This window comes from Carex rostrata, chromosome 2 (genome assembly GCF_964058835.1).
Source record: "Carex rostrata chromosome 2, lpCarRost1.2, whole genome shotgun sequence".
Lineage (NCBI taxonomy): Eukaryota > Viridiplantae > Streptophyta > Magnoliopsida > Poales > Cyperaceae > Carex > Carex rostrata.
Window position 1 is genome coordinate 5,614,834 of NC_135919.1, and position 70,047 is coordinate 5,684,880.

General features: G+C 37.0%; 8 protein-coding genes across 10 annotated transcripts in view; 5 read left to right on the forward strand and 3 right to left on the reverse strand.

Moving 5' to 3' along the window:
* Positions 1-2,548: 2,548 nt before the first annotated feature.
* Positions 2,549-5,327, reverse strand: LOC144570917 (FT-interacting protein 3-like). The gene is made up of 2 exons (XM_078320461.1): positions 4,039-5,327; positions 2,549-3,725 (listed from the first exon to the last, which is right to left on the reverse strand). Exons 1-2 carry the CDS (start codon positions 5,205-5,207, stop codon positions 2,549-2,551), a joined length of 2,346 nt encoding a protein of 781 aa, XP_078176587.1. The 5' UTR covers positions 5,208-5,327.
* Positions 5,328-9,011: 3,684 nt separating this feature from the next.
* Positions 9,012-10,092, reverse strand: LOC144570933 (ribulose bisphosphate carboxylase/oxygenase activase, chloroplastic-like). Its single transcript, XM_078320462.1, has 6 exons — positions 10,074-10,092; positions 9,955-10,017; positions 9,746-9,859; positions 9,502-9,556; positions 9,280-9,414; positions 9,012-9,200 (listed from the first exon to the last, which is right to left on the reverse strand). The coding sequence occupies exons 3-6, from the start codon at positions 9,755-9,757 to the stop codon at positions 9,175-9,177; spliced, it is 228 nt and encodes a 75-aa protein (XP_078176588.1). The 5' UTR covers positions 9,758-9,859; positions 9,955-10,017; positions 10,074-10,092; the 3' UTR covers positions 9,012-9,174.
* A 2,724-nt stretch (positions 10,093-12,816) lies between these two features.
* Positions 12,817-18,882, reverse strand: LOC144570949 (copper-transporting ATPase HMA5-like). 2 transcript variants are annotated; one of them, XM_078320463.1, is made up of 6 exons: positions 18,532-18,882; positions 15,303-16,700; positions 14,945-15,199; positions 14,725-14,847; positions 14,144-14,623; positions 12,817-13,391 (listed from the first exon to the last, which is right to left on the reverse strand). In XM_078320463.1, exons 1-6 carry the CDS (start codon positions 18,871-18,873, stop codon positions 12,975-12,977), a joined length of 3,015 nt encoding a protein of 1,004 aa, XP_078176589.1. In that variant the 5' UTR covers positions 18,874-18,882; the 3' UTR covers positions 12,817-12,974. The 2 variants fall into 2 exon arrangements, with proteins under 2 accessions (XP_078176589.1, XP_078176590.1); XM_078320464.1 differs by having other exon boundaries at positions 15,303-16,531; positions 18,532-18,670.
* A 4,548-nt stretch (positions 18,883-23,430) lies between these two features.
* On the forward strand, positions 23,431-25,880 carry LOC144547263 (uncharacterized). The gene is made up of 6 exons (XM_078295867.1): positions 23,431-23,627; positions 23,901-24,144; positions 24,247-25,068; positions 25,163-25,578; positions 25,728-25,785; positions 25,869-25,880. The coding sequence occupies exons 1-6, from the start codon at positions 23,431-23,433 to the stop codon at positions 25,878-25,880; spliced, it is 1,749 nt and encodes a 582-aa protein (XP_078151993.1).
* A 1,206-nt stretch (positions 25,881-27,086) lies between these two features.
* On the forward strand, positions 27,087-30,770 carry SR (serine racemase). Its single transcript, XM_078320465.1, has 7 exons — positions 27,087-27,182; positions 27,416-27,626; positions 27,741-27,827; positions 28,209-28,439; positions 28,933-29,006; positions 29,988-30,174; positions 30,282-30,770. Exons 2-7 carry the CDS (start codon positions 27,439-27,441, stop codon positions 30,526-30,528), a joined length of 1,014 nt encoding a protein of 337 aa, XP_078176591.1. The 5' UTR covers positions 27,087-27,182; positions 27,416-27,438; the 3' UTR covers positions 30,529-30,770.
* A 907-nt stretch (positions 30,771-31,677) lies between these two features.
* LOC144547272 (uncharacterized) lies at positions 31,678-35,502 on the forward strand. Its single transcript, XM_078295878.1, has 8 exons — positions 31,678-32,029; positions 32,144-32,288; positions 32,413-32,504; positions 32,601-32,712; positions 32,853-33,059; positions 34,251-34,324; positions 34,613-34,878; positions 35,125-35,502. Exons 1-8 carry the CDS (start codon positions 31,736-31,738, stop codon positions 35,273-35,275), a joined length of 1,341 nt encoding a protein of 446 aa, XP_078152004.1. The 5' UTR covers positions 31,678-31,735; the 3' UTR covers positions 35,276-35,502.
* Positions 35,503-41,458: 5,956 nt separating this feature from the next.
* On the forward strand, positions 41,459-58,068 carry LOC144571062 (WD-40 repeat family protein / beige-like protein). 2 transcript variants are annotated; one of them, XM_078320468.1, is made up of 31 exons: positions 41,459-43,256; positions 43,573-44,360; positions 44,931-45,668; positions 46,421-46,555; positions 47,418-47,522; positions 47,611-47,724; positions 47,811-47,887; positions 48,263-48,344; positions 48,655-48,960; positions 49,669-50,294; positions 50,545-50,629; positions 50,733-50,927; positions 51,315-51,860; positions 52,160-52,303; positions 52,588-53,040; positions 53,119-53,261; positions 53,447-53,516; positions 53,622-53,705; positions 53,793-53,849; positions 53,927-53,995; positions 54,100-54,186; positions 54,275-54,391; positions 54,757-54,906; positions 54,995-55,079; positions 55,178-55,298; positions 55,401-55,497; positions 55,583-55,696; positions 55,791-56,160; positions 56,658-57,445; positions 57,539-57,661; positions 57,767-58,068. In XM_078320468.1, the coding sequence occupies exons 1-31, from the start codon at positions 41,483-41,485 to the stop codon at positions 57,833-57,835; spliced, it is 8,712 nt and encodes a 2,903-aa protein (XP_078176594.1). In that variant the 5' UTR covers positions 41,459-41,482; the 3' UTR covers positions 57,836-58,068. The 2 variants fall into 2 exon arrangements, with proteins under 2 accessions (XP_078176594.1, XP_078176595.1); XM_078320469.1 differs by having other exon boundaries at positions 41,463-43,256; positions 57,539-57,678.
* A 10,017-nt stretch (positions 58,069-68,085) lies between these two features.
* The window catches only part of LOC144570991 (putative glycerol-3-phosphate transporter 1), a 3,305-nt gene continuing 1,343 nt past the window's right edge, over positions 68,086-70,047 (forward strand). Inside the window, exons 1-2 of the mRNA XM_078320466.1 lie at positions 68,086-68,292; positions 69,074-70,047. The exon at positions 69,074-70,047 is cut by the window's right edge and continues 33 nt beyond it. Coding sequence (XP_078176592.1) covers positions 69,096-70,047 — 952 coding nt within the window. The 5' untranslated portion in view covers positions 68,086-68,292; positions 69,074-69,095. The remainder of the gene's footprint in view (positions 68,293-69,073) is intronic.

Consider the following 70,047-nt stretch of genomic DNA (forward strand, 5'->3'; position numbering starts at 1 on the left):
CATACTTTACATATATACATATACATATGTAGAGATGGGCTACGGTGAGTTGCGAAGTAAAGCGACTATTTGACTTTCCACTCATATTTTGCGATTTTAAAGTTCAAAATGTCGATCCGAACCGTTTATCTTGTTCTCCATATTGAAATGTGCTTGGAGACCAAATTTTACATTTTTTTGGAATTTGTTTACTATTTATTAAGCAATTTTGAAAGTCGCTGATCTGATGGTCCAGAAAATTTTACTGTTTTTTACTGTTCACAGCAAAACAGCAATTTTCAAAAATGCTTAATAAATAGTAAAAAAATTCCAAAAAATGTAAAATTTGGTCTCCAAGCACATTTCAATATGGATTAAACATCTAACAGTTCGGATCGGTCGTTTGGACTTTCAAAATAAAAATACAGCGTGAAGTAGAAATGTGTTTTACTTCTCAACTCACCGTAGCCCATCTCTACATATGTATATATACACACATATGTAAAGTTATGGTTGTTTAAAGTTTTTTTGAAAGAGCTAGTGGTGGGCGGTCTGCTAGTGGTGTGACCCACCTCTGCAGGGGGCGGTCTGGTGGATTTTTTGGGCCGCCCGTGGGCCTGACGGTCGGAGCAGTTTAAAAAAAAAAAGATGGCAGAGACATTTTTAAAATTAACTTTTTTATTGTAGGGTATTAATAAAAATGGCCGGAAGAGAGGCAGCGAACCAATTTTAAAGAGAGGCATCGAAAAAGATTAATGGCATCACAGAAAAAGAGATTGAGGCTACTTTTTTATTTATAAATTAGTTTAGGATATTTATAATTAATTTAGAATGTTAGTTCAATAATTTAGAATATCGTTTAGAATAATTTAGAAAATTTTAAAGCGGTTTAGAATATAGTTCGAATAATTTAGAAAATTTCAAAATGGTTTAGAATAATTTAGAAAAATCTAAAATGGTTTTGAATAATTTAGAAAATTCTAAAGTAGTTTAGAATAATTTAGATACGTCCAAAATGGTGTATAATAATTTAGAAAATTCCAAAACAGTTTAAAATATTACCTGAATAATTTAGAAAATTTCAAAATGGTGTAGAATAATTTAGAAAATTCTATAATAGTGTAGAATAATTTAAAAAATTCCAAAATGGTACCGAAATATTTTAGAAAATTCCAAAATGGTTTAAATTGTTGCCCGAATAATTTAGAAAATTTCAAAATGGTTTACAATAATTAGATAATTCTAAAATAGTTTAGAATAATTTAGAAATTTCCAAGATGGTTCCGGATAATTTAGAAAATTCCAAAATGATTTAGATTGTTGCCCGAATAATTTAGAGAGGGAACTGAAAATTTTGAATGAATTTTGTAGTATGGCAGACGAAGTACCTGATGAAGTAGAGGGAGAGGATGAAATACTGGAAAAGACGTTTAGCGTGTTGGATTGTGTCATAATCTACTTGTCTGTTTGATTAGATTTGCAAAACATATATTTATTGAATTTAACAATTTCCTTGAGTTGAGATATGTTCAGGTTTATAAGATTTAGAATTGCAATAAGATTACTGAGGTTTTTTTCCTTTGTTCTTGAGATAACTGACTGCACCATTATTCCAAGAAAGACTAAGATTTCATAATTAATATATACTTTTCACAAGCTTTCCAAAAAGTGGCTATATACCGAAATCGGATACTCGAGCGTCAAGATACGCCTATTTGAAGATTGCTGAAGTTCCACAACGGTTGATGACCATTGTAACGGTCCATAGACCGTTGTGACGGTGCCACAACGTTTAGCCTCTGGATTTTTGGCAGAAAAATGGACTTCGGAAATAAATTTTTCTGTTACACAACGGCTCCGGACCATTATAACGGTTTAATTCTAGCAGCATGTACACCTTTCGTATTTTGACTGCCGTTTGGTCATACGAGCTATAATTTGAGTGAATCAAATCTTGAAATTTTTAAACGAGATCTACAACTTTAATGTTTTAACTTTATTCAAATTATAAATATATGGGTCACTAAGGACCGTGGAAAACAGACGTCAGATATGGTAACGTCTATACAAAATTATACTAAAACAAACTAAATAACAAATATTTAAATCCTCCTTTAAAAAAATAATATGATGCCAGGCTTCTTTACGTTTAATTCGGTGATATAATTTGGTCAATATTGTTTTTTTTTTTTTTGAGTTTTAGAAAATAAGTCGGAGAATAAGTTTTGTTCGTGTGGAAGATGCTCTTAAACTTAAAATTCGATATCGCGTGTCATTTCAGATTCGCTTGAGAAAAAGGCAGTTTAATTTTGGAAAGATTAAATTATAATAATTAATTAAGATGTGATGGATTGTTAATTAGAACAATTGATATGGCCTGTCATAATTATAAGAATAATAATTGGGATCGATTAGCTAGATATATATATTCGGATTGACTTGAATTCCATTTGACATGCACTTGAAATTAATCATAAGTGACAAATTAAATGGGCCATGCACCCCATATATAATATAATATAATATAATATAAATCTGAGAAATGAAAAAGAAAAAGAAAATTATATATTTAGATCAAGCAGTCTGTCTTTGACGGTAAGCGGCGAAAATAGTTGATTACTGGTGATGGCATTGATGTATACCTGAGTCTTGGGTGCCTCATGATGTAGAAAGCATGAGAAAGCAACAATATCTGAAACGGTGCCACATATGTTATGATCGCCATGCATAGACACCAGCACAAGAACATTGCCGTTGCTCGCGGGTCTCTCCATGTGACCACTGCTTGAATTCTCTCCCCATGCATTGCAAAATCCCCTACAATTGTTTGTATCCTACCAGCCAGACTCCTCAGTCTGTCATACCTCATCCTCACTATCTCCGGACTCTGACTCGTTGGAAATGTATCAAACTCCTCTGCCAATTCATCTTCATGAATCGTCTCCGCAAACGATATTTTCGTGTTCATGTGTGCCGGATACTGTGGCCGGTACCGATACTTCCACAGGCAAATCAAAAACATGTACAGAAAGCATGTCGGTAAAATAAGGTTCGGGAATGCAACAAGCATTGCAAACAAGATATGAATTAATGACGTTGTTACCGGGTTCTTCCACATGCATATATCATTCATCCAAGTCACCATTCTAAAGCAACCTGACAGAACTGTGATGAGGCGGTAGAAGTTCGCCCTGCTACGCCGCATGCTCCACAAGTGGGACCTCATATCACACATCTCCTCGACCACCTCCCTGCGTAGTGGTGGCTCCATACGGCTCATCCGATGAGCCACTATCTCCATCGCCCTTTCTCGGAGGTACTCTTGGTGAACCACATTCATTGGTTGTGCGTAATGCCCTATGGGTAGGTGGGGCCTCCCATAGTTGTATAGTAAGTTCGACCATGACGTGGCTGAAAACCGGATTGCCAAGTGGAGGTCTCCCATCTTCTTTACACCCGAATGGTGCAGCGAGATGAGCGGGTACGCATGGGTGTAGATCCTCTCAGTCTCCAGTGTTGATAACCGAATCCGTACCTTGCCGATTAGCAAATCTTTAGCTCCCTTTTCTATGAGGCAGTTGTGGAATACACAGATTGTGATCACCGTGCTGTGGTCATGGACGTCCCATGTGTACTGTTCGTTGAACCGTGGGCTCAGTTTGTTGATGATGGTGCGGGTCCGGCACCACTTGTCACCATACTTGGCAACACAGTAGGCGTCACATGTGCCCTTGTTGTCCTTCGACCTGCAATATAATTATATATATGTCCGTTACTAATTATTAATTTACATTAATTAATTTGTCCATTTTTTTTCAATTCCAGCTTCTTCTTTTTTTTGAAGGTCAGCTGCAACAATTCCAGCTTTTAGAATGAAATTCAAAGGAGTACTATTGGTTTGGTTGCTAGCCGTAAGACCTTCAATTCCATTAATTCACTCCAATTAATGGAGAAATTTATGAAGGTATATTGCATTGGCAAATTAAGACCTACTCGCAGATTAATTTTAATTTTGTACATTTAGAAATTAATAAATTATAAATTGCTGTATGTACATACCTCATCGGTGCAAGTCCCTCGGCTCTGAGAACACCGAGCTCGAGTAGCCCGATAGGCGGTCTCCAAAGATCTTTGGACGACGGCCGAAAGTCACTACTGTGGTGCGTCGACTCTGCCATTACATGATAGCCACCCTCATGGGTTACACAAAGGTTGATCTTTGCGGAGAACTTTTCTTCCTTTATCTCCTCGGATGCTGACCTCTTCAGATCGTACCAGCTTGCCGGGATTCTTTGGTCATGAGCATTGCGTCTTGCACACTCTCTTAGAGGGAGATGGCAGATACCAATCACCTTATGTTTGTTGACCTCAATGTGTTCTTCGACCGATAGTTCGAGTACTTCCTCAAACGGCTCGGCACATACGAACACGAGGTGCTCATTCCATTCATAATTAAGTGTTGTGGATCGACAAACCTTTGTCTTTAGCAATTGATTGCCAACCCTGGCCTTGACAAACACTTGCCCATGTGGTGACCTATTGGTGGCATAAATATCTTGTGCATTGAGAACGTGAACTCGAGTGTACCATAGTCGGGGCGAGGGGTATACCTTGCCTTTGATAAGAGTGTTTATGCTAGCATCCACGCTGTAAGCATCCTCAGCATGAATGGCACTGGGGAAGCACTCGTCAGCCTGGGTTCCATGCCATACTGCCAGCATGAGCTCACCGGCAATTCGCTTCCCCTCCTTGTCCGCAAGGCGGTACCACTGTGGTGCCAATGGGCTGTCGGGTGGTACACGTGTGGGGATTTCCGCCAAATCAAATCGGGAATAAGCGACACGTTCATCCTGCGCAAGACCTTTTGAACCAAGCCAGACCTCCAAATGTGAGGCCTGTATCTGCTCTCTGGTAAATGCGAACACCTCGTTCCATTCCGGGTGGTGATTTTTCTCAAAATGCCGTGTCGTTCCCTTGAAGTTACCGAGACGTAACTCTACATATGGGTTGATGCTCCCGGAAAAGCCAGGCAGTTCGCGTGCTTTCACGACACGCACATAGAGGTAACTCATCTTCTCCACGAGATCGTAAGCACCAGGTTTATTTGAGGCAAACATACCGCCACCAAGCCTCGGTGCAGTTTCTCTAAGCATGAAGTCAGTCGACTGAGATGCAGATGCTGCAGAAAAGGATCGGACATAGCGTGCTTGCTCAGAAGGTGCACCCATCTCTGCTTCTCAGGCCTAAAAAGATGCAGGATGAATGTTTTAGCTTATTTGATGAACAGGCCGTTGGTAAGAAGAGGGATGGTTAATCAAATGTGCATCAGTTTAGAGTTGGAAGTGCAAAAACAGGAAACACAAGTGAGAGGTGTGGTAGAAAGGAGGCTGGGTCTGGGAAGTTAAATAGGCTAGCTAGCTAGCTGGGCTTTTTTTTATAAATTTTAATCAGCGTTTAATTTAATTATTTCTACGTACATCGATCCCTTTCTGTTAAGATATATAAATTTGTGGGTTTCATTGGTTGCCATGAGGTCACAGGCACTATGATGTATGATCCAAGCAAGTAGTGTTAATTTTTGGGGGGCTTTCGCTGGGGGTGGATAGGAGAGCCACCTACTGAAAGGAGCTAGCACTGGATTAGTTAAAACTTAAAAGAGCATGCAATGCAATGCAAGGATAAACTATAAAGATTAATTAAAGAGGTTAAGTAGCATAGATTTGTTCAGAGGAAGATACAACGGATCAACAAATCAACACTTTTGTCAACCACCTGTTGGCTGTTGGGCTACTTAATTATTCGCAATAATTAAGTAGTTATATATGAAACTAGATATTTGTGATCTTGAATTAGCTGGTTTAGTTAGAGTTTAGAGATACTGTTCATGATACTTGTCCCGGACAGTACAGCTATGCAAGTTTGTTTTACCATCGTCTATATAAAAGATACTAGTATTGTGCCCGTGCACTACAACGGAGATATATTATAAAAGTCTGTTTGTTTGTCACATAATATTATACAATTATTTTTATTAATAAAATTGTTAAAAAAATTAATATGTTTACTATGTAAGATGTAATTTTTCATATATTAGTTAAAAATAATTTATATTAAAAAAATTGACCTATATAGCTTCTCTATTCCAAATGACTCTGAGTAGGTTTTGCCTTACAATCCAACTATCAGTAATAAAGATTATATCAAGGTGAGTAATGCTTCAGTTTTCTTCTTTCTCTTTCTCATATTGGGATTTTTTTACTTCATTAATTAGCAATAAACATACAAGAATCAGATACAAATTTAAAATAAAATAAATACAAAGAGCCCAATACATTTTTTTTATGAGAAACACTTGGGCATTTGTATTGATAAGAAAGTACTGTCACATCTCCTACATTACATACAATTAACAGTAAAAGGAAAAATAAACTATCCTAGGCCTCTCATAGTAATTCATGCTTCCCATGTGAAGAACCTTTGGTCCATCAATTTATCAAGTTGCAGTTCATTTATGCATTTGTTACTTCCATATTCATCCAGCATTATACCTGACCTTCTTGCATGATTTGCCAGCGCATGGGGTGCCTTGAGTGCTTCTCTTGTGACATATCCAATGCTTATAAGTTCCTTCATCTGCTGGTATTCCTTAACACATGCCAGCACTGTTTCTGTGGATTTCCAAGATGACAAATCCCGTAACTCTTGGGTATCAATCAAATTAACCAGGTTTTTGCAATCAGGTAGTATTTTAACCTTCCTACAGTTTTGTGTACCCCATTGTCTACCAATTTTATGCATCGTTTTTGCTAGTGCCAAGCACTCTGCATGAAAAGGAGATCTTCTGCCCTCATTTGTCCTCCCCACACTTCCATCAGATGTCCCTTCAATCGAAGAACGCTGCACCCCATCCCGCTCTTTTAGACACTTCCCATGAAGCATCTATCAGTACCACTTTGTCATACTCCTTTACTGGTGCTGGTACACAGTCCTTTGTACCAATACATTGAGCTAATACAAAGAAGAAAAATATTACAAGAAAGCAGAAAAGTCCCTAACAATTTAAAATGACTGAAAATAAAAAATTGTAAGTTGGATCAGTAGAGATAAAATCCACCTCCAGCACATGCCATGTTATTCCAAAACCGTACCAGTACCGTGTCTTCAAATTGTACCCGGTCCGTATCATACCAGTATCAGGTCTTCCTGTACCAGTTCACCATGTTGTGTCTTTTTCGGTATTGTTCCAGTACCGGTTCCTATGCATACCAGTCGCCATTTCATCATCACGGCATCAGTTTTATGCATTGTTTCCATCTAGTACGGTAATGTCATTCCTGATTTGAACTTAACAAGCAATTAAATGCTCTAATATGCTATTCCCTTCGCATTTAATGCTCTAAAAATAGCTGTTATTTTTCAAGTAATAGTAGAAATAAATGGTTCAACTAAAGACTGACAATAACTGTTATTATTCAAGTGTTTTTACAGGTTCATCAAAACCTTCATAATTTGTTATAGTTAGATATCAAGATTGAAACCAACACCAATATGCAATTGAATACAAATCCTACAAATCCTTTTAAACCAGCAATTTGCCATGAATTTTTCGCTTTAATTTTTTTGTAACCTTGTTGTTATCTCCAATTCCTACCAACCTATTGCTATTCTCCGTCTATAAGGTATCAAGTTCAAGTAAATTGCATTATTCATTAATCTAGGTACTCATTTTAGGATGACTGTAATAGAGATTCAAGTAAAAAGATCCGAGTGTATGTAGTTTTTTTCTTTACAACAGCAATTTGAGGGCACGACAGCTCCTAGGTTATCAGATGGTAATTTTACTTTATCTTTAAAGTACCTGACGTGAAAGCACAGTGGTGTCGTCAAGATGGGCAAAAGTAGTAGCAGAAGCAGGATCTGTCAAGTCATCAACAGGTACATAGATAGCCTGGATAAAGGTGATCACTAGTGGAAAACTTGGAATTAGTATCAGTTGTTTATGGGTATTAGTGTCGGACTTTAGGTGACACTAATGGGGCTGATAGTAATACTTCTAATTAGCCGACACTAAAAGTAATTATTAGTATCGCATTTTTAATAAAGAGCTGACACTAGATTTTTTTTTTTAAAAAAAAAAAATAAATCTTATTATTTGGCCAGCTACCATATATTTTTGCTGGCCTATATATAAAACAAGCAGTCTGAAATAAAGATATCAAATAACACATCCTAATTTACAAATAACACTCACTAGATAAAATATCACATTTACAAAATCAAAGTTTATCATTATTCAAGACACAATTTCATAAATCTAGAATCAGTAAAAAAAAAAAAAACTATAATTTTACTAAAATCAAATCAGCGGGTACAATTCACCTATAATTTTACTCAAAAATACTTATCTAGGACTTAATCAAATCGCAACGAACTCCTCTCCTCGTCAGTAGCAAGATCGCTATAATAGAGTAAACCATATATTCATGAAATGATTCTGAATAAGTGTAGGTGCAATTTCAGGAAATAAAATGGCTAACTAGAATTTTGTAAGACAATATAAAAAAAATCATTTGAAAAGATGGCTAAAGGATATAGAACACCTTTTTTCTTAGACGACTTTTTCTAATAGCCTCTCTGTTTTGTGTAAGTCTTCTCTATGCTCTTTTGAATGGACCTAGCTGCATAATCCGAAGGCAGAGAGCAAATGAAAGAGGGTTAATACCCTGTGAATTGATGCTCAATGAATGCCTTATATGCCACTGTCTTGATGAAAGAAATGTGAAATATGATTATGTCAACTAATAAGGATCAAATTGCAAAATTGTCATGCTGCTGGTATAAGAAACCCCATATAAATAAGTAGGACTTGATTATAAATATAAAAAATGTGTAGATATATACCTCCAAAATTGAACAGTCATATGTTCTTGACCGCAGAGCTCCATAGAAATCTAGCGCTATATAAAGAGAGCAAATTTGGTGTTAATCTTAGCACTGATAATTTTACCAGAAAAATTACCAAACTACCCTTCAATAGTTATTTCTCATGACAGAATCCATAGGAATTAATTGTGAATTATATTTAAAAACAAAAAATGGGATTAAAAAGATTACATTGGTTTGGAAATGTGTCGACTATGCATAAAACATCATCTCTTGAAATACCATCTTTTGTATACATCCGATGAACTATGTTTACAATATCCTCTCAATCTGGCTGCCTGAGTCAATTATTTAATTTATCACAAATGTTACATTTAGGTACAAGGTTATGATAGTAATTGTTACAGAGAAGCATACCAGTAAAATTTGTCCATGGACCCGTCACATCAGAATCTCTCCATTTCTGGCCAATGCTAACTCTTGTTGGATTATCTGATAAATTCATTAGTGTGCCTACCACTATCTGGTTATTCACTGTCATTTGTGTGTTTCCTGTCAATTCGTTCAAAGTATTATATAAAAAATTATACTTGCAACAAATTGCATTAATAGTTAAAAAAAATTATATGAAGAACGAACCAAATCTGCCAAGACCAACATCTATATCATTGATCATTAAGCAGCTCATCTTTCCCTGTTCAAAGTATATTAATTAAGTAAACTACAATTAACCAACTTGAGAGGCGGTTCGGTAGCTATCACGTATAAGTCTTCCAGGCTCTCCTGCATCAAGATTCGTTCTAGAATGACTTGACTTGAATAGTCACAAACTAATTTCTTGTTTTCAAAATTAAACTTGAAATTTGAATTTAGAGGTAATTACCAGTTCTCTCATATTAAAGTTCTCCTGCCGACATGATAACAGGTTCGACCCCCATAGCACGGAAAATTAACTCAGTTTGACATGTCTTTCCCTGACCTTTACCACCCCATATCCCTACATTTTTTTTATTTCCCAAAAAAAATGAAAAATTAGAGATAAATTGACATAATATACGTGACAAGATACAGAATTAGATTAAGGTTAATTACCTAAAATTAAAGAAACTTTGATGTCTAGAGTATGTGCCAGGTAGTTCTTGGCAATATGACAAGCTGCAACAAATAAAAAAGATAGATATTGAAATGAATTAGAAAATGGCTGAGGATACCTCATAGATGATGATGAACTTACCAACTTCAACCTGAAAATGAAAAAATTCTCAAATTAACCAAAATGGTGAACCAGATCAGTACCAGCTGGACAGAGATGGAAATGCTGAATTGCTGAATCGATGAGATGCACCCAGTGGCGTATCCAGGATTTTCATTATTTGTAGGCAAAATAAATTATTATTATATTAATAATTATTATTATTTTATTTAAATAATTAAATAATTTTCATTGGAAGCGGAATCGGTAATTAACCATGAATTAAAATCAAGAAAATTGGTAGAAATCCATTGAATTAGATCGAAAACTCGATTTTTTTGAAAGTTTACTTTGAAGCATAGTTCACAAGACTCTTTTATTAAAATTCAGCTCATTTTGAATAGTTAAACATAATAAAAATATTTTAATGCATTACATTAAATTTAAGTATATTACTTTATAAAATATTTTAGTCTATTCCTTTCACAAAAAATAACAAATTTGTGGTCCCACGATCATACCATTCTTATTAACCTTCTTCTTGTTGGAATATTTCAAAATAGATTGATGAAAGACTATCAAAATTGTAACGACTCGGCCAATTTCACTAATCAAGAGTTTTGACTCAGTCAGGAGTAGACAAAACTCAAATCCAGAGATAGACAAAACCTAAATCCAAACCAACTATATACGAACTTGGTACCGTATTTCAAAATCCAGGGGTAGGCGGCTGCCTACCCCTGGATACAGGTGGCTCCGCCACTGGATGCACCCACTGCAATCGATGGAAAAGAGAGATGCGCAGAGAGGCAGAGGGTGGTGCGCGGCTTACACGGAGGGAGAGGCGGAGGGCGGTGCGCGGTTTACACATAGGGAGAGGAGGAGGGTGGTGCACGGTTTACGCGGAGGGTAGTGCGCGGAGGTGAACGAAAAGGTGGTGTGCGGGAGGCGAACGAAAATGAATAAACCCTAAATGCTCGAGAGGTGAAGGAGGCGCGTTTTGATACGAACGAAAAGGGTGCGCGGGACTGACAATGCGAACAATTAGTGTCAGCTGACACTAATAATTTAGTATCGGCTAAAATTAATAATCCGAGACACTAAGTATTAGTATCGTCTGATTAATTATCTGACACTAAGTGTTAGTGTCGGCTGTTGATAAATGACCGACAGTAATTATTAGTTATTAGTGTCGGCTCTTTATAAACAACCGACACTAAGTATTAGTATCGGCTAAAATTAAAAATCCGACACTAAGTATCAGTTATTAATGTCAGCTAATTATAAACAGCCGACACTAATTGTATTAGTGTCGACTTTTTGTAATCGAAAAGTCTGATACTAAAGTATTAGTGTCAGCTTTTTGAGGCAACACTAATTATACATTCTCCACTAGTGGATAGACCCCTTCCTAATTGTGATAATACGCTCTTGCAACCCTCCAAGATCAATGGCAAGGGTTGGCTGATAACCCACAGCAGATGGGATACGACCCAACAAGGCAGACACCTCCGAATTTGCCTATATTTCAGTCAAAAATATATTATTCAAAAGACCATTCAAGTTGCCCAAGAGCAACAGATACGAAAGCAAGTTTAAACCGTTAAACATCATTCCAACAGAGGTTGACGGAGAAACAAAAATTCAGCAAATTCACTGAAAGTTTTGTGAACTTGGGTTAACCAATTTCCTTATTACTGAATTTCAAATCATAAAGTGCTTATTTTATTTTGTAAAATACATAATCCTAAAACGGTGCATATAGACCAGATACATGTACAAAATAAATAAATCCAGGTTGAGGAAAAAAGAACCGGAGTAAAACGGAAGATATTGTCGATAAAGAGAAGCACATCTAGACCTTCAGCATCACGGAAGTGCTCAGCAACAATCAGACCAGTTAGACCAACACGAGCACGGGCAGCAGGAGGCCCGTTCATCTGACCGTACTCAAGTGCACACTTGCTTTCAGCCTGTGATGCAACTACATCTGGTTAGATAAGAATCTTTTTCCCACCAAACGTCTACTACTCATTTTTCCTAAGCTGTACCAGTAGAATCTTAATTATCAGCTTCAGTTCAAACTTTGAATTTATAACAACAGAAGCACATTTTGAGTTTGAAATTAGGAATTATTCTGACAGGAAGGTACTGAAATTGAGGATTCTTAATAAACAATGAGAATACTATGTATAATACAAAAGAATTTCTGGATCAATTGTTTCCTTCGAATACGAATACCAGCTTTCAGGTAACTAATTTAATCAAATGTTATTTAATAAAAACAATAGAAAAATAATCATCAGATGGAAGTTTGTTAATGAAAAATGCTGTGTACACTCGTACAACTCCTCGCAAGGATCTTAGTCATTTATTAGTTGCTGCGAGTTTAAAATCTTATGTGATTACTCACTCAATTTGTGTCATCAACTAATTTTATTTTGGTAATTCAAGATCTGCCGTATACAGTTCAAAAAAAGGAAATGGTGATTTATGAGAAACTTTATTTTATTCTTTTGGATTGCTGTAACGCCTAAAGAGTATTAGTACTAAGAAAGAAGTAATGGAAAGAAATAAAATTGAAATAATTAAAAGAAATCAGAGGCGGAACCCTAAACCAGCTGAGAGGATTTGTGCTCCGTGATCCGGCTCAGAGAGAGAGAGAGAGATAGTGGGGGGAGTGTTTATGCTTAGTGCTCGGGTAAGAGAGAGAGAGAGAGAGAGAGAGAGAGTAAAAGAATAGAAAGAACCACAAAGACCAGGTATATTGAAACCTTCACATGTAAAATATCCGACACATTCAAATATATATAGCTGTACATGCCACACACTTCATTCTTCTAAACTAAAACCACACAAGGCAAATTAAGTAAACATTATATAGAGCAACTAACAAACCAGCTATTTTCATAACCTAAACCTAACCAACCCTGACTTCACTACACTGAAGCATATCCAGCTTCTTCGGCCTCCTGTAATACCTAAGCAACAATGAACAACACACCACACTCACTGACGATGCGGCCATGGCCGCACCGGCAAGCCACGGTGGCAATCTGAACCTGGTGAAAGGGAAGAGCGCTCCTGCAGCTATCGGTATACCAATAATGTTGTAACCAAGAGCCCACACGTAATTCATGCGAATGCGAAAGAGAGTCTTTCTCGAGAGATCTATTGCAGTTATCACATCCTCTAAATTACTTCTCATTAGGACTATGTCAGCTGCTTCGATTGCTATGTCTGTGCCTGCACCGATGGCCATTCCCACATCAGCTGAAACAAGTGCCGGTGAATCGTTGATTCCATCTCCTACCATTGCCACAACCTTGCCTTGCATCTGAAAAAATAAATAATACAACCATAAAGAAACTATATAATTGATTGTGTAGATAAAATATATAAATATAAGATTTTGAAATATCAAATTATAGAATTGTATTGGAAATTTTTTTACCTTTTCTTCCTACAACCGTTCAAGTTGATCTTCATATTAAATTGTGCTTGGAGACCAAATTTCACATTTTTAGAAAATTTATTATTAGTTTTTTCAAAATGTGAGTGTGAAGTAAAACACTCGTTTTACTTCATGAAGCACCGTAGCCCAACTCATATTATTAAATAATAATAATATTAATGTTAATGTATTTTTTTTGTTATGTTGCTTTTGCTGCTTTGCTAAATAACATTTGGACAAAAGCATTCAGCCTAAAATAGTAGCAAACATTTGTTTGCATTCCCGACTAAAGTTTGAAAAATTGTATTTTTTTTTTAAGTGAAATTACCTTTTTAGCAATGTCTGTGAGAAGGACCATATGTCAAATTCTGAATTTTCAGCAAATTGTTTGCAATTTGGATTAAATTTCTATTTTCTAAAAAGAAAATTTACAAAAATTTAACTGTTGGTTTAAGGATTCTTTATCCAAAAATGCTACTTGAAGATTCACAATTCACAAACTCATTCGTGAAAACACAACTAACAAAATTTTCAGGCCTCAGTTGATTATTATTACTATTAAACCACCAAACAAAAAAGATATTTATGTCCACTGCTCGGTATCTATTCTAATAAAAGAGGGACTGTCTACATACCTGAAGTTCCTTCACTTTCTGAGCCTTCTCTTCTGGTTTTGCCTCTGCAACTACATTCTTGATTCCAACTTCCATTGCAATAGCCTTTGCAGTGCCCCAGTTATCGCCGGTTACCATAATACTCTCCACCTTCATTGACCTCAGTAGGGATATCACCTCCTGGGCCCCGGGCTTCAGTGGGTCTGATATACCTATTATCCCAATAACCGCTTGATTTATTGCGACAATAATTCCAGTCTGTGCCAATTCCTCTGACTCCATAAGAATTTCAGATGCCTCATCTGAGATAGACACTCCTGACTCTATCATCAAGGTTTTGTTGCCTATTATCACATTTTTGTTTCTCACTGTGGCTTTGACACCTCGGCCGGTGACAGAAATGAAATCCCGTACCTCAGGCCTGATATAATTTTCTTCATCTCCTCTGAATTTTTTTGTGTATTGAACAATTGCTTTTGCCAGCGGATGCTCACTGTTTACCTGCCAGGAAAGACAAAATACAAGCTAATGTTAATGCTACGCTAGAGAACGTGATGATGTTAATCAATGTAAAATAAAATTCAGAGAAGAAATTAAATTACCTCAGCAGCAGCCACAATATCATAGAACTCAGGCAATGCCATAGTTTTAAGAAGCTTAGTTCGAACAACAACAGGTTTTCCAGTTGTTAGTGTACCCGTCTTATCAAATACAATACAATTTACCTACATGGCAGAGTAGCAAGGTGCATCAGCCAGAATAAAGTTTCATAAAATTAATATAGACATATTAAAAGCATCATCTATGCAGTAAATTAAGTACCTTATGTGCACTTTCCAATGCCTGACCTCCTTTTATCAGCACACCTTGAGAAGCACCGACTCCGGTTGCAACCATGACAGCTGTTGGGGTTGCCAAACCAAGAGCACATGGACACGCTATGACCATAACAGATATGCCGAATTGAAGCGCTAGTTGAAAACTATCCATTGAAGATGGAATCCATGATTTGTTGTACCAGTTAAATTTCCCAGCCAAAAACCATGCAAACCATGTTGCTAAGGCAAGAGCAATAACCTGGATTTTGGAAAAGATGCAGAAATTTAAGCCAAAATGTAATACAAAATTAGTTTTCACAAGAATACTAATACCTTATGATAGGATTTAAACTTAAACTCACCAGAGGGACAAAGACCTTGGAAATGCGATCGGCAAACTTCTGCACAGGTGCTTTTGCCATTTGTGCGGACTCGACCAGACCAACGATCTGTGATAAGGCACTCTCTGACCCGACATGTGTCACTCTTACATGCAACACACCATTCTCATTTACTGTTCCACCTATTACATTGTCTCCTTTCCTCTTCGCGACAGGTTGCGACTCCCCCGTTATCATACTTTCGTTTACATGACTCTGTCCCCATATAACAAATCCATCAGAAGCCACCTTTCCTCCAGGCATTACTTTTATCACGTCATTCTTTTGTATCAACCGGCTGTCAATCTCTCTCTCTTCCACAACATTTCCTTCGCTGTCATATGACAAAAGTGTAGCGGTATCAGGTGCAAGGTCCATGAGCTTTGCAATGGCCTCTGACGTTTTCCCTTTTGCCAATATCTCAAGGAATTTGCCTAGGAGGATAAAGGAAATGAGCATTGAACTCGTCTCGAAAAAATCGGTTCCCATATAGTCTTCTGATGTTGCAGCTCTTATTACTGAGTAAACTGAGTAAAAATACGCCGCATTCGTCCCCAATGCAATTAACACATCCATGTTTGCTGAACCATATCTCAAGGCTTTGTAAGCACCAGTATAAAACCTTCGGCCTATAACGAACTGAACAGGAGTGGATAAGATCCATCTCAAGAGTTCTCCGATAGTCAACATATTAACCACCTTTTTGTCAAGCCCCCTCTTGGTCCACGGGATGTACATAAACACCATGGAAGTGAGAAACACAGGAATGGTGAAAAGCAGACTCCATAAGAAAGAATAGAAATATTGTTTAATTTCATTTCTCCTATTCATTTCCCTTCCTTGTTCCTCGGGGAAAATCGATGCGCTGAGTCGACCTGCTCCAACAGACTCCGTGACTTCTATGAAATTTCTTGGGCCTGTTTGATCAGTCTTATAAGACAGAGTTATTTTGTGAAGTGTAAGATCAAATGTTGTATCTTCTACTCCAGGAAGTGCTTCAAGTGAGGTCTTCACCATATCAGCCAATTTCTCGTCAAGGACTCCATCTACTTTGAGATGGATTCGATTTATATCATCGCCGGTTGAAATAAGCATGGCTTCAAAACCAGTTTCTTCTACTACATGCATGAGTTGCACGGCAGTGACGGTTTTTGGGTCATACTGAATTTCAGCTTCTTCAGTTGCTAGGGCAACAACAGCTCTTTTTACACCTGGCACAGATTGTAAAGCAGATTCGACGGTCAATGAACATGATGTGCATGTCATGCCTTTTATGTGGAGTCTACATGTTAAAATTGACTTTTGTTGGAGGTCCTCTTGGAATAAGGTGGCTTTGACTTTGAACCCGACATCCTCAATTGTCTCCCCAATTTGTTCCTCCTGTCAGGAATTTATCCATTAGAGTAAATTTAAACAAGGACTTCAGGGTATATATATTAGGCATTTTTGGGTCTTGTAGGGCTACACATTTATATACATATATATGTATCTTCTTTTATGTTTTCAGAAGCAAAGTCAACTAGAACTATCTAGGTCTTATTAACTAGGTGTGATTGATTGATATGTGTGTTTGATTGAAGGCTCTTTACCAAAACTAGAAAGTTCTTTCCAAGCCATTCAAAAGTCAACTTAATGATAAAGTATATGTTTATGACTTAAATGATCTCAAATACAACTTAAAAAGTTAACATTCTTCTAGTTTTATATTAAATGGAGAAGGCCCACAAGGGCCACATCTTAGAAGTCATCCTAGTACATTAACAATTGTGCTAATAGGAAAGTTATATTCTAAATTAAGTCGGAAGTATTTTTCGTAGAGGGAAAAACCTTTCTTGTGCATAATATACCTTTCTGTAAATTAATAAATGTCACGGAAAATATACAACTTACCCCTCGTGTTTTTCCATGCTCCTTTTTTATTAGATATACGATTTTGTTTAGGATTAGACATTTTGGTACAAAACCAATGATTCCGTCCTTGGTATCTTTTGTTAGTCAAGAGAAGAAAGTGCAAGCTGAGAACAAAAGTCAAATTTAAGTATAATCTAAATCTAATTAACCCCATGTACACCTAAAAATCTTAAGATCTTTAAGGAGAAATTAGTTAATTATTTACTTCTTTTTCTGAGGGTTAGTGACTTTAAATGTCAACTAACAATTTCATTGATAAAAAACATATTAACAATGGGTCAAATGATCGTAATTCCTAAATCTACTCTTTTATTCTCATAAATCTTCTAAACTAATATAGTATTATAATCCTCATCTCGCTCCACGACCGGATCTGCTTCTTTGACCGCCGCTGCACTCCAACGGCAACCGGATCTACTCACCGTCGTGCTCCAATCGAGATGTTGATCATGTAATTAATTGCCATCTCGCTCCACGACCAATCCGCTTCTCCGACCGCCGGATTAATTAATTACTTCTTATAATACACAATAATCTAAACATGCATGGTTCTATGAAAATAAACTTTAGGACAAATAAAGATGCTATATGTGGTTTTAAACAATAAGATAAAAGATGTTGATGAGAAAATACGAGGTATGATATGAAATAAATAAATGAAAATGCGCACATCAATAATGTTATGGTTTCTCTTTCTAACTAAATTAAGAGAAAGCAACTAGCATTAATAGCATACCTAAAGGAATATGAAAGAAATAACCCAGATGGGAAATCATAAATACAAATGTCAAATCATAAGAATTCACTTATTAACGCAATCATACACATGCAATGAACAACTCCAACTCTCCAAGCAAGGTAATAACTAATAAGCAATTTTAGCACGGAAGAAACCTTTCATAATGTCACGATCGATCACAAAAACTTGCACTTACCTGTCTGTACCCTTGGAAAATTAGAATTTAATATTTGTATTATTGCTTGCTTTTGGGTCATTTATGATGTAAAACATCGATCCGTTTACTGGCAAGATCCTCTTGCCCCAGCACGCCTCAATTATGTACTTAAGAAGCATCCTGAATTTGATGATTACGGAGACTGATGTTTCATGAAATTAAATATCTTTTTTTTTTAATTATGAGATAATTTAATAGGTTACAATAAATAAATAAATAACAGTATTTCTCAAAATAGATATATATGTTATATAAGTGAAATTGCATAAGATATATAAGTGTAGGTTAGGTAGTATAATTATGTACATGTAGAAATTAAAAAAGAAATTAAGGAGTGGACTTACTGAAACAAAGGCAGGATAGAAGATAACTTGTGCACGATTATTGAGGACATCAACAGCGGCATCCTGTATCCCCGGAAGGCGTTTGATAGCTTTCTCAACGGACCCAGCACACGCAGAGCACGTCATCCCGACGACAGAAAACAGCGCCACCTTCCTGCTCTGCTGCTCCTCCAGCAACGTATACGCCTCCATGGCCATGGGGTACTTGAGCATAGAAGGATATCTGGGACGTGGCGACAAAACACGGCTTGTAGTTGTAGAGGCTCCGCCTCCGCCATCGCTTCGGAAGCAGGAGAGAAGAAACCCCTTACCCCTACTAGTTGTAGTTGTTGACATGATCATTCATTCAGCTTCGTTCGAGCCGAGGGAAATGAATCGTCGTTTGAATCGAATTAGAATTGTACGTAGAATTGGGGAGGGAGACATATAATTTATAATTATAATTATAATATGAGTGATCAAAGCGGCGGAAAGGTTAATTTAACCATGGCATCGGGCACGTCACGTGAACGAATCTTAAATAGTAGACCTCAACTAAGCCTATAAAAAGTTAAAACCTAAAAGATATGAGATTTAATGCATTACGATTTACCCAACTACATAAATTAATTGTCTAATACTCTAAAATTAATGATATCTCGTCTATTATTAAATAATAGAGTAAAGATGTTGTACCCCTTGAATCTGTCCCCTATCTGTCCCCCTAACAACATTTCTTTTTTGTTCCCTCACGTGGTCAAAACCCATTCTTTTCAATTTTCTCTTAGAAAGAAAAAAAAAATTCAACATAACTCAAAACTCACCATGTTCTTCTCCTCTACTGCTCGCCACCATATACCCACGCCGACAGTTGAGATGGCGATCAAGATCCGGCGAGGCGAGCGTGGTGCACCGTCGAGATCCGGCGAGGAGAGCGTGGTGCACCGTCAAGATCCGGCGAGGAGAGCGTTGTGCACTGTCGAGATCCAACGAGGAGAGCATGGTGCACCGTCAAGATTCGGCGGGGAGAGCACCATTGGAGGGGGTCCATGCTAGTCCAGCGAAGGTTGTCACAGTGCAACATATGAATATTTTATTAGTTAGATATGAATACTTCAGTTGTTAGATATGCATACTTCATGTTACATATGAATACTTCTTGGAAGAGGTGGGATGAAAGAGATGAATCTGACTTTAAATTTTGAATTGTATAAATTATTTCAAACATGTATGAATACTTTGTAATCGTCAGTATGAATAATTATTTAGTTAGATATGAATACTTTATTGTTTTAGATATGCATACTAGTCTATTGGGAATATTTCTTGGTCCCAATCTGGGCAGGTGTGAATATTATTAGTGTCAGATGTGAATATTGTTAGTGTCATGTGTGAATACTTCATTAGTTAGATATGAATAGTTATATATATGAATATTTCATTTGTTAGATATTGAGTACTTCATTAGTTAAATATGAATACTTCATTTGTTAGATATGCATACTTCATGTTAGATATGAATATTTCTTGGAAGAGGTGAGTGAGAGAGATGAATTTGACAATGAATTTTGAATTGTATAAATTATTTCGAACATTTATGAATACTTCGTAATTATCAGTATGAATACTTCTTGGAAGAGGTGGGGTGAGATAGATGAATCTAACTTTGAATTTTGAATTGTATAAATTATTACAAACATGTATGAATACTTCGTAATTGTCAGTATGAATACTTCATTTGTTTAGATATGAATACTTCTTTATTTATATATGAAGATTCGCTGTATTGGTCCCCAATCTTGGCAAATGTCGCTTTCAGACGATTGCGGTCCCCAATCCAGACTGTCACAAGACGTCAGCGGTCCCCCTGGTCGTTACTGGTAGGGGTGTTCATCGGTTCGGTTCGGTTGAAACCGAACCGAACTAGGCAAACCAAACTATCATTTCGGTTTCAAAAATAGAACCGAACCGAACCGAATTAGCCTATCAACCGAACCGAACCGAACCGAATCAAAGTTTTATTTCGGTTGATTCGGTTTGTTCGGTTCAAACCGAAGTACAAAAAATAACACCAGTTCTCATCTGTTTTCCCCAACCCAAACCAGCAAAATTGAAAACCAAATTCTATACCAGTAAATTAAAATAGCATACCAGGAAAAATATCAGCACATATAAAATTTACCAGAAACTAGAACCAAAAATTTTGACAAATCGCGATATCACAAAATTGAGAAAAGCTTAGAAAAGAATAAAGGGATTGATCTCATATATCATCATAGATCAAATCTGAGAAAGAAATCAACTAGATTAAAAGAATCAAATATAGAAATTAGGCAACGGCTGATTAGTCAAACATTATAAATAGATGTAAAAGATGTGTGTAAGAAATTAGAAAAAGCTATTTCATTTAATTTGTTGTTTCATCACTTCACAATACTAAGGCACATTGATGTTTAGAAGACTCAACTTAGACCCTCGATTTCAGATAAACCCACAGCCGAAGAACAGCTAAAAACGAGAGAAGAAAGAGAGAAAACTTAGAAAATTGTTTCAACCTTCAATCTAGTCTGTGCAAATGTAACTATGTAAGAAAGAGGTAAAGAGATTAAGAGAGATTGACAGTTGAAGAGGAGAATGGTTCGGTGATTTGACAGTAGTAGTCGTAGTAGTGTGGGTGTGGGATCGTGGAGCCTAGTCCAACTAGGGGCGTGGGTGAAGACAGAAGGCGTGGGAGAGAGGAGAAGCGATCTGAAGACCTAGTTCAACTAGGGGCGTGGGTGAAGAAGTTGTCGTAGGTATTAAGAGAAATAAACTTCGGTCGGTTCAGTATATTCGGATTTGAAATTTTTAAAACCGAACCGAACCAAACTTATTATTCGGTTTTGAAAAGTCAACCGAAACCGATCCAATAAACTAAAATAACCGAACCGTTTAAACCGAACTAATTCGGTTCGGTCCAAAACCAATTAAACCGAACCGTTTGAACACCCCTAGTTACTGGTCCCCTCCAGCTTGTGTTTACATATGACGAATGGTTATGATAATAAGTATGAATACTATACGTTTTGACTATTAATAAAATAACATTAATCTTGCTCTTTGGTGGTAGTTAGCACGTTTTAACTATTTTTTTGTCTTTTAGTGCGGGGGACAGATAGGGGACTGAAGTAGGGGAACTGTTAGTCGATCCCTAAATAATATTCAAATTATATAAAATTTTATCGGTAGGTTAATTATGTATATGCCCTACAGCACGTCCATAATTTTTTTAATTTTAATATTGCAATTGTTTGAATTTATTATTAAAATAATATTAAGATTTTTTTTAATTAAAAAAAACTGATAGAAGCTATTAGTGTACAGTAAAGTAAATGAAAAAAAACAACTACAGCACTGAAATTAGAGGTGCTATCGGGTCGGATCAGGTCCGGATACTATTATATTTGGACCTGTACCCTAAAAGTGTTCGGGTCCGAATTTCGATCCATATACTTATTTGTTTCAAATTGGGTTGGATCCGGATCCGGATACCTATCAACCAGAAGATATTTCGGGTCCAGTCTTTCAGTTCCGGATAGATAGATACCCATAACTTGTTTGTAGATTATCGGGTCCGGTTCAGATACGGGGCGGTTCCAGATACGGACCGGGTATATGTCACAACTCCAAAGCATTTGAAAAATCATTTACATTTAAATATAATAATTTCTTAAACATTTCATATCATAAATCATTATAATATAAATTAAAAACTACTGCAAAATAAAAATTAGAAAGTAAAATATTGGAGATGATGATTTCCTTTTCTATGGTTCAAAAAAATCTATGAATAGAATACTAATAATTTGTAGAAATGACATATCAATGAGAGCAATAAATTTTTATTGTTATGCAGAGGATATTAAGGCAAATATTGAAGGATATATTCATAGCAATAAATATTATTTTAAAAATTAATGTGGCAGTCATGGAAGGAATAAATTTTCGAAATTTTTAAAAATACCATTTTTTTTTAAATTATTAAACCAAAACACCAATTTCGTGTGGAATTTCCATATTTTGCATGGCCGCTTCCCCTGGAAGCGAGCACCTGGAACTGGGCCGCTTCGGGGGGAAGCAGGCATTTATTTGTGCCGCTTCTAGGCTCAGCGGGCTGGGCCGCATTGGGGGCCAGCGGCCACAGTGGCCGCTTCCTGGGGGAGAGGGCACCCTACGAAATAATTTATATTACAGAGTTGGCCTGAGTTTAGTGAGAGATTCATTTCACGTTCTTTTCACCATTCTTCTCAGCAGAACCGTAAGTTTTTTATTTTCTATCTTTTTTAAAAAAATTTAGTATTTATAATTAATTTAATTAATTTTTAATTTTAGGTTTTCTTATACTCATACCAAATGGCTGTTATGGTATCTATTTACACTGGTGGTGAGATTTTAACAGGCCCTAATGGGGTTTATTACAGTATCGGGCCTGTTTCTGTGATACCGGTAATCTCGGGTACTTATTTGTTGGTTCTGAAATCGATTATTTCTCAGAACCTCGGATTGAATCAGGATCGATATGACCTTGATATTCAGGCCAAAATTAGCATGCCCACTGGTTCAGGCCAAACTTGGTTCTAATTTTTTCCTGTTCAGAATGATGGAGTCTGGCAGGTACTGTATAACCAGACAATTAGTTTTTCTGGGGGTGAATACAAGATAATTGAACTCTTTGTGGAGATTAACCGAGTCCAGCGTCCTAACCTCCTTGCAAGGTTAATCCGGGGTGTTAGTCGGGCTAATGCGTCAACCTCCTTAAGTCCAGTGGCCCAACCCCCTTTCCAGATTGACATGCCTGAAAGTAGTAATGCCCCAGTTCAGGAGGGCCGACGGTCTACTAGTCGGCCCTCCCGTCGGTCCCGAATCCCTTTGCCGATTGACATGCCTGAGAGTAGTCAAGCCCCAGTTCAGAGGGACCGACCGTCTAATAGTCGGCACTCCCATCGATCCCGAGCCCAGCCTTGTGATCCGGAGGAAACTGAGGAGACGGTGGATCCGGAAATACAAGAGGCAGAGGAAAATTGGGGGGATGTTGATCCTGATTGCATGAGCGATCATAGTGACACAGCAGATACGAGGCATGTGCTCGGGCAGACAAAAAAATTCAAGGTTGATAAAGGGTTTCGGATAATGGGTCGCGGGGTTGAGCACCCGATTGCAGCTTTCAATGACCTGTCAGGTTTTCAGGAAGCAAATGTGGGGTTATTTGGTAGACATGCAGAGTTTGAAAATGAATTGTCAGAGGGACAAACCTATGATTCAAAGGAGGAAATGAAAGCTGCAATTTACAAGTTTCACATTCTTTGTAATAAAGAGATTAAGAATATGCACAGTGACAAACAATGGATTAGGTTCAAGTGCAAGGACCCCAGATGTGGTTGGTACATTAATGCAAGGGTCACTGGTTTTGGTACACAATGGAAAGTATCCAGGTGCCCAACAAAACATGTTTGTCATGCGGATGCCACAAGAATAGATCATGCACAGTTGACCGCTGCTATGGTTGCCGATTGCATCTCGGCGCACATGAGAAATGACGTAGATTTAAGTATCACTTCTGTCAGAATAGCTTGTGCACAAACGTACAACGGTCAGGTACCAGCATACAATAAATTGTGACGTGGAAGGGAGTTGGCAATTGCCCGCCAATTTGGTAGTTGGGAGGGGTCATATGCGCTTATAGTCCCCTTATTGGAGGCCATTAAGCGAAAAAATCCAAGTACATTGTTTGATGTTACCTCATATCCAACTGGTGAGCATGGACCTTACAGGTACTTTAATAGGGCGGCTTGGGCATTTGGACCATGCATAGAGGCTTTCCAACACCTGAGACCTATCATCACTGTTGATGCATGTTACTTAGCAGGCCGGTACAAAGGTAAAATGTTGATTGCAACCGGGTACAATGCAGAAAATCAGCTCCTCCCGTTGGCTTTTTCATTGGTAGATACAGAGAATTTTGAAGATTGTGCATGGTTCATGCAATGGTTGAGGCGCAATGTAATTCGCTCCAGGTTTGTGTGTGTCATCACTGATAGGGGTAAGGGCATAAAAAAGGTGTTTCGACAGGATGATCTGGGATGGAATGAGGAAGATGAGGATGAGTGCGTTCAACGTCTTTGTGCTACTCACATAGCAGAAAATATGAAAAAGAATCATTGCAATGAAGAAGCAATCAAGTACTTCAGGATATGTGTGGCGAAGAGAAAGATGAGGAGATATGAGCAAGGAATGCAAGCAATGGGAGATGTATGTGATCGGGCTCTGAATTGGTTGGACGGTGTGGGTAAGTATCTAGATCAAGATGAGAACGAATGTCCTAAACCATGGAAGATATTCCAGGCGTTGGATGGGGGTTTTCATTGGGGAATTATGACGACGAACGGGTCCGAGTCGCTCAATAATGTTTTTAGATCTTCTCGTAGGTTGCCGGTAGCAGCAATAATTGAGGACACGTTTAAAAATGTCAGCAATGGTTTGCTCAAAGGAGGGCAAAAGCGCAATTTGAAGCAAGCCAGGGTCAACAGTTCTCATGCCGTGTGCACGAGGTATGTTATTTTCATTAAATTATTTTATTTTTGTAATTTTTATTAAATTGTTCTATTTTTCGTAGTTGATTAACAAACGGTGCGGGAGGTCACAATCTATGACGACGCTCGGTGGATTTGGCAACTGGAACGAGTTTGAGATAACATCCGCACAAGAGAAAGTTAATGCATACATTAAAGACGCTTCTGGCCGGTTTCCCAAAGCGAATTATAAATACACGGTGGTAATCATGGATGAGAACACGGTTACATGCACATGCCAGAAGCCGCAATTAAACAAAATACCGTGTTCTCATGTTCTGGCAGTGTGCCGTCTCCGAGGCATTGACCCTGGAAGGTTTGTACATTACTACTACCACATACAGACACTTATCAACACATGGCTGGGTGAATGGCATGTGTATGACAATCAGTCTGATTGGCCGGAAAATGAAGGCCCAATCCTTGTTCCAAATGACAAAAATATTACCTTGGGTCGAAGGCGAGTTAATAGGATTCCGATGTGGCTTGATTTACTTCATAATAGAAGGAGAAGACATCAACTCGCCGGGATACACAAGAACAACAAAACAGAGCTGTTCGAGATGCACGAGGTAGTTAACTCATACATTTTTGTTATTCAATTTTCAGGTTGAGAAATATGAGTAACAATACATTTTTGTTATTCAATTTTCATGTTGAGAAAGAGGCAAGCAATGTATTTTTATCCGACGGTCAAGTTTAGATTTGTGATTTATTGTTTGTTTACTCGTTTATTGTATTAACATGCAGACACCTATTTAGGCAAGCATTACTTGTTTATTGTATTAACATGCAGACACCTATTTAGGCGCACTATTATTGTTTGTTTTGATTTATTTGTGATTTATTTGTTGTTTTATTGTTTGTTTTACAAATCGTTACGTTTAGATTTACTGTGACGAAAAATGATGAAAGATAAAAGCAAAATAGTATGATAAATAACAACATGAAAGAAAGATAAGCATCCTGATATAACAAATCACAGTATATGACAACACTAGAGTAAAAAAAAGTACAAAAACAAACAACAACCTAAAAGTCAGAAGGAGTGAATTGTGCTAGGCAATTAAAGTCTAGGCAATTAAAGTTTTTTCTATTTGTAGTTAAGTTAACCCAATGGAAATAAAATGAGAAGTAAATTAAGAATGGAATATTTAAGAATAAAGAATGATTTTGAAGAAGCGCCCCGCCTAGTGATACGTTTTATTAAATTAAATTAAATTAAACCAACTTAAAAGAATTTAGAAGATAAAATGGGTAGAAATAGAAATAGCCCATAAAGATAAAAAGCGTTCCGAAGTTAGAAATAGTGATTTGCTAACGGGGTTACCCGTGACCCGTTCCGGGTTACCCGTTAGGGGTAACGGGTAAAGGGGTAGGCCGGGTACGGGTAAAACCCGTAACGGGTAGACGGGTAATTTTTCCAAAATCTCTATCCGGTCTGTTTATTACCCGTACCCGTTGCGGGTTGACGGGTCCAGTCAGCTCGGTTTTTTTTTTCTTCTATTTTTTTAAATTTGAAATTTTAAAAAAAAAAAAAACCGGTTGAGGTGACCCGTGTGAGTCCAGCCGGGTTTGATTTGACCCGGACCGGGCCCCTCTTGAACCGGCGGAAAAATTCAAACTTTTTTGAAATGAAACGGGTCGGTACGGGTAACGGGTACGGGTCGGTACGGGTAACGGGTACGGGTCGGTACAGGTAACGGATACGAGTAACAGGTACAGGTAACGGGTACGGGTACAACGGGTTTTTTTCAAATTTGATTGTCCGGTCCGTTTATTACCCATACTCGTCTACCCGTTTGTACTCGGGCAACGGGTACGGGTAGCTCGGTTAACGGGTACGGGCCGGATAAAACGGGTTGAACCCATTAGGGGTTTAGCAAACCACTAGTTAGAAACATCGTAAAAGACATTGAACCCGGCCCACCACAAAAAACCAAAGACGCATGAATCAAATTGGTTCCTCGTTTTCTCCGGCTCTAATCTCTCTCTATACAATTATACATTACATATACAGATACAGTTTGCCGCAAATCTCCGGCTCAATCGACTGACTTTGTGGTACTTGACTTGACTTGTCTTTTTTCTTCTTTTTAGCCTTACCGTAATTTCTGTTTCTGTTTCTGTTTTAAGTCGGGGAAAGAGGGTTTGTAAATTTTTAAAATTTTAAAATTAACCGTGCTTGTGAAGAGTTCGTTAATTTAGTGTGTTTGCTTGTGATGATGCTATGGTAATTAATTATATATGAATCTGCTATATATTCACTATTTAAACTTATACTGTGAGCATACTAGGCTAGCTAATAGGCAGTGACAAAATGGATGGAAAGAATAACCAACCCTGCCACACAGTTAACTTAAAGTATGCTGCTGATATCCATTCAATCAAAGAAGCTCAACTTCGAATTGCGCCTTTTATTCATACAACTCCAGTTCTCTCATCTTCAACACTTGATTCTCTAGCCGCCAAGCAATTGTTTTTCAAGTGCGAGTGCTTCCAGAAGGGGTGAGATGACGTCTCATCCAGCTTCTACTTTTCTACAATACTATTCTATTCACCTTTTTTTCTGTTGCTCCTTCCTGCTTTTAATGCATCTCTTCTACTCTATTATAATTATAGAGGAGCTTTCAAAATTAGGGGAGCCTCCAATGCTATATTTTCGCTTCATGATTTCGAAGCTTCCAAAGGGGTTGTAACTCATAGCAGGTTGTGCTTTTTTCTAATTTAAGAAAGGTCAAGTAAATCATTTTTTTTTAATTGCTTGTTGGTAAGTTGTTACTTGGCAAATTAAACTGTTTAAGTGATCTACATTTGAAGTGAAGTAGAACCGAATTCTCTGACTTCATTTCAATATATGTGTCAAATTAAGAACTGTAAACCAATTTAATCAATCAATCATGCATTTTGTGTTTAAAGATTATCTCAGATCTAGATCTTAATACTTTATTCATAATTTTTTTTTATTAAATTCTTATAATGAAAAACAGGAAAAACAAAATTTAATCATTCTAAACGAATAACTCATTATAGCATTGTTCTCCATCTATATAGAATTTCTCATGTACTAATTAGATAGTAATCTTTCAGTGGAAACCATGCTGCAGCAGTGTCACTGGCTGCAAAGCTGCGTAAAATCCCAGCTTATATTGTTATACCAGAAAATGCTCCAAAATGTAAAGTCGAAAATGTTAAGAGATATGGTGGCCAAGTTATTTGGAGTGAAGTTACCATGCAATCTAGAGAAGCAGTGGCTAAGAAGGTTCTAGAAGATACTGGAGCTGTTCTGATTCATCCGTTCAACGATGGCCGAATTATCAGGTTCTTTACTTCTATCCTATCGCCAAATGTTAAAGTGGAAATTTCATTTTTACCCCTCAAAAACCTCAAAATTATATTTCCTCCCTCTAAAATTCGTACTCCAAATGCCACTGTGTATGCATCACAAGTACACAAATGAATCATTTACACTCTAAAACCGACTAATTAGAAGACTTAACATTTTTCTTACACTAGCTATCTATTTTTATGTTTTAAGAACGGGTAAACTGAAAATGAGTTTTAATAGAAAAGGCAATAGATTGGGTAAATTTGTGAGTTTTTGAAATTTAGAGGGGTAAATATGATATTATGAATTTTAGAGGGGGAAATATGTAATTCGAGGTTTTTGAGGGTGTACATGAAATTTCCCCAATGTTAAAAGTATACAAGTGTAGTTCCCCATTGATTACTTTTGGAGTTTTGGTATTCTAATTTCTTTCTTAAAGTTCTTGGTGCACTGAGTGTTGAGTATTTTCCTTCTATTATTTTCCAGTGGTCAGGGTACAATATCACTGGAGCTGTTGGAGCAAGTTCCAGGAATTGATACCATTATCGTACCAATTAGCGGTTTGTTATAACAAAATTTTACAGAATCCCCCCCCCCTTCTTTTCATGAGCATCTTTACCATCTGTACCCTTTTATTATGATAGTTTTTAATACTCTCAGCGTATATCCGTTGCTGTTGCATTTGCTTGTACTTCAGTGTGCAAATTGTCTTGCATCATTTTTTTGACAAGACAAGGTACAAAAGTACCCTCCTGTTTCTTTTATTGAAAAAACCATTAGCCACTTTTACTATAAAAATCTTATAAAGCAACCAAAATCCTAATTTTAAACACAAATATATCAAATCAACAGAAATTTCACACCTTGCTAACTCTAAACAAGAATAATAACATAAAATTGAACTATTTACACTCCCATTGTAATGAGTTTCATTTCTCTGGCTTAGCTTACCTCACTAATTGTGCATAAATATGTTGCTCTAATCATTCTAAAAGGATCAGTTCTTAATAATTAGGTCAATTCCCCAGGTACTGTTTTTTCATTATAGTCAAATGAAGAAAAAATATTGACTACATTGCACCTGTTTTATTATTTTTTTGTGTTTAAGAAAAGCTTAAATAATGTTTACTGCTTGAGTCTTGTCTGGCCTGCTAGTGGGTCGATAAGTATTTTCCTTTACGCAACCCCTTAGTTGGTTTGTTGAATCTTCACGTCAAAATTGCAAAATGACCAAGTCTTGGTTAGGTATTACACCTTTAATTGTTTTTTTTTCCATCCCTTAATGATTTCTCTGGCCATTAACCTCGGTGCGTACGTTAAAAAATAAAAAATAAAAACAAAAGCCAATAGAAAATAGAAATGGGTTAGCCAGCTAGGTTTGAAATTATTCTGACATGGACCTGACCAAACCCATTAGTTGAGATTAGTTTTATAGTGATATATACATTATGTTCCAAGGTTTAGTAACATACATATTAAAATAAATTCGAGTGGTGACTAGAAGTCAGTGCATCATTTCATAATTTTGGTTTGATCCCCAGGTGGCGGTTTGATTTCTGGTATTAGTATAGCTGCCAAGGCCATCAACCCATCCATACGAATTATAGCGGCAGAACCAAAAGGAGCTGACGATGCTTCTCAATCGAAGGTGGCAGGAAGAATTGTTACTCTACCTGAGACCAACACTATCGCTGATGGCCTTCGTGCTTTTCTTGGAGACCTTACATGGTAAGACTTTTACTTTTATATTGGAGCAGTATGGGATTCCATAAATATTTATTGAGTTGGGCTACGGAGCAGTATGGCTTTAAAAAATCATTTTTGGGATTTGTCAGGCCGGTGGTTCGTGACTTGGTGGATGAAATAATTACGGTGAGTGATGAGGAGATCATTAAAGCAATGCGAATGTGCTACGAGATTCTAAAAGTGGCTGTGGAGCCCAGTGGAGCAATAGGTTTAGCAGCTGTTCTTTCAGATCAGTTCAAGCAAAGTAGAGCATGGCAGGAGAGCAACAAAGTAGCAATCATTGTATCAGGTGGCAATGTAGATCTTGCTGCTCTTTGGGACTCGCTTGCCAGATAATTTTATTGATGTAGGTATTCCATAAAGAATTGGTTTGTTGGCCAGTACAGTTTCAGGTTGTTGCCTGTACTGGTATGTATACAAACCTTCCTAGTTTTAGAGCTTGATACTCAAGTGACCATCTCTTCATTCTGCTTTCGAGGCACAGAACTGAATTGTACTGTACCAAATCTGGCTTAGTATTGGTGTATTGAGTGTCTAATGCATACTAAAATATATTTGCATTGATTTTTAGTTTGCAAGATTTGTCTTTTTCATTTTACTATGAAAAAAATAACATGAATAGAATCAAATACGGACCTATGTGATAGATTCGGGTTCGGCTCCTCCCCAATTATCCGGATACACTGGATAAAGGAATTATGAAATTTGTGATTGGATGAATTTTTATTTTTCTTGAAGCTAGTGTCTCGATGAAAAAATTTGAAGCTGTGAATTTTGTTTTTATACATGTGAAATTTTGAGTTATGTAATTTTAACATCTCTGTATGAAGTTGCTACTAAATGGTGTTTCAAAAAAAAGAAAAAAAGAAAGAATCTTGATAGTAAATATGCTTTGTAAGTTTTATGTCTAGAGTTAAAATTTCACTTATACCGTTGGATTGATGGGCTTTCTCCGGTGAATCCGTACAACTAGAGAGGAGATGAACATGAACTCGGTGGATTCTACTAATAATGGCACTAAATTATTTTCCACCACTAGACTGTCTAGTTATTTCCACTACTAATCCTGCGATAATGAATTAAAAAGAAAAAGAAAAAGAAAGGAGTTTCCACTAAGAATCATAATGAGTATACTTTAGCCTTTTTTTTCCATTATGAGTTATGAGTTATGAGCCATGCTCCATTGCCCCATGCATAATAAAACCCACTGTTTAGTTTTCTTTTATCATGATTTATGAGAGAGGATTAACGAGAAAAGGGAGGGATCAGTGTGACTGTGGATTAAAATATATAGTAGGGTAGGGGTGACATAACAAGTCCCTGGTTATCCTTTTTGGGCCTGTAGCCCATTAATCCTACACCTAAATTCATATTTTATATCGGCTTCGGACCCGATAAAAACCCTAACGAGAAAAGGGTGACATAATAAAACAAGGCCCGACCCGATAAAAACCCTAACAAGCCGGGGACGGGAGGGAAGAAGGACGATCGGTTTAGGGTTTTACGAATCGAAGCAGGGAAGGGAAGGGAAGGGAAGGGAAGAATGGTGAGCCAGAGACAAAGACTCGCCAGGAAACAGTTCAAGGAGGCGAATCCGCATCTCTTTCCAAAACCAGAACCCCAACCCCCAAATGCTTCTGATTCGAAGAAGATTAAAAAGAAGAAGAAATTGAAGAAAAGCAAAGGAGATGCAAAACCAGCGAGGAATTCCATCCGTTTTAGTAAACATCCGTTTCGTGTACCCGGTATGCGGCCCGGAGAGAGCTGCTTCATTTGTAAATCGAGAGAACACATCGCCAAGCTCTGCCCCGAGAAGGCACAGTGGGAGAGAAATAAGGTTAATTTGGCTTTAAATTTCCTTTATTTTTTATTTTATTTTTTAATATTAATTAGTTAGTTAGTTAGTTATTGTGACTGACTTATTATTATTATTATTCCTTTTGCCTTGTAGATTTGCTTGTTTTGTAGAAAAAGGGGTCACAGTGTGAAGAATTGCTCAGAGAAAGGTGATGATGAAAGTGACAAGAAGAAATTCTGTTACAATTGTGGAGAAACCGGCCACACTTTGTCTAAGTGTCTTAAAGCACTTCAAGATGGTATATCTCTATCACTCTCTTCTTTTTTTGCATTTTGTTTTATTTTTTAAAATAAAATTGTTATTATTAAGAGGTTTGTTATTATTGCTGTGTAATGCAATGGTCTGTTCTGTTCTGTTTGTAGGTGGTACAAAATTTGCAAGCTGCTTTATCTGCAAACAAACAGGGCACCTGAGCAAGAACTGTCCCAAGAATGAACATGGCATATATCCAAAGGTATTTTCTAATTGTTTTCTCAGCATGCTATTATACGTACGTACTATGAATAATATGAGATATAATAGTAATTAGTTAACATTTATTTTTTTTCAGGGTGGTTGTTGTAAAGTATGTGGTGAAGTTACTCACTTGGCCAGATACTGTCCGAACAAAGGCAATGGCAATGGCAATGGAGATTTTGCAAATTCATTTGACCAAAACACCGGTAATTCTGGAATAGTTGTTTACTCCTTTTCAATTAACACTAGAGTGCTAATATCACATGTCAATGTGGTAATTAATATATATCGCCTTTTTTTGTTTATTGTATTAAAAAAAGAGAAAATTGTTATATTCTTTGAACAGAAATGGCCGAGGTAAGCGAGCAGAATGAGCCCACCTGTCGTGGAGGTGGAGGTGGAGACGATTTGGAAGATGATTTCATTGTACAGGTGGAGGCCAAAAATGTTAAAACAAGTGATTTGTCCAAGTCGAAATCAAAATCAGGGGACAATAACAATGATTTCAAATCAAAGAAGGCTAAGCAGGGTCCAAAAGTTGTCAATTTTTTGGGTTGAAACTTGAAAGGCAAGCGTTCAAATAATTGTCTTTCAAGACTTGCTTGCACCAAAGGAAATTGTAATGATGCGTAGCGTAGTGAGCATATCCAATTTATGGATGTTGAGGTAGTAGTAGGTCTTGTAATGGAGTTGAGCATGCTCAATTTGTCTGTCTTTATAGTTTATAACTAATGTGCAACAAGCAACACGCCTTGGCCTTGTACAATAACTATATATATATATATGCATTTTAATAATGTAACGTTAGAATATACTAACTAAAAGTGTATTCAACAATTATTAAAAATGTAAATTAAAATGAACAAGTTTGGTATTTTAATAATCAAATATCTTTTTATATACTAACTAAAAGTGCATTCAACAATTATTAAAAATGTACGTTCTAAACTGAAATCACATTGTGACGTCTTGTGTTTGGGGATCACGCCGTCTGTTGACTGTTGTTTTGTTTTACTAAACTTGTAATCAGGATTCTGGTAATAATAATAATAATGGACGAGCGGTTGAGAGCACGTCATGTTTTGCTGTATTTGGTATGATACTTGTTGAATTTCTTTGTGATCCATTGTGACAGGTAGAGCTACTATCACATAGAAACCATGAAATAAAATAAATGCACAGTTGATTGCAGTATGCAGAGGCCACAAAGAATTGTCTGGCCTGTGGGACGTGGCATTCGATCCGTCAATTTATGACAATCCCACATCTCTGTCTCCTCTTTTCTTTTCTTAATTGTTCCACTACAAAACTACCACCTTAATTTATTTCTTCAAATCATTCTTCTTCTCTTCTCTTTCTTCTTCTTCTTCTTCTCTCCTGCTGCCACTCCCGATAACTCCTTTCACAAGAAAATATGGTTAGTTAATTGTTTAAATACCGGTTACGTATACATAATGATAGCTAGCTAGGGTAGGGTAGGGTATTAATTAGGATGTAACCAAAATGTACGTACAATTAAGTCTATGATCACCAAATATATATATATTTTGTGTATTGAATTGATTACTATATATGTTGCTTAATGGGAATTGATGTTTTCATTTTTTGGGTTTGATCATTTAAATTCATGTTTGGGGCAATGTCTGTTGCTTACAATTGAGAATTGGTGCGCTCTTTTTTTGGAATTTGATCCCTAGCTTATTAAAATATAATTGATCCATGGCTGAATATGCAAATCTTACAGTATTTTTTGGCCACATTTGGTTTGGGTTATCGATCGAGCATGTATTCGTTGCATATTTGATATGTTTGATATGGGTAAAAAGGATCATTGATCGATGTTATAAATTAAGTAGAAATCATAATGCTAATTTAATTGCTTATGAGAAAGGCAATTCATATAACAAGACTTTGTTATCTGATTCAGATTTCCTTCCATTCTAAGAAGTTGCTGGCCCTGTCAATTTAAATTCAATTTATTCTTGTTTAGGAAACAAATGAGCATCATGCATGTCATGTACTCTTAATTAATTTATTCGAATCATCATGCGGTTCTGAACAATTAATTAAGTGTGTGTGTATTTTGACTTGACAAAATAATTAAAGGCGAATTCGGCGTCGGGAATGGCAGTGCACGACGACTGCAAGCTGAGGTTCCTAGAGCTGAAGGCAAAGAGGAACTTCAGATTCATCGTTTTCAAGATAGATGAGAAGATACAACAGGTAGCGGTGGAGAAGTTGGGGCAGCCCGAGGAGACCTATGATGACTTCACCAATTCCCTCCCACCTAATGAGTGCCGTTACGCTGTCTTTGACTTTGACTTTGTCACAGATGACAACTGCCAGAAGAGCAAGATCTTCTTCATTTCCTGGTAATTCATTACTAACAACTTTCAAATTTGTGGTAATGCTATATATGTAACAATAACAATCCTCCAGGATTCTGAGTTAAGTTTCCTTGATGCGTCACAGATTACACGGGTTGCTTGATACGCTGAATTTGACAAATTGTGGGAAAACAAACTGAAAATCTTTCTCTATAATGAATAAACAAACTCTTACAAACCATTTCTACAATGGAAAAATACTTCTAAACAAATTTTTTTTGTTCTGTTTAGGTCTCCAGATAATGCCAGGATAAGGAGCAAAATGCTCTATGCCAGTTCAAAGGATCGCTTCAGGAGGGAACTCGATGGCATCCAAGTCGAGTTACAAGCAACCGATCCGAGTGAGATGAGCTTTGACATTATCAAGGCACGAGCTTTCTGATGGACCAGAATACGAGGAATCTCGCTCAAGCCATTAGTTTGTTAATTATTTAATTTATTTGATGAAATTGGACATGATATGCATAAATTATGAGTATGACAGTATTGCATGCATCTTATACGATTTTTATTTTTGGACCTTTAGAAGTTGTATAAATACAACTAGATTGCAAAGGGGACACTGAAAGCCACCTTATATATCTAATGAAGATTTTAGAGCTCTGTTAATTGGATCATCCTGACAAAGTCTAAATTTCTTTTTATTTTTGTTCATTTGTTGTTGTTTCTTTCTTGTCTCCTGTTTTTTACTATATATTTTTTTAAATGATAACAATAATTAGGGTTGCTCTTCACGTACAAATAAATAAAAATATATATATTTGTAGTTTTTTTTGTGTGCTTATTTTCTTGAATGAATTAAACTTGAGGGTTGAGACATAGAAGATCAATTAGAATTGAGTGAAAGAAGATGCATTCTGGACAATTGAGATCAATTGGCAAGATTATATATTCTCTACTAATTTTTTACTATACCTTCAACCTTGTTATATAGTATAATAGTATGTACTTATAGGAGCAACCGTGAACTTCCAACATTGTGTGAAAAGATTTAAACACCTTTCATATTTCATGTTACCATCTGAAAATACATATTTCTTTTCGGCAATAGTAAAAAAACAGAGGCTATATTAATATTGAGTTGTTAGGCTAGAATTTTAAAGAATCTTAATTAGCAGAACTATATAATGTTTAATTTTTGATAGCCAGTAAGCTAGGGCTCTTCAATTAAAAATAGCTAGCAGACTTCCCCAGAGCCCCGATTTTTTTATTAATAGAAAATAAATTAAAAATATATCGGAATAGGAGATCATTTCTGAGTTTTTTCTAGATATAAGTAAACCGGGATCAATTATCCCGTCCGGCTTAATACACCTTAACCCCTCACCTGCTAAGCTTAGCGTGAAAAAAAAAGTGTGTGGGGGGGGAGGGGGGGACAGTACAATTATTCCCGTCTGGGGTTTAAAAAAAAAAAAAAAAAATCTGCGGACGGAGTTTGTTTATACCGTCCGGTACCCCTATTCCATTTCCACTTCTTATAAAAATGCAAATAAAACAAATTTGAAACTAACACCTGCACTTGGAATCTTGAATCAATGTATGTTTTGTCGTTATCACTTCCTTGCTTCTTTTAACATCTGTGAGCATATAATTAAGCATATATATTGGCATGTAAACAGGGATACATGCATAATGCCAATTAATATGTAAGATCCTCTATTTGACTCATTGAGCCGCGGACAGGATTTTCCTTACCGTTCCGCATTTTCTTTTTCTAAGCCACGGACGGGATAATTTCTACCATCCTGTTTAATTAACTTTGGCATAAGATTAATAGCTGGATAAACCAGACAGAATAATTAGTCTCATCCCTTAAACAGAATAATTAATTTCAATCTACCTATATCTTGATAAAACTCAGAAACGATCCCTACTAGCTACTAAGGCTACATGCATCGGTCTTGAATAATTTCCATTTTTTTTTTCAAAACCCACTCGTCACCTTTTTAAGGCTTAACATTAATTTAACAATCTCTACAATTATATCAAAGACAATTATTTAAATTTACACTATTAATGTTAATTTAGATAGTCAAATCAAAGTTGAATTAGAAGGACATTAATTTATTCTTAATTAGGTTATATGCTTATCTACAGCCTACAGGAGGTGATATCAACTCTTAGATTATAAATAAAGTCATTATATTTAATTTAAGGAGCTTGATAATTGTATCTCAAATAAAATCTCCGGGCGTGTTCTCTAAGTAGTTTAACAGAAAAAATTTCAATATTACCTAACTTCCATTTTCAGCGCTAATATTCAAACATTTAAAACTCTGTTTATAACATTTTAAAATATTACTCACAATCATTTAAACCTCTATCTAAAAATATTTATAGATAATTTTAACTCTAAATTACTTTTATTTTCAAACCAAAAAAGAAAAAATTCTTGAGGTTTACAACAATTGGTAATAGTAAAAAAAAGAAATACTCTTAAACCTCTATCTGAAAGCATACTCTTAACTACTTTTGTACAAAATATTTGTTTAATTGGTAATAGTCAAATTATTCAAATCCCTCTCTCAACAATAACACTGCAGTGCATGTACAAAGTATATAAACCTCATGTACAAAACTTTGAAAATTTTAATAATTGTAGACTGAGATTTAAAGTTTTGAAAATTTAAAGTGCTCATGAGTTTACTTAAAAAAACAAATGACTTCAAAATTATTTAAAAATATTTTTTCATGGATCTTATTTGAAAGATAAAATTGAATAGAAAACGTTCGTATTTTTATATTTGTAAAATTTATCACAGATCGTCGAAAAAATGAATTAGACCGATCAAAGAAAAAAAAAAGAGTGGGTGAAAAAATATTTTCTTTTCCAGGCTCGAAGACAAAAGTAGTTAAGAATTAAAACTATCTAGAAATGTTTTCGGACAAAGATTTAAATGCTTGCGAATAACATTTTAAAATGCTATAAACATAGCTTTAAATGTTTGGATATTAGAGCATCTACATCCCTAAAACTCTTGGAGTTTCTAAATAACTGTTAACTGATTTTTAGAAATTTTTTCTGAAAGTTTCTAAATCTCCACATTCCTGAAACTAAAATTAGAGTTTCTTAATTGCCACATCAGCAAATAAATTACATGAGAAAAGAATTTCAGCGAATTATTTGGCCACATCAGAGTTTATAAACGATTTCTTATTAAGCAACTTTGGAGCAAAGTTGCTAAATAAGAAACCCATCTGCATCCCTGAAACTGGTTTAGAAACTGCCACATCAGATTAGAAAATTTAAGAGTTTCAGAGATGTAGATGAAAGTTAGACAACATTGGCTGTTAAACTATTTGGGTGACGCGCTCTGATATGATGGCTCGGGGACCATAATATTTCTCTTAATTTAATTTAATGGATTGCAGTTCATTAATAATCAGTGAACATGGTGAGAACTGCCACTGTGCCACAAAGCTGAACCAACTAGATAAGAGTAAGACAAGTAGCAAGCCCGGTTCAGGGATCGGATTTTACAGTCGTTAAAAAAATTAACTACGGATCTCGACTGAAAAGTATGTTATTACTCAATTATTGAGGATCAAAGTGCAAACTTAGGATTCCGGCAAACATCATTCGCCTTTCCTTATCAGGTGGCGTACTTATTACTCAACCGAATAATGTTTTTTTTTTCTTTTTTATATTAACACAAACAAATATATATTTACATTTATTCAAACAACAAAATCCACCAGAGTAAAAAATACCAAAAATTACTCTCTTTACAATCTACCTTGTGAAACATTCACAGGTTAATTTCAGAAAACTAATATAAATTTTCTGGAAATGTCTTCGTTCTATTAGAAAGAACAAAAAAAATTACAACTATCCATAATATGCTTTTACAAAGTATTTACAACATAAAAGAATCAATTGATTTTAAAAATAAATTTATATGAATGTCTAGCTATAGGGGTGTCAACGAGCTGTCTCGGTCTGAGCTAGGCCCTAGCTCAGCTTGTTAATTATGGACCGAGCTATAGCCAAGCGGGCTGGACCTAGGGTATCCGAGCTAAAACCTCAGCTTGAACTCGTGACAAGCCAGCTCGAGCTAGCTCACGAGTTGACAAGCTGACTCGTTGGGTCTGAATGAATCTTGTTTTAAGAAGAAAATAAATTCTACAAACTTTTCGGATCAAGCTGAACCGAGCTAGACAATATAAAATGCACACAAATTCACAAATTGATGCCTAGCTGAGCTAGCTCGCGAGCTGGTGAGCAAGCTAGGCCTCCGCTTGAACTCGTTAATTCTAGACCGAGCTAGTGGTGAGCTGGCTCGTTAACATCTCGGTTCAGTAACGAACGAGCTGTTAGCGAGTGAGTCAGGTGCGAGTCACAATCGAGCCACGAGCTGCGACCTTTTTTGTCACCCCTAAATGTCTAAATAAGAAAATTAAATACCAACTTGTAAATTCTATTTTATATAATTTGATATTTTAAATCAGAGTTTTGTTCATAAAAATATAACACGAACAAAGCATATCTTATCACTGATTTTTCTTATTTTTTTATTGAGAAATGTTATGGTACCCCGAGCCATCATATCCGAGTGCGTCTCCTAAGTAGTTTAACAGAAAAAACTTTCAATGTTGTCTAACTTTCATTTTCAGCGCTAATATCCAAACATTTAAAACTATGTTTATAACATTTTACAATTTTACTCGTAAGCATATAAACCTCTGTATGAAAGTATTAAAATTCTAAATCTGTATAGTTTTAACTTCTAACTACTTTTGTCTTCAAGCCAAAAACGGAAAGATTTCTTTCACCCACTCTTTTTTATTTTTTCTCTGATCATTATAATTTATTTTTCAGACGATCCGTGATGAATTTTACGAATCTAAAAATACGAACGTTTTCTATTCGATTTTATCTTTCAACTAAGATCCATGAAGAAATACTTTTGAGTAATTTTAAAATTATTTTTTTAAAGTAAAACTCATGAGCACTTTAAATTTTCAAGTTTTTAAATCTCAGTCTACAACCATTAAAATTTTCAAGGCTTTGTATATAAGGTTTATATACTTTGTAAATGCAGTGTTATTGAGGTTTATATGCTTTGAAGTGTTATTGTTGATGTTTGAATTCTTTGTACATTAGTTTTATATGTTTTATTATAGAGATTTAAAGTGTTATTAATGAGGTTTATATGCTTGTAAACAGAGGTTTAAATTTTTTTGAAGCAAAATAAAAAAAAACTAAAAGTCATAAAAATTTAAAGTGGTAAAAAAATTATGACATAAATATAACTTGAAAGTTATTCTTCATGGATCTCATTTGAAAGAGAAAATAAGATAAAAAACGTTCATATTTTTAGATTCGCAAAATTTATCACGGATCGTCGAGAAAATGGATGAGAATGATCAGAGAAAAAAAAAGTGGATGAAATGAATATTTTTGTTTTTGGCTTAAAAACAAAAATAGTTATGAGTTAAAACTATACAAATTTAGAATTTTAATGCTTGCAGATAGATGTTTAAATTCTTGCGAGTAGCATTGTAAAATGTCATAAACAAAGTTTTAAATGTTTGGATATTAGCACTGGAAATGGAAGTTAGATAACATTGGAAGTTTTTTCTGTTAAATTACTTGGGGGACACGCTCGGGGATTTTGTTTGTGGTACAATTATGAGGCTCCTTTTTTATTAATCAAAAATAAAAAAAAAGATTACAAAAGGGGATCAATTTGATGGAATTTCAATATTTAGGTAAATTAGATTGGTTTACCCCGTTCAGAAAAGTGGACAATCTATCTCCTCCTTTTAATCTAAAATCTAATCCCCAAACTTAATTAATTAATTAGAAAAATAATTTAGCTGAAGAGTAAAATGAGTCCAGTCTGGTCGACAAAAAAAACTGGACAATCTATCCCTTCCCGTTGAACTGTTGGGATATAATTGAATTTTTTGGAAGTGCATCGTAATAAATTAATTTGTTTTAAGTATATATATATTTCAACCGTGCCATGCCATGTGTTTTAAGTATATTTTAACGGCCGTTTTGTAAGAGTATGAGACTGATTTTTATGGTAATTAGATTATATTGACAGAGGATGATTGACTTGATACAGAGAACGGACAATAGAGTGAAAACAGTGTTTCATTGTCTTGCGCTGCATGAAGGAAAAAAGATGGTGTGTGAATAAATTGATCGATCCCATTTTCCATTTTCCATTTTGTTTTATTTACATGGTTGGACTTGGAAGCCGAATCCATCCGAGTTGAGTTGCCGCATTTGGTGGTGCCGTGCCGTGCCGTGCCGTGCCGTGCGTATTTGCAAATTGCAATCCTGGTTTAGCAGAAGCGAAATCGATCTATCCGACTATCCGACTATCCCTAATCCCTCCCTTGGTCCCTTTTTCCATGGTTGGCTTCGTTCAAGCAAGGACAAGGTAACCAACCTCTCAAATCTCAATTTCAATTTCAATTTCAATTTCAATTTCAATTTCATTTTCATTTTACGCTCCACCTCTCAGATCTACCGCATTGGTGTTTCCACTTTCCACCTTTCTCTTTCGTTGACTCACTGAATATTTGTAATTTTTTTTAATTAGTAGGTACCGACCGTATACTATATACCAATAGAATGGAAGATGAATCTGACGACATTGGAGAAAGCCCCGACAGTTCCTCTTTGGCCGAGGAAGACCTCTTTGAACCTGTTTGTTTGCGTGATCTCGACCATCCAACTCATCAATCCACCTCTTTTCAACCTCCTCTCTCACACTCACATCATCTTCCTACGTTAGATCTTGATGTCTCTGATTCTGATGTAACCCACATCAACCCCTCCTCTTCAACAGCTAGTTTTGATTCCTACACCTCTCCCATGGAGTCCCCGCAAGCCAAATTGAAGATGGCTATGCCTGATGTACCACTTGAACTCGTGCACCAGGTAGATTCCGCCATTATGGGAAAGACTGAGAGTCTAGACCAATTGAGGAGTATGGTATCAATAGGTGGGACTGACGTGTCAAGGTCAGTCGTCGATGTGCTTCTTGCCACCATGGGAGGAGTTGAAGGTCTAGATGAAATCAGGGACGCTAACAGTACTACTTCTGATGGTTTAGGCAATCCACCAAGTGTCATTTCAAACTCCCGTGCGGCTGTCGTGGCAGCTGACCTTATCCCGTGGCTTCCTTGGGAAGGCGATTCACCTAGTTACATGTCACCTAGGAGTAGGTTGGTTAGAGGTTTGTTAACAGTTTTAAAGGCTTGTACGAGAAACCGTGCCATGTGCTCTGCCTCAGGTTTATTAGGCGTTTTATTTAGATCTGCAGAGAAGGTGTTTCTTGAATTGCCTGAAAAGAGTTCAAGTTCTTGGGACGGAACTGCTTTGTGCCAGTGCATCCAGGTCTTGGCCGGGCATTCTGTCAATGTCAATGACTTAAACTCTTGGCTGTTGCTTATAAAGAAGACTCTAACCACAAACTGGGCAACTCCATTAATGGTGGCACTGGAGAAGGCTATGGGAAGCAAGGAGACAACAGGTCCGGCGGTCACTTTTGAGTTTGATGGCGAGAGTTCTGGGTTGTTGGGTCCAGGGGATAGCAGGTGGCCATTTTTGAATGGGTACGGTTTTGCCACTTGGATATATATTGAATCATTCTCTGACACTCTAAACACTGCAACTGCAGCTGCTGCAATTGCAGCCGCTGCAGCTGCCAGATCAGGGAAGTCCTCACCAATGTCGGCTGCTGCAGCCGCAAGTGCACTTGCAGGAGAGGGGACCACTCACATGCCAAGACTCTTTAGCTTCCTCTCTTCAGATAACCTAGGAGTTGAGGCTTACTTCCATGGTCAGTTTTTAGTTGTTGAGAGTGCAAGTAGCAAGGGAAAGAAGGCATCTTTGCACTTCACATATGCCTTTAAGCCCCAGTGTTGGTATTTTATTGGGTTGGAACACACCGCCAAGCAGGGCTTACTAGGTAAGGCAGAGAGTGAATTAAGATTGTATGTAGATGGAAATCTCTACGAGAGCCGTCCGTTCGAGTTTCCACGGATCTCAAAGCCATTAGCCTTCTGTTGTATTGGGACAAACCCACCACCGACTATTGCGGGGCTACAGAGGAGGCGGAGGCAGTGCCCCTTGTTTGCTGAGATGGGACCCATTTATATATTCAAGGAGCCAATTGGACCCGAGAAAATGACCAGGCTGGCTTCGAGGGGTGGTGATACCTTGCCTACTTTTGGAAATGGTGCAGGTTTGCCTTGGACAGCAACACATGATTACGTGAAAAGCAAGGCAGAGGACAGCATGACATTGAATCAAGAGATAGCAAATTTCTTGCACCTTTTGTATCATCCCAGTCTGCTCAGTGGTCGGTTTTGTCCTGATGCTTCCCCTTCTGGTGCAGCAGGTTATTCCGGCTTCTTTCTCTCTTATCTTAAAAGCCCCTCCTGCAGTAAATTAACTAAATTTAGATTTCAATTTTTCTTTTTTATTTGTTTCTTTTTTTTTTCTGCCATCCTATATATTCATATGTTGTTGTATTTCCCCAACTGTACTTCTAGAAGTTATTACAAAAGAAAACTTTAGAAGTTTGCTGTTTGCACTAAATTGTACCACTGATATCCAAATATACAAATACAAATTTGCTCAGGACTTCCAGGTCCTGACTTGTGGTATTAGTAGTTCTAGTTTTAAATTCATATTGCTTTTCACTTAATCTTAAGGTGTTCAAAGAAGGCCTGCTGAGGTCCTTGGGCAAGTCCATATTGCATCCCGAATCCGTGCGTCTGAATCTCTGTGGGCTCTATCTCATGGTGGCCCAATGGCCTTGCTTCCTCTTGCAGTAAGCAATGTTAAAACAGATACTCTTGAACCTTTACCAAGTGACCTGCCCTTGTCTCTTGCTACCACATCTCTCTCTGCCCCTATCTTTCGAGCTATCTCCTTGTCCATGAAGTACCCTGCAAACACCAAAGAGCTATGCAAGACTCAAGCGCCTTCTCTTCTGTCTAGAATCTTACTCTACCTGCTACAGACCCTTTCCAAACTGGATCTCAAAAAAAGAATAGGGTTGACTGATGAAGAGATAGTGGCGGGAATAGTGTCTCTATGCCAGTCCCAGAAAACCAATCATACGGTAAAAGTGGAGATGTTTAGCACACTGCTGCTGGATCTAAAGATGTGGAGCACATGCAACTATGGCTTACAAAAGAAGCTTCTTTCTTCACTTGCAGACATGGTTTTTACAGAGGCAGCTTGCTTGAGGGATGCCAATGCTTTGCAAATGCTTCTTGATGGTTGTAGGAGGTGTTATTGGGTGGTCAGGGAGGCTGATTCGGTTGATTCATTCTCACCTCGCGAGACCTCCAAACCAATGGGTGAATTGAACTCTTTGGTTGATGAACTATTAGTGGTTATTGAGCTATTGATAGGAGCAGGAGCTCCTAATCTTGCTTCTGATGACGTACGTTGTTTAATAGGATTTATTGTTGACTGCCCTCAGCCTAATCAGGTTCCTTTTTTTTAATTTTATAAATTTGGGAGTGCATAGTTTTTTTTTGTGTTATGCCCAACACTTAACATCTGGGTCATTTTTGGCGAAAATCTAGTTATAGCTTTTGTCTCTTTTTTGTCCTAATTGGAATATTTTGTAAGCTTTTCTGTTCTTTCCTTCATCGGTTAATCTTAACGATATTTTCATTATGGATATTGTGTCCACCAAGTGATATAGTAACTTCTTGTAAAAATTCAATAACAACTTTGTCTAATATGCAGGGGCGGATCTACACTTAGCCCAGGGAGTGCTAAGCCACTCCCATAATTTATTTATTTTTTAATCATGTATATTGGAATTTAATTGAATTTTCGGTTCCTTCAAGTTTTTATATATATATAGTTCAGCTCCCTCATAAAATGCAAAATGTGTGCTTGTAGTCTAGTTGTTAGAACTCTATTTTGTGATTGTGTAGACTTAAGGTTGAAATCCCAGTGACTGTAAAATTATGCATTTTAAGTTTCAGCCCACCCACCCTTTCTAGTTTCGCCCCTGCTGATATGCTTCCTGTTGATTTACTTTTCTCAGGTTGCTAGAGTGTTGCACCTTATCTACAGGCTAGTTGCACAGCCCAACACATCCAGAGCTAACATATTTGCTCAGGCTTTCATCTCAGGTGGCGGCGTAGAGGCTCTTCTTGTTATCTTACAACGCGAGGCTAAGGCTGGTGACACCAACACTTTAGATACTTGTTCAGTACATGATGGCAATAGTATACCAGTTGTAAACTCAGAAACTAATGATGATGCTGTGCCAGATTTTGAAGTCGAATTAGATTCTAAAGATGAAGATGCAGCACCAGATTCTAAAGATGTTGATACTAAACAAGATTCTAAGGCCGAATCAGGTTCACCTGAAGATGTTGTTAGCTCTGATGATAACACGGTTCCAGTAAGCTCAAGTATTGAAAGAACTGTGTCCATGCCAGATAACCAACTTATAAAGAATTTGGGTGGGATTAGCTTCTCAATAACTGCTGACAATGTCAGGAATAACATGTACAACATAGATGATGGCGATGGAATAATGATCGGAATAATTCACATTTTGGGCGCACTTGTTACATCAGGTCATCTAAAACTTGCAACTAATGCTATGCCTCCAGTCATGCAAAGTAGCATTATCACCTCCGCTGTTTCTGAAGATGGAAGTAGTTTGTTCGATGATAAGGTGGCGTTGCTGCTCTTTGCTTTGCAGAAAGCCTTAGAGTCTGGTCCCAGGCGACTTATGACTAGCAATGTGTATATGGCATTGATTGCTGCTGCGGTATGACATTATTAAACACTTTTGGTTGCAGATGTTCTCTTATTATTTTGTTTCTTGAACTTTATTATTTGTAGGGATGTAAATTCGTGTCGTGGCTAGTCACACCATGACTTGGGACACATGTCGTGACCTAATTCGGAGGAACGGTCACAGTACATGTTAATGGTCATGACACTATAGTCATGCTGTGACCACGCGTGCCGTGTCGAAACATTACCGGTCATATTTGATCACGTTTAGCTATTTTTTTTGTAATTTAAGTTAGTTTATTTAAGATTCACCATTCGATCAAGATCTAATGGTCCTAATCACGTGTGACTCACGTGACCATGTGCTGTGAGCAGGCCAGTTCGTGTGTTGTGCCGTGCCAATTTTCCAATGGATGGTCACATCATGCGAATGGTCACGGCACGGGACGCGCGAGTCACGGCACATGACCGGTACACGTGCCGTGACGTATCTGGTCACAACATGACTTTGTTACATCCCTAATTATATGCTTCTTCCCTACAGGTTTGGAATCTAAAGTTGGATTTATTCATTCTTTAGAGAACCTAGACTTACCATTCAAAGTAGTAGTAATGCTGATTCAAGCTAGAACATACTTAAAGATATTTGTCTTCTACTTAGTTGAGAAAAATAAACCTGAATCTGAGTTCTGATGTTATCATTGCTATCTAGTTTGTGCTGATTTTATCTTTAAACATAATTGCCTTTTCATTCTAGGATTCTTAATACTGAACCTTATGCAGATCAACATCTCCAATAACGAAGACAATGTAAACTTGTATGACTCGGGTCACCGGTTTGAGCACATTCCACTGCTACTGGTGCTCCTCCGGGCGCTCCCCTATGCTTCCAGGTCTTTCCAGGCTCGAGCTATACAGGTAACTTTTTTCTTCTGTACATTATAAAACACTTTATCTAAAGTTTCAATAGGCGAGTGACCTGTAATTCTCCAAGCCTACTCGTGTAAAGGCTTGTTAAATTTTTTTATGCAAAGAGGGTTTTAGGGTTAGCTACTTAGCTAGGGTTACAGTTTAGCAAGATACAGAGATATGGTAGGTAGTCCGAGACCGTAAAGAGAAAAGATAGAGAGGGAGGCACAGGCAATTTTCCTAGGAGAAAAACTCATTCTTTGTATTCATCATAACTTTTTGTGTACAAATAATATTGGATTGTTGAATAGACTTGCCAAAACTTAGCTATAAAGAAAATACCTAACAACTAATATTTCAGAATTAACAAAAAACAATCTAACAAATCACGTGAACATTTGACTACAAACTGGAGGAATTTGACATCGTAACATCAATTTCAGCTCACCATAATTGTTAATAATAGCATATCTCGTCAGAATTTGATCAAGTTTGGACTTAATTTTACACTATTAATTAACCAACTCGACTAAACCTAGACTAAACTCGGACTGAGGTTCGACCATGTAAATTTTTATTGGCTCCAAGTTATTAACAATATCTGTTTAAATGCTGTGATGATCACATTTTCCGGCATGAAGGCACCATAGGTTTAGAAGAGTTAGTTGTCTGAGTTGATAAAGTTGAATCAAACTGTTATTGTTTAACAAGCGACATGGCGATGCATCTTGTTCATAGGGATTACATTGCACATCATGTTCATGGGTATAACATGTGACAATAGATCTAAACAGTACGGTGCATAGACCTAAACAAGCAGTGTCCAATATACTCTTGATTGTTACACGCTAAAAATTGTTATGTTATTCAGGATCTGTTGCTATTGGCTTGCAGTCATCCGGAAAACAGAAGTTGTCTGACATCCATGGCAGAATGGCCTGAGTGGATTTTAGAGGTTTTAATATCTAATTATGAGGTACTTGAATTGCTTTATCTCACATAACCGAAAACGGTGATTTTGGTTGTAATGTGATAAGTAGGTTTAAAGTTCACTGGAAATGCAGATGGGTGGCAGCAAGGAGTCGAATGGTGTGAGCATTAATGAGATAGAAGACCTCATTCACAATTTTCTTATTATAATCTTAGAGCATTCAATGCGGCAAAAAGATGGTTGGAAGGTATGTTTTTAGCACTTTCTGCATTATATGTTTTCAACTTTTGGTGTGCTTTAATATATTCAAGTTAAATTGTGCTGTGGTATCAGGATGTAGAGGCGACAATTCATTGTGCAGAATGGCTGTCAATGGTTGGTGGATCTAGTACCGGAGATCACCGAATCAGGTACTGAGAACAAAATGTCCATCTTGTAGGGACAGTACTTCGAGTTCAATGAAATCATTATAATTTTTTGTGTAATTCCTACTGAGCAGTTTTGTAGACATTCAAAGTTCTCTACTGCCATTTTCTTATTTAGTTAATATTTTCTGTTTTATTCCTAATTTGGCACCACTTTATGATAATCAAAGATGTATTTTTTCATCAATCAACGGATTCCTGTGCTCTTGACTTGTGCTTTCCTTCAATAATCTTTGTAGGGTGAGTATGTCTTTTATTAGTTCTTGAGGCACTCTGATAACATATGGTATTATTGGTTTTAGCTCTTGTTATTACACTTGGTAAATTCTTATGCTGATTATTTTTGTCCTCTGAATGAAGGCGCGAGGAGTCGTTACCTGTCTTCAAAAGGCGGTTGTTGGGTGGCTTACTTGATTTTGCTGCTAGGGAGCTGCAAGTCCAGGTGCAACTAGATATAACCATCCAATTCTTACCAACCTTGTACCTCATCATTGAATAGTGGACCAGTACTAATATTCTCTGGTACTGTTCACTGGTTTGGTTTTATGTGCCTTTTGCTTTATGAAACTAGATGGCCAAAAAATAGCACAGGTTATAACAGGATCCAATAGACCAGCCAAAGAAGAAGAAACCAAGAGGCTTAAGAAAAATTGTCCATTCTCTGTAAATACCAAAATCTAGTACCAAGATTTTCATCCATTTCTTGGCTTTGATATCTGCGTTAGAGATTTAAGCGTAATTGCATACAACAGACTCAGGCAATAGCGGCTGCTGCTGCTGGTGTAGCTGCTGAAGGCCTATCACCTCAAGAATCAAAGGTTGAAGCTGAGATTGCAGCTCACCTCTCAGTTGCTTTGGCAGAGAATGCGATAGTGATCCTCATGCTAGTGGAGGATCATTTGAGGATGCAGGGACAACTCTATTGCATTCACCAATCAATTGAGGGTGGTGGGACCCCTAGGTCAGCCACCTCATCCCGTTCCAATTCACTGAGCAGATCTGGTAGTGAATCTCTGCGGTCGTCTCTTTCCAGTGAACCCAGTGGTCTACCTCTGGATGTATGTTTTTGGAAAAATAAAATCATTATTAATAGTTTCTTTTAAAGTTTGCCAAATGCACTTGACATGCAATGACTAATTAAAGTAGCAATGTAAGATTGTTATATTGCCTGTATGCACCCTCAAGAGTAGATGAACTTTTTTTTAGTAGGCATTTATATGAAGGCAGTCCCATTATTGAGTTAGTAGCCTAAGCCTTTCCTACACTTGGATTCATGCATTTGAATGATGCTTTTCATTCCAACTTTGTAGAATATGCAAGGGGTCCTCTTTCGCCTTGCATTATTGCATTAGCTTGATTTTTTTGGCTTTCCTAAAAGTCATATGTGTTTTTTTCTTGAATAAATAACATGCTTTTTCGTTGTCACGGTTTGTAGAGTTGAACCATTCAAGTTTCTTTCTTTTTCTACTTTTGTACATAAGAAGCTAATGAAAATGAAAAATAACTCAGATCTGACATGCAGACATCATTATTCTGATTAAAGTACTGGAGTGCGGTACTTTAAGACCTTGTAAAGAATCCAAATGCATTAGAATAAATTAATTAGATAATAAATACTGGCTTTTTTTTTGGCTTTTTATTTACTTGCTCCTGCAATGATTGTCTCTCTGTTCCTTGCATGGTGCTATGCTAACCCTTATAAAAACAGTTCATTTTATCTCTGTACAAGTCTTACCTAGAATTTTCCTGCCATGACTTGATCTCAGGTTCTTACGTCAATGGCAGATGCAAATGGCCAAATCTCAGCTGCAGTGATGGAGCGGCTGACAGCTGCTGCCGCAGCCGAGCCATACGAGTCTGTCCGTCATGCGTTTGTCTCCTATGGCAGCTGTGTAGCTGACCTCACTGAGGGTTGGAAGTACCGGAGCCGTCTCTGGTACGGTGTCGGCCTTCCCCCGAAATCCTCCGTCTTTGGTGGAGGTGGGAGCGGTTTTGATGTATGGAATTCTGTCCTAGAAAAAGATCAAAATGGCAGCTGGATCGAACTTCCTTTAGTAAAAAAGTCGATAATGGTACTTCAGGCACTTCTGCTAGATGACTCGGGGTTAGGCGGGGGGCTGGGTATCGGAGGTGGGTCTGGTGCCGGGATGGGTATCATGGCTTCACTTTACCAGCTGTTGGATAGTGATCAGCCTTTCTTATGTATGCTAAGGATGGTGCTTGTTTCTTTGAGAGAAGAGGATAACGGTGATAACGATATGTTTATGAGGAGCCTCAGTGGAGTAAAGGATGATGCGTTGGAAGTAACAGGTTATTCATCGACGTCTCCCAGGTCTTTTGATAGTAATAGTCGTACGGCCTCTAGAAGACCTCGATCGGCACTTATTTGGAGGTGAGAGATATACATTTATGTTTATTGCATCTTATGCACCAACATTAGGAAAATGTGGACCCTTGGTTGAACACTCTGGACTGATGTTTCAATTTGACATATTGCACCTGCCTTAACTGAACTGTTTTTCTGGTTTCTGTATGATACTATACGATACAGTAATATGGACTGGAAATGATCTGATTTGACCTTGATGCTTTTCTCTTCCGTGCTTTTCTTTTTGTTTGTTAACAACATCCTCTTTGTACAGTGTACTCGGACCTATTCTCAACATGCCGATCACTGAATCAAAGAGACAGAGAGTGCTAGTTGCTTGCTGTGTTCTTTATTCTGAGGTTAGTTAAGCTTGATGACTTGCTATCTAGATATTTGTGTCATAACAATAAAATAAATTGTGAAGTCTTGTGGAAGTCATATGTCTGGAATTCTATGTAACAGATATGGCATGCAATAGGAAGAGACAAAGGCCCTCTAAGGAAGCAGTATATAGCATCTATAGTGCCACCTTTTGTGGCCATTCTTCGGCGTTGGAGACCACTTCTAGCGGGTATTCATGAGCTTACGTCTTCAGATGGTCAAAACCCTCTAACTGTTGATGATCGTGCCTTAGCAGCAGATTCACTTCCAGTAGAGGTGATTACTTCTTATGGAGCATGTCATTTATGAACATAAACTAATTTGACTGGTGGGGACAAACTAATATTTACCAAGTATTGCAGAATGACAAAGCCTGATGAGTTGTTACTTGTTAGAGTTGATCTAATGATTTCCTAATGATTAGTTGCTACTCCTTTTGATATAATTGCAATGAACAAAAATCATGTGCTGGTTATGTGAAGTACTCTTCCTTTTTTTCTTTTGTTTTTTTGTTTGTTGCAATAGGTGATCTTCAAGTGCTCGTTTGTATTTAGATTTTTACTCTAGGTATTAACCTAATTTTTTTTGCAATAAAAGACAATAGGGACGTTTTCTCTTAAATAATGCGTAATTCAACAAGTAATCAACTCTCCCTGAATCCAGGCTGCTCTTCTGATGATATCACCTGGATGGGCTGCTGCTTTTGCATCACCACCAGCTGCCATGGCATTAGCAATGATTGCCGCTGGTGCTGCTGGTGGGGAGACCCTACCGCCAACAAAGAACACCCTAAACCGCCGTGACACGTCAGTGCTTGACCGAAAATCTGCCAGGCTATACACTTTTGCAAGCTTCCAGAAGCCTCCAGAAACTGCAAACAAACCGAGTCCTGTACCGAAGGACAAAGCAGCTGCTAAGGCTGCCGCACTAGCTGCTGCTCGGGATCTTGAAAGGAATGCCAAGATTGGCTCAGGCAGGGGCCTTAGTGCTGTTGCTATGGCCACATCAGCACAGAGGAGGAGCGCAACTGATATGGAGAGAGCTAAGAGATGGAATATTGCCGAAGCCATGGGTGCAGCTTGGACTGAGTGTCTTGAGTCGGCAGATTCAAAGTCTGTGTCAGGAAGAGATCTGTCGGCCGTTTCATACAAGTATGTGGCAGTCCTTGTTGCAAGCTTCGCTTTGATGAGAAATATGCAACGGATTGAGGTAACGTCTTGAGAACTTTAACAGGAGCAGAGCCAGAAAATTTGTTAGAATGGACAAAATAGAATTGCAGATGCTCAAATCATAATCATTACAGAAATACTTGTACAGAAACACACTATTCTCGATATAATAGATAGCATTTAATAATTTTTAGGGTGAGGCAAAGTTCACAATTACATTACATGCATACATCTTTTCTTCATAATTTCATATCATAAAGAAAAACTTTCAGTATATATCTTGCAAAAATAGCAACATTCTATTTTTTTTAACTTTTTTTATTTATTTTTATTTGGCAGATGGAAAGGCGGGTACAAGCTGGTGTGTTGCACAGACACCATTTGTGCACTGGTAGCCGAGCTTGGCGGAACCTCCTCCACTGCCTGGCAGAGATGGATAGACTGTATGGGCCTTTTGCAGAATCTCTATGCTCTCCTGAACGTGTATGCATTTTCTATTCTAGCCTTTTCATCACAAAACCAGAATATTTATAATTGAATTCTGTTCCATGCATTTGCCCTAGAAACTCTCTACTGGAATCTCCAATTTAGCATTAATAACACAAATGCAACTGAAGATCTCCAATTTATTTCTTTGATATAATGTTTGGTACCCATAGCAGAAAACTTGTACTATTATAGAAAGGGATTAGGGTTTTAGGTCATGTGTTTAAGAATTATTTGCTTACTTCTAACACTAGTTCTTTCTTGTGCTGACCTGCTGTCAGATATTCTGGAAGTTAGATTTCACAGAAAGTTCATCCCGAATGAGAAGATTTATGAAGAGGAACTATAAAGGAATTGATCATTTGGGTGCTGCCGCAGACTATGAGGAAAAAAATCTCATATCCTCAAGCACTGAGCTTCCTTCAACAGCTTCTATAATAATGGCTGATGCCATGTCATTAGATGAAAAAAATGAAGAGAGTGAACAGATAGAGTCAGAGAGTACTACCCAAAGCTCGGAGAATATCCAACAGAGGAACTCATCTGGCACAGATCAAGTCTCAAAGGTACTTGGTGAACAAAGAAGTTCCAGTGCTAGTACCGACCCCAATTTGGTCGAGTCAGCAGTAGCTGCTTCACCTGGATACGTGCCTACCGACGCTGATGAGAGAGTTATTGTGGAACTCCCTGCCTTGATGATGCGGCCATTGAAGGTTGTTCGTGGGACATTCCAAGTAAGTGTTAGGTCTTGTGATCATCCGAGAGAATTTGAAAAATGAGAATCTTTCTGATGTGTATGACTTTGATTGCAGATAACATCAAAGAGGATAAACTTTATAATTGATGATTGTGTGGGTGACAGTGAGGAAGGGGTCTCTGCCCATAGCAAAGAAGGTGAACGGGAGAAAGATAGGAGCTGGTTGATCTCCTCACTTCGTCAGATATTGAGCCGAAGGTACTATTTGATGTGCTAATTATGCTTGGTCCTTGCTAATTCATTTCAGATAATTGGTGAATCATGATTTATCAAGGTCAAGCGAGTTACTGTTTCATAGGCCTATAACTGGTACTTAAAGAGTGCCAATTTTAGTTTTTGTGAGCTTCATCTGCTTTAATTATAATTTTGCGGGTTATTCACAGATATTTGCTACGAAGGAGTGCGTTGGAATTGTTTATGGTTGACCGGTCAAACTTCTTCTTTGATTTTGGGGTAAGTTGTAGACCCTGAGCTGCAATATATGTTGATTTTTTTTTTCATTTCTCCGGTATCATTATATGTTTTACAAAACAATTTCTTTTGCTTCCTTTTCAATAGAATATAGAAGCCCGTAAAAGTGCTTACAAGGCAATTGTGCAATCCCGGCCTCCTCATTTGAATGATATATTCCTGGCTACACAGGTAATGAAGCACAGTAAACCACATTATTTTTACTTTGTGCACCCTCAAAAGCTTACCTTTATTGAATTTTTCTTCTTTCTTTTTTAGAGGCCGGAACAAATTCTTAAAAGAACTCAACTGATGGAGCGCTGGTCCAGATGGGAGGTAAAAATACTTCTCCATCAATTTTATTCTCACAAATTGTATGATTTTAACTAATACTATTTTCATTGTTCTTACAGATTAGCAACTTTGAGTATCTGATGGAGTTAAATACTCTTGCTGGGCGTAGTTACAACGACATAACCCAGGTTTATTTGCTATTTTTTTTTTCCTAAAGTTTGTTAAGCATTGGTTTACATTTGACTTGTTTTTGGCTTATTTACAAATTAAACTATATTTTCTGCTTTTGTAGTATCCTGTTTTCCCATGGATATTGGCAGATTATGAATCAAGAGCATTAAATCTAGGAGATCCAGCTACATACAGAGATCTTTCAAAGGTTAATAATTTCTACAGGTTTCATTCGTCTGCCCCTTTTTAAATTCTTTTCTGGTGCAAAAATCACTGGATTATATATCTGTATGCAGCCGGTCGGTGCATTAAATCCCGAGAGACTAAAGAAGTTTCAAGAAAGATATGCTAGTTTTGATGATCCAGTGATTCCTAAGTTTCACTATGGTTCACACTACTCCAGTGCTGGAACGGTAATTGTGTTTTGCTTTATCTAAAATATGCATTTTGCTTTATTGATTAATCGTCAACTGAGGTATCCGAAGTGATGCTAACTTATCCATTTTGTCAAAGAGACATTTGCTCGACAATTTAGTTATGGCTAAAGAAAAGAATCCTCTGTAATGTCTTGTTGAGAATCACAATCGCTCACACAACTATTCTTTAAATTTAAGTCTGAAAATAATTTGGTTCAAATGTTAGTTCTGGAGGTTATGTAAACTTGGGAAATAAAAAATTGAATAGTAAGGTTGATGGATATGTTGCTAGCATATCTGTCACTTGGTAATGTACTACCCAAGTGATATTGTTGGTTAATAACACATGTTTTATGTAACAGGTGCTATATTATCTTCTTAGAGTCGAACCTTTTACAACTCTTGCTATTCAGCTTCAAGGTGGTAAATTTGACCATGCAGATCGTATGTTTTTTGATCTAAGTGGTACATGGAAAAGTGTTTTGGAGGAGATGAGTGACGTGAAAGAACTGGTAATGCTTTCAAAATCAACAACCATAAGTTATTGAGTTGGTTCGTTCTTTTTCTAAACATCAGTACTGACTATATTATTGTTTCCAGGTGCCAGAGATGTTCTACCTGCCTGAAGCATTTATGAATGTGAATTCGATTGACTTTGGCACAACTCAACAAGGAGGGAAGCTAGGTATGTTTGTATGTGAAACCGTATGTTGGGTTGGACCCACTCCTTTTTAGTGTACGGCACTCCTTGTTTTACCTGGAGTATCTGCTAATCTATTTCAGATTCGGTCAAATTGCCACCATGGGCTGAGAATCCTGTTGATTTTATCCATAAACATCGCACTGCTCTTGAGAGCGAGCATGTATCTTCTCATTTGAATGAGTGGATTGACCTTATATTTGGGTAAGTTAAATTTTGGTGGGTGCTTAACTTTTCCTAATTGGTACATATTTATCTCAGAAACTGTGTCTAAATATGTCATTGTTTGCTTGTCTTGGGTTTCAGATATAAACAAAGAGGTAAAGAGGCTGTGATGGCAGATAATGTTTTCTTCTACATAACATATGAGGGGACAGTTGATGTAGATAAAATTATTGATCCGGTAAGAATTACAAAAAGTCAAGTTCATTGAATTAATATTGATGCGCATTAAAGTACTGGTTATATTTGATTCTAATGTGAAAAAGGTACAAAGGCGGGCTACACAAGACCAAATCGCTTATTTTGGGCAAACGCCTTCTCAGCTGCTGACAGTTCCACATATGAAAAGGAAATCATTGTCCGAAGTATTGCACCTACAGGTTCCTACAATTTTGGTGTTACATTTTTGCTTTGCCTTTTCATATATATGTCATTGCTATCTGGAATTGTCCTTTATCTATCTCTTTGTTGTAGACCATATTTAGAAACCCAGATGAAATCAAGCCATACCCAATCCCCTTCCCCGAGCGGTGCAATATACCAGCCTCTGTCATGTCAGCCTTCAGTGACTCGATTGTGGTAGTAGATACGGGCGTGCCGGCAGCCAACGTGGCATTGCATAAGTGGCAACCAAACACACCAGATGGCCTGGGCACACCTTTCCTCTTCCAGCCGGGGAAATCTGCTTCCAACACAACCAGCGGCGCACTAATGCGCATGTTCAAAGGGAGCACTGCAACTACAACTGCAGAGTGGCAGTTCCCTCGGGCTATTGCCTTTGCTGCTCCAGCTATCAATAGTTCAGCAGTAGTTGCCATTACCTCTGACAAAGAAATTATTACGGGTAGGTGATGTCTATTGATGCAACCAGCCTGTGAGTTGTTGTTTCTGACTTGTACCCGTTATTATCTGATGTGTTGTCGGCATGAATAGATTGGAGTTGGTTTCATATATTGACCTACTTACGGTTGTTATAATACATCTGTGGGCAAATGGGATCGAGTCAGGCAGGACTTAGAGGTGCGTTTGGATGGAGCAAGAATAGCACTAACCCGAGAATAACACTATTCTTTTGAGCTATTTGATATTTGGATAGAGTAAGAATAGCACTAACCCACTATTCTTTATTTGTCTTATATGGGTTAGCTCACTATTCTACTAACCCAACCAAAAGATGGGTTAACTATTCTCAAACTTGACATTAGCTCTATTCATGCTCTATTCCTTGTTTCATCCAAACGTACCATTATGTCTTCCATTTTTATACAAGGGTTCTTATTGACTTGTGAGACATGCTCTGAATGTCTTCTTATTGACTAGGTTTTTTTTTGGCAACTGCAGGAGGCCATGCAGATAATTCAATTAAGTTAATCTCTGCAGAGGGAGCAAAGACAATCGAGACAGCATCAGCCCATTTTGCCCCAGTTACTTGTTTGTCTTTGTCCCCAGACAGCAACTACCTGGTAACAGGGTCCCGCGACACGACAGTCATATTGTGGCGGGTGCACCGAGCAACCCATTCCAGCAAGATGTCCTCAGATGGCTCAGCCACCCCAAACACCCCAAGAAGTCCATTATCCGTCTCTAACGGGACAAATAGCCCTGGTGTCGACCCCACCCGAAAGCGTCGGCTGGAGGGACCCATGCACGTGCTAAGAGGGCATCTAGGGGATGTTCTTTCTTGTGCAGTTAATCCTGATTTGGGTATCATCACCTCCTGTTCAAGGGAATCAAGTGTTCTTTTGCATTCTATAAGGAGAGGCCGCCTATTGAGAAAGTTGAATGTGAAGGAGCCCAGCATGGTACGACTCTCTTTTCAGGGAGTCGTGTTGGTATGGAGTGAAAGTGAGAAAAGGCTATCAACATTCACTGTAAATGGGATCCTAATTGCGAGTACAGTACTATATCCTTTTGCTGGGTGGATCAGTTGTATAGAGATGTCATGTGACGGTGAGTTTGCATTAATCAGTGCCTGTGTGGCTGATGAAAAGCTGACTAATGGTACCAGTACTGGTACGGAGGATAGAAGGTCACAGATCAAGGAGGGTTCTCAGGAAGGTGGTTTGCGTGAGAGTCGTGTGTCTGTACCAGTTCCTTCTATTTGCTTCATTGATTTACATGAACTGAAGGTATACAGATAACATAAAGCTACTGAATCAATATTATTTGTATTATTACCTTGTGTTAGTTTCAGGGCATTTGCTAATATATTCAAAATTTAGGTTTTCCATTGGTTGCCATTGGATGAGGGGCAAGATGTGACGGCAATCGCAATGAACAAAGAGAATACCAACCTCATCGTTTCAACTGCCAATAAACAGCTCGTAGTGTACACCGACCCTGCGGTAACTTGGAGTCTTGTGTACTTGTCATCCAAAAATTGTAAATTAGCTTTTATATATTTTGGTTCATGCTTTGACTATAGATTTGAAATGTTTGTATTTTTACAGTTGACCCTGAAAGTAGTGGATCAGATGCTAAGACTTGGCTGGGAAGGTGATGGTTTGCTCCAGTCATGAAAATAAGAGTAGAGGAGTACTGAAGAGAGAGAGAAATATGTTTTACAGGTGATACACGACAGGTGGCATCTCTTTTGAATTGATAATATGATCTTTGTTCTTTGATAGGAAGAAGCTCAGTTTTGTAGTTGTTTATGTTATTAGTTAGTTTTGTTTTGTTTTGTTACATATGCCTGTGTATATTATTGGGTACACAGAATTGTTTGGTACAGAGCTATTTGTCGTGCTTAGCTGTTTACAAGAAATTAATGGTATCCTTCTTCCAACATTTTGGTGTTTGTTGTTCGATAAAATCTGAAAATAGGGTAATGAATGAATCATGTCGTATAGCATGCACTCAGTTTATGGAAGGTGTTCGTATATATTCCCGATTACCACTCAGTTTGGGATTCATACCAATATTACTTCCCTTAGAAGAGGAATTGTGCAAGTCTTAGACATGTGTTCGGCTGTTCCCGTGTGAGTTGAGTGGGATCAAAATTTGGCTATTGTTGACACATTTGTGCTCTTCTCTTCTTTGCTCTCCACCTACTACGTAGTACGTAGGACAAACCAAAGGAGGTTTAGAAGTTTAGTCCAACGCAGTATGCACCATCTGATACCTTCTTATTGGTTCAAATAAATTATTCACACCTTGATGGCTGTTGACGCAAACAGTATATCACTCGGAAGTCGGAATGAAGCAAAAGGTGTTTAATACAACAATTTTAACCAGAGAAGCAAAAGGTGTTTAAGAGCTTGATTCTCTTTCCATGTGGATGTGGGAAAGTTTGTTGTACAGGAATGGATACGCTCTTTCTAGTTTCTGCGGTTCTACCACATCAAAATCAGTATTTATATTTTATAACAACACTGTGAGCAATCCGTACGTGGACAGGTTTGTCTTGTCAATCAATTTCATTCTCTTATTAATTAATATCAAATGAAATACTTTATTAAACTTGGTCACAAGTACGCACGCCTGGCTAGTGGCTACTACTACTTTTTGCAGAGAATGACTAAATCAATCTCACGTGTTTTGTGGCCCCGGGAACTTTTGACCTTAACAAACAAACAAAGGGGAGGTTGACATGAGTTCTTCTAATGGCCATCAATGTGCGTCCATGGTGTAGATTTTGTGATTCCAACATTGCACTTTAACCTAGTTTTTTTATTTATAAAAAAAAATAACATATGATGTTAGAATATTTGCCCAAAGATTTTCATGCATAGACGGAATCGTAAAAAAAGTTTAGCTTCAAATGATGGATCCAGACTTTTCGGCATCCAATATTTGAATTTTCAGCTAACGTTGTGGTGTCTGTGTGATGAATTTTATAGATCCCAACCAAAAAATTCGGCTTCAAAATATGGATGGGGACGAATTCTTTTACACTTTCATCTATAATATCTAAAACCTACCATACTCGTTTCTAATTCCCCATATTACTTTATATTAATTTCTATAAACAAAAATTTATCCAGTTTTAAAGGGACCAAATTTAGCCTCATCCTAAAATCTACTCAATAATATTTATGGATACACTACTAAAGTCTACAAATCAAGCTGGATAAGAGGGATGTAGTCATACGGATTATTTGGTGAAGATTTTAAATGGTTCAATTTTTATTTTTTAGACGGTTTTCAATTTAATTGGAAGGTTTGCAAATTGCAAATAAAGAACTCAAGTTAATTTTAATTTTTGAAATTGAAGAGAATATAAAACAGGGCTGCAAACGAATCGAACCGAATCGAAGTTTTGTTCGAATTAATTTTAAATTGAATTTTTTATGAACTCAATTTCTAATCTTTTATAAACTTTTTTACAGCAAGAAAGATTGATCGTAGTTGCCAAAAGCAAGAGGTGAAAGTCATCTAGAGTTTTAGAACTGAGAGCGAGGGTTACGACTTACGAATTATGACTTATGACTGGGCGGCCTTATGTTTTAATTTTTAAGTCACCAGCGAACATAAGTCATCAGCGGAAATCAACGGTTCACGTTACTTTGAGATTCGAACTAGAATAGTTCTCGAACCTATTTCGAACGAACCAGGTCCAATTTGAATTTAGTTTGAATTAATTTTGAACTATTTCGAATCGAATTTTTTACAAACTTTTTCGAATCAAACTCGAATCAAATCACGACTATGAATTTTTTTGTGCAGCCTTCGAATGAAATTTGATAAATTTGTTATCTTTATGTTTAAGCATGTGTATCTACAAGTTTTTTTTTTTTTTTCCAAAATGACTTAAAAGAAATGCCTTCAAAATCATTAAATAATTTTATTGATTAAGAATTTCATCCTTTTGAAAAAATATTGATTTCCGTACCAATGTGGACGTTGAATGAATAATTTTGACAAAACTACAATTTTTCATTTGTTATTTGCCATTCTATTTAGCTGGCACGCTTTACTGCGTTTCATTTTTTTTTTTAAAAGAACAAATGATATATGGAAGAGGAGGGTTAATTAAAAGAGGAGGATTCAAATGCCTCCATGTTTTTGTGCCTCCATCATGCTTCCATCTCTCTCTATCATTTTCAAAATTCAAACAGTCGATCCGAACCGCTCAACCTAACCTCCATACTAAAATATGTTTGGAGACCAAATTTTATATTTTTAGGAATTTTTTTACTATTTTTTTAGATAGGTACAAAATCAGTAAATCTAAACCATCTAAAAACAGTATTTTTGTACCTATCTAAAAAAATAATAAATTTTTTTCTAAAAATATAAAATTTGGTCTCCAAACATATTTTAGTATGGAGGTTAGGTTGAGAGGTTCGGATCGACTGTTTGAACTTTGAAAATAATGGAGAGAGATGGAGACATAATGGAGACACAAAAACATGGAAGCATTTGAACCCTCCTCTGATTAAAATGCCTTGTATTCTATGTTACTCCGATACTTCAGTTTAGGCGCCGTACCCGTATCGGATACGTATCGGATACCGATACGCGTCCGATACGGCCACAATACGTATCCGATACGCCAGCTGGCGTATCGGCTGACGTGGCGTATCCTTACTCAGTCGATACGGTCTCCGATACTCCGTTGACACGTCTGGATACGGCCATCAGCGCCCGTGAACCGCGCAAACACCAGCGCATAGACCTATGAACCGCGCCCCCGCAGCCGTGAGCCGCGACTTCGACCCTGTGCACCGCGCAAACACCGCCCAGAGGAAATTGAGTTTTTTCTCTGCGGGTAGCGGGATTCGATCTTGGGAAGGCTCATCCTGCGCAAAACACTTTACCACTCCACCAAAGTTTGTTTCGTGTTATATCTGAGTAACTATAATACTTAACGTATTCTTATAAATTATAGCTTCATTTAGCAAATTAGATTTTTGTAATATATTCACTTATTAATTAGACTTTTGTGGTTCTTTAAATAATTAGATCAAATGTAATATATAAATTAATAAAAAATAATATATATATATATAATAGACGTATCGTATCCTAGATATTTGAAAATTACCGTATTACCGTATCCGTATCCGATACGATACCCGTATCCGTATCCATGCAAGCTTGTATTCAAATCTGAACTGAGGAGTTGAGCTAAAATAAAGTTAATTCCAAGGGGCGCAATGGCCGCCATAAGTTTTGGTAGAAATTATAAAAAGAGAGGGAGAGAGAGAGAAGTTTGCGTACGTGACATTATTGTTGTTACATCAGCAACGTGTCACTTTCTTTTTTTATTGGTTTCTTTCTTGGCGGGATTCATGATGGATTCGCATTCACGGGCAATGGATTCACATTCAACTTCTTCAAGTGAGGCGGCAGTGGGTCCCAAATGGGTGCCGGATAAAAGAATATCCAATCGCATGAACTGAAGGAGGGAGCCAGCGGGGTATCATTCCTCCGAATATTCTCTTCTCTTCTATTTTCTAACCAATACCAATGTCACATTATTGACGCTCCTAGTTTTATCGTATCGGGTTTCGGGTCTCTACAATAACATAAAAAAAAGCCCTTCCTACTTGTCAATTTTACGAAACATGACATTATATGACGGACCGCGTAACAACACCGCCGGTAAGAAACAAAACAAAAGAGCACCGTTACTTTATTTTTTTTTACCACTTAACTTTATATTTTAACTAGTGCATTTATTTTTTAATATTTTTTTATCACTTGACTTTATACAAAATTAATTCAAAATTCTAAAAACTTTATATGTAAATTCATCACTCGTGAAGCAAATTGGTTTCAACAGTTTGGATTTATTATTTGAAGTTAATCTAATAGCTTTTGGAGTTAAGCTCACCAAACACCATGGTGAGCTTAAGAACACCCTAGTTCTACTCACACACACACAATTAACTAACAATTAATGATGTACATTGATTTTAAAATAACCAACTAACAATCTAATAGTAACTAATTATAATAATCTAACTAATTTGATTTAGCATGTTTGACTAGTCAAAATACAGATCTTTCAGTTTGTCAACATGCATTACCCTAGTCAAAATACTAACTGATTTGGTTTAGCATGTAACTAATTGTAATAAATCTAATTGATTTGTTTTAGCATGTTTAACTAGTCAAAACACAGTTCTTTGACTTACTCGACATGTATTACCCTAAGCAAATTAACTCTACTACGTACAATACCTACAACATATATTGTAAACTTTTTAATTAATTCCCACAACAGATATTTAAATTGATCATGTATGTTTGCATGCATGCATATCAATTGAAACTTTTTAATTAATTCTCACAACATAAATTTAAAGATGGATTCATCAATTGATAATTTAGGAGCCAATTGTTGTATGCATGCATGCATGCATGCATGCGCAGTATATAGTAAAAATGATACAATCGAGCTAGGTATATGCAGTATACTGAGACATATGTAACTCTGATAGCCACGATCGAGCTAGGTATATGCATACCATGCGCAGATGACACCCGAGGTGAAACTCCATAATATGAACACCTTTAACCTTGTGTAGTAAAGTAGTGATCGTCCTAATGGAAGTTGGGGCCAAAGAATCCCTTGCATTGATGTTGAGGAATGGCAAAGAGGTCCATAGGTTGCTCCACCTCTTTGCCAGCACGGTCGTACGTACCGCCTCCCTGGTGTCGAGCATCCCTAAGATCTTGCGAAGTATGTCATCTGACAAAGTACTTATATAGTCACTAATGATTGCATAAGTTGAAGGGGAACTAGTGAGAAGAGAGGAAGAAAGAGATAATCACACAAAGAGGAATATAGAGAAATCTGAGAGTAACACACGATACTTGATCACATAGCTTAATATGAAAGATTATATCACAGAGAGTAAATGAGAATCGAAAGACGAAGAGTCCAAAGACAGCTAGGCATATCAGAAGTTAAAACTTCTTCAAGTAACACACGGTTTAAATTTAGATCCAATTGTTGTATCTGAGCCAGCACGAATATTAATTCACACAATTAAAAACGAACGGATAAGATGTAAAATAAAAATGTCAAGTACCTTAGGTCCAACTATGCAGTGTAGTATTTTCTCACAGAAGGGCGCTCCTCCCTAGAATTTGAATCACCATCGTAATGCACCGATGGCGATCATTGTGTTAACAAGTACCTTAGTACCCACACTACCAGTTAAACCGATGGCAATCATTGTGTTGTCATTTTGTGCTTTTTTGGATCCAAAATAAATCTGTTGTTATTCCCAAAGGGATCATAGGACCCTGTTATTCTGATCCTAGTCGTTGACCTTTGTTGAGATTCTGTCGCAAAAGACATTTTCCCTTGAGATTCGCTCAAAACGATTTTGATATAAATAATAGGGTACTGTGACCCCTTTGGAACAACATCAAATTTTCAACCGATGGCTAAAGAAGATTCATTATTTTATAAATATTGGATCACTTGTGTGTGTCGTCCTTCCATCTTCCTGGCCGGCCCTAATTTCAAATTTTGAAACTTCCTCTCTCTCTCTCAGTTGGAGTAACCTTTTTGCCATTTGAGCTCTCTCTCCTTCCAAGGTTCCTTGCTACACTCTTCGTCTAGGTTTTTCTAATGTAGGATTTTATGTAGTGTTTCTAGTGGTTTTTATCTAGATTAAATATCTAGGTTAAGTTATTATTGTTCTTTTTTTAGGAGTTAGGGTTTTACATTTTATTTAGGACTTAAGGTTTTTGATCTGAGCCAATTTTTTTTTTTGTTGATTTACAGCTTCAACCCTTGTGTGGTGATTTAGGATTTGGTATAGTATCAGAGCTCTTATATATTTCATTTATCAAGAAGAGCTCCGATACTATTCGAAACATACATCTCCTTTTTGATGTGGCACACAGAATGGCATTGAACAAAAGATATGTTTATCTAAATTATAACAAAATATGGTAATGTTTGTTAATTTTTTTGAGCTTAATTAGGTCTTTAGGTTTAGGTCTATGTTAATTTTTTTATTCTTTTAGGGGTAAGGTTATTTTCTGATCCAATGTCTTTTGTTAGGGTTTATCTAGGGTTTAGGAATCAAATGGGTTTAGGAGTTAGGGTTTTCGATCTGAGCTAATTTCTTTTGTTGATTTACAGCTTCAACCCTTGGGTAGTGATTTAGGTTTTCTGATAATATCAAAGCTCTTCCATATTTCATCTATTAAGGAGACTTCTGATACTATTCGAAACCTACATCTTCTCTCTGAATGTGGCACACGGAATGGCATTGAAAAGACCAAGGCTGCAATATCTCCAAAATGTAGTAAAGCCAATAATATGGTAATAGAATATGGTAATGCTTGTTAATTTTTCTATTTATTAACGCTTAATATAGAGAACTTCAACGTGATATTGGAGGAAAAGACCAAGGCTGCAATATCTCCAAAATGTAGTAAAGCCAATAATTTGTATTTTGTTTCAATTTTAGAAAACTATTCATTGTTACTTATTGTATGTTCACCTACATCAATCTCTTCTTTGAATGTGGCACCCGGAATGACATTGAACAAAAAGGTATATATGTTCATCTAAATTATAATAAAATGATAATGCTTGTTAATTTTTTTTGTTAGTGGCTGATATGGAGAACTTCAACGTGATATTGGAGGAAAAGACCAATGTTGCAATTAATATCTCCAAAAGATAGTAAAGCTAATCATTTGTATTTTGTTTCAATTTTTGAAAAATATTCATTGTTACTTAATAATGTAGGTACTCAAATTTTGTTCCAATTTACTCTTGTATGATTTGAATACGACTTGCAAGTTAATTATAACTACTATTGTATTTCCTATCTAGGGAAATGATGAAGGCATGTTGTATTTCCTATCTAGCTAGGGGAACGACTTGCATATGTATATATATGTTGTTGATACCTATATTAATTGTTGGTTCAAAGATGGATATAGAATGAGTGCATGTATGTCTATTATATTGTTGCTTTGCTAACTGTGTTTAAAAAATGGCTAGGCTAACCCGTAATACAAGAATTAATAATAAAAGATAATAATTACATAGATATCACCACCGGCTCAGATATTAATGACTGCTAGAAAACTAGGGTCTGTCAATGCCAACTTAAACAAAACAGATGGTGCAAGACACTATTGCAATCGGTTGTTAAATTTAATAGACAACGTTAATCACATTTGTCGTCGGTGGCGAAATGAAAGTGATGGCGTTCAATTCGTAAAACCCAATGGCCGAACATGCACTGCCGATGGTATATTGATAATCGTTAGATGTGATATCTATATTGAAATGTGCTTGGAGACCAAATTTGACATTTTTCTGAATTTCTTTTACTATTTATTAAGCCACTTTGAAAATTGCTGATCCAACAGTGGCTTAACAAAACAGTAAAATTAGAAGCCACCGTTGGATCAGTAATTTTCAAAGTGGCTTAATAAATAGTAAAAGAATTTAGAAAAATGTAAAATTTGGCCTCCAAGCACATTTCAATATAGAGATCACATCTAACGGTTCAGATTGACTTTTTGAATTTTGAAATTTAGACCGGTAGCATTTTGACCGAAGTGCTACCGAAAGCATATTAGTCACACACTCTCTCTCTATATATATTATTTAAGGGAATACCAAACTAATCCTATGAAATAGGCATAAGAATAAGATGGTATTAGTATTCCTCCATTTATTCATATTAAGTAGGATTTTATATATAGTATATGTTAAATTAAGGAGGAGGAGACTGATTAGTGATTACATTACAGACCTGTTAAATATAAGGGTAATTATAATATCCCCCACTTATTCATCCCCCAACTAACTTTCTATTTTAACTATAACTATAACTATAACTACTATTTCTAACAACCTTTATTTCTTTCCTCTTTCTCCCTTTCTCTTTCACCTCTATTTTCCTCTTTCACCTCCATTTTCTTCTCCCACCTCCACCTCCGCCTCCCACCTCCCTCTCTCACTTTCACTTCACCACCGCTTCTACCTCCCTCTCCCACCTCCGCATCCCACCTCCTCCTCCACCTCCGTTTTTCCATTGATAAGCTCCCCTCCCTCTCCCACCTCGAAATGATAAATACAATAAGCTCCCTCCCTCTTACACTTTCGCCTCGGTTTTTTCCCTCTATGCCTGCTACTCCTGCTCTAGCGAACGTTCTGCCGGAGATCATCCGTCACTCCATCCTAATCAAGCACGCCTCTGCCAGGAATGAATACTTCAACGTGTATGAATGAATACTTCAATGTGTTTGAATGAATACTAGAGCACGTCTCTACCGGGTCAGATCCGTCACTGTCGATCGTATCAAAATAATTTTGTATATGTATATGCAATTAATCTTTTTCATGTTTATGTTCCCCTTCCTCATGAAGTAGCGAGTTTTGCAAAGAACAAAGCTTTATTAATGGTGAATTAGGCCACTGCGTATTAAATAAATAACATAAAAACAAATTTTGAAAAAAAATAGAGATATATGAATGAATACTTGATGTCTTAGATATGAATACTTCAATGTGTATAATGAATACTTAATATCTTATGTATGAATACTTGCGTGACAAGATATTAATACTTGTGCAACAGACAACACGAAAGTATGTCATCATGGATCTCATTTGAAAGATAAAATTGTGTAGAAAACGTTCGTGGTTTTAGATTTGCAAAATTCTTCCCAGATCGTCAGAAATATTGGTTAGATTGAACGGAGAAAAAAAAACCCACCTCTAAAAACATGTAAAAAATGGATGAGTGACGTGTCTAGTTTTTATATTTACACTTACACGATGAGGATTAATACTTTCTCAATAAGAGATGAATACTTGTGCAACGGACAACTCGAAAGTATGTCATCATGGATCTCATTTGAAAGATAAAATTGTGTAGAAAACGTTCGTGGTTTTAGATTTGCAAAATTCCTCATAGATCGTCAGAAATATTGGTTATATTGAACGGAGAAAAAAAAACCACCTCTAAAAACGTGTAAAAGATGGATGAGTGATGTGTCCAGTTTCTATATTTGCACTTGCACGACGAGGATGAATACTTTATCGATAAGGATGAATACTTGTACAACGGACAACTCGAAAGTATATCATCATGGATCTCATTTTAAAGATAAAATTATGTCAAAAACATTCGTGGTTTTAGATTTGCAAAATTCCTCACCGATCGTCAGAAATATTGATTAGATTGAACGAAGAAAAAAAAATCTCACCTCTAAAAACGTGTCCAGTTTTTTTTTAAAATACTTGATGTATTATAGATGAATACTTGATGCATTATAGATGAATACTCGCGCGCGTCAGTTGTAAAATCTTTCAAATATTATGTGGTCCCAAATAGTAAGTGGTCCCCCTAGGTAGTTAGTAGTTATTGAAGTAGTTAATGACTGGGGGATGAAATGGGGGATTGTTACGGGGGGATAGCTAGATGCTCCCTAAATATAATAGTAATCATATAATTAAATATGGCAGTAATAGTTTCTTTGTTCAACTCCAGAAGCAAAAGCAACGAAAGCGAGGAAGGGAAGTAAGCTGACGGAGAAGTAGCGTACCGCAAAAACAGGAAACAGCAACAGCCCCACAAAAGGACTGAGGTAACAGATATTTTGTGTTTAGAATCCGGGCCAATCCGGTCGGAGATGAAGCAAATTAGAATTTAGAAGGGTGAGGATATGAAGTCAAAAATGGTGTTACCTGAGGGTTATTTGAATTGAAAAGGCGCTCCCCTTGTGGCACAGCGACAGATGGCAGGGGCTCTCCTGTAAATTTCCATCCCAATGCCATAATAAATTAAAGTACAGACTGCTCTCCATGACTCCATCTGCTCTCCCCATAATAAATTAGAGCTAGCTAGCGTCATACACTCATACAAATACAATTGCTTCCAAGCCAAGCCTTGCACGGTTAATTAATTAACTATCCAGTTTTCTTGTTTGAAAGCAACTGATTACTGATCCATCCATCTTCAATTCAATTAGTGTTCTTTCGCTAGCTTAGCTAGCTGGAGAAGAAATTAATTGAACTTCTCTTAATTATCATCATCAGGTACGTATGTTCTGTTTAGCTAACCGTCAAAGTATAGATATATATACTTTCTGTTTCATCTTCCTTTCTGTGTTGCTTCTAATTTTGCTGGGGCTGGGGGTGTATGGTATATATATATATGGTATGGTATGGTATGGTATGGTATGTGCCTCATGACGTCCGTCTAATCTTATTGGCGTGCGCGCCGGCCTTTGTATCTATATATATGATTTAGTTTTTTCATATTGTTGATATTTCTCAACTATTAGCTAGGCGATTAACATCAGACTACTTCTACTTTTTCATATATGTTTTTGTATGGGAGATCACTTCACTTCATTTTGGTTATTGCAAATATATATATATATATGTTTCATCTGAATTGCTTCAAACATTAATTCCGTCGCTGGTTCTTGTCATTTTCAGTTAATTAATTTAGCCAATAACAAATCAGTTTAAATATATATAATATATGCTCACCAGCATCTTAATTAATTTCTGGTGAATTCAATGCTTTAATTTATATTAGCTCTTCAACTCTCAAGTGCTGTGCAGTGCAGCAAGATGCCAAAATTAATTACACTCTCTTATTTTAGTGGTTAATGAAGCTAGCTAGCAATTAGCAAACACCTTTACATAAATATAACATAATAATATATTTTTTGAATGACTCATCCAACTGCAAAATTTAAACCTTCAAACATGTATTTGTAGGCCCCAAAAATTTATATCATTAGTTTACATTGGAGTATCCATATTACCTGCCAATTTTAATATTTAATCAAATAATTTTTTTTTTCAGATTGTGACCAAACATTAGCTACATGGGTAATTCTGGCCAAGAGATTACATGCAAATCCCAACATGCGAAACCAATCGGTTTTCGATTGCTTGAACGAATTAGGGGAGCTCCCCTTTCTTTCAAGTCATACCAAGCAATTGTGCTCATTGTAACCTTTTTTGCATACGCAAGCTACCATGCCACACGAAAGACCACAAGCATTGTGAAGAGTGTTCTCGACCCGGAAAAAACAATTTCAGGCATGACATATTGGTCGAATTCCTTGTATCTTAAAATAGCCGGCCATAAACCCGATAGCAGAAATGGGTGGGCTCCATTTGATACAGCCGATGGTACCGCCATGTTAGGAAACATAGATGTTGCATTTCTTTCAATCTATGCATTTGGTATGTATTTTGCGGGTCATCTAGGGGACCGGATTGACTTGAGAAATCTCCTCACAATAGGTATGGTCGGTACCGGTTTGTTCACAGCTCTTTTTGGAGCTGCCTACTGGTTTAACATACACAGCTTTTATTACTTTCTGTGTATGCAAATGCTAGCGGGTTTATTTCAATCTACCGGATGGCCGTCAGTTGTGGCAGTGGTCGGTAATTGGTTTGGTAAAAGCAAAAGGGGTCTAATAATGGGTATTTGGAATGCCCATACATCAGTCGGAAATATATCGGGTTCGCTCATTGCAGCGGCGCTTCTAAGATATGGTTGGGGATGGTCGTTTGCGGTACCGGGTGTGGTTATAGCTGTTATGGGGTTGGTGGTATTTTTCTTTCTGCCTGTTAGCCCTGACATTGTCGGAGTAAGAGAGACGGATGATTCCGAGTCCGTGGTGAAAAATGACTTATCAGAGTCTTTGTTAGTACGAGGAGAAAGCAGTGAGGAGAAAGCAGTCGGGTTTATGCAGGCTTGGCGGATTCCGGGTGTGGCCCCGTTTGCTCTTTGCCTCTTCTTCTCCAAGCTTGTTGCTTATACATTCC

Coding starts and splice junctions, on each gene's coding strand:
- LOC144570917 (XM_078320461.1), bottom strand. CDS start 5,207: ATGGGTGCACCTTCTGAGCAAGCACGCTATGTCCGATCCTTTTCTGCA. Junction 3,726..4,038: donor GAGGGACTTGCACCGATGAG/GTATGTACATAC, acceptor ATTATATTGCAG/GTCGAAGGACAACAAGGGCA.
- LOC144570933 (XM_078320462.1), bottom strand. Junction 9,415..9,501: donor TGTTGGTCTTGGCAGATTTG/GTTCGTTCTTCA, acceptor ACGAATTGACAG/GAAACACACAAATGACAGTG. Junction 9,201..9,279: donor TCCATGGACAAATTTTACTG/GTATGCTTCTCT, acceptor TAATTGACTCAG/GCAGCCAGATTGAGAGGATA.
- LOC144570949 (XM_078320463.1), bottom strand. CDS start 18,873: ATGATCATGTCAACAACTACAACTAGTAGGGGTAAGGGGTTTCTTCTC. Junction 15,200..15,302: donor CCAAGGTCTTTGTCCCTCTG/GTGAGTTTAAGT, acceptor TCCAAAATCCAG/GTTATTGCTCTTGCCTTAGC. Junction 13,392..14,143: donor AGAAAGTGAAGGAACTTCAG/GTATGTAGACAG, acceptor TTATTTTTTCAG/ATGCAAGGCAAGGTTGTGGC.
- LOC144547263 (XM_078295867.1), top strand. CDS start 23,431: ATGCCTGAGAGTAGTCAAGCCCCAGTTCAGAGGGACCGACCGTCTAAT. Junction 23,628..23,900: donor AGTGACACAGCAGATACGAG/GCATGTGCTCGG, acceptor ACAATGGATTAG/GTTCAAGTGCAAGGACCCCA. Junction 25,069..25,162: donor GCAATTTGAAGCAAGCCAGG/GTCAACAGTTCT, acceptor TATTTTTCGTAG/TTGATTAACAAACGGTGCGG.
- SR (XM_078320465.1), top strand. CDS start 27,439: ATGGATGGAAAGAATAACCAACCCTGCCACACAGTTAACTTAAAGTAT. Junction 28,440..28,932: donor AACGATGGCCGAATTATCAG/GTTCTTTACTTC, acceptor ATTATTTTCCAG/TGGTCAGGGTACAATATCAC. Junction 30,175..30,281: donor TTTCTTGGAGACCTTACATG/GTAAGACTTTTA, acceptor GGGATTTGTCAG/GCCGGTGGTTCGTGACTTGG.
- LOC144547272 (XM_078295878.1), top strand. CDS start 31,736: ATGGTGAGCCAGAGACAAAGACTCGCCAGGAAACAGTTCAAGGAGGCG. Junction 32,505..32,600: donor AACATGGCATATATCCAAAG/GTATTTTCTAAT, acceptor ATTTTTTTTCAG/GGTGGTTGTTGTAAAGTATG. Junction 34,879..35,124: donor AAGATCTTCTTCATTTCCTG/GTAATTCATTAC, acceptor TGTTCTGTTTAG/GTCTCCAGATAATGCCAGGA.
- LOC144571062 (XM_078320468.1), top strand. CDS start 41,483: ATGGAAGATGAATCTGACGACATTGGAGAAAGCCCCGACAGTTCCTCT. Junction 54,907..54,994: donor TGAGTGACGTGAAAGAACTG/GTAATGCTTTCA, acceptor TATTGTTTCCAG/GTGCCAGAGATGTTCTACCT. Junction 55,498..55,582: donor TAGATAAAATTATTGATCCG/GTAAGAATTACA, acceptor AATGTGAAAAAG/GTACAAAGGCGGGCTACACA.